We start from the raw sequence: 72,089 nt of genomic DNA, 5'->3' as shown, positions 1-72,089 counted from the left end.
AAAAAGACAAGTTGATGTCAAGATCCAGGGGTTTTTAGATGGTTTTTTAGGTGGGTTTTTTGGCAGGACCTGCCAAGCTGTGTGTCTGCACCCTAGCAGCCATCTTGAGAGTTCAACTGGTTCTTGTTATGGATAAAGTGTCTTCTTTTTGTTTCAAAACAGTGGATAACGATTCGCTGATAGCTGCCAACATCTGCAAACAAATATAATTCTATAAAGTTGTTCTACATAGTGTGTAACTCAACCTATAGAGCGTTATTAAATGTATTGCTAATGCAATATATGCAGTATGGCACATTGACTTCCAAGGAAATTTTAGACGTCACTCATCATCAGAAAGGTTGCCGGCCCTTGACAAAGACATTAATCTCAGTTCCAAGAAAGCAATCTCTAATTCCAAAACCATTCTCAGTTCCAGGAATACAATCCCAGATACCAAAAACTGTATCTGAGTTCTAAGAAGTAAATCTCGAATACCATAAAGGTTATCTCAATTCCAAGAACGCAATCCCAGGTTTCAAGAGCTTCATCTCAATTCCAAGAAGTCAATCTCTAATACCATAAAGGTTATCTCAATTCCAAGAACGCAATCCCAGGTTTCAAGAGCTTCATCTCAATTCCAAGAAGTCAATCTCTAATACCATAAAGGTTATCTCAATTCCAAGAACGCAATCCCAGGTTTCAAGAGCTTCATCTCAATTCCAAGAAGTCAATCTCTAATACCATAAAGGTTATCTCAATTCCAAGAACGCAATCCCAGGTTTCAAGAGCTTCATCTCAATTCCAAGAAGTCAATCTCTAATACCATATATGTTATCTCAATTCCAAGAACGCAATCCCAGGTTTCAAGAGCTTCATCTCAATTCCAAGAAGTCGATCTCTAATACCATAAAGGTTATCTCAATTCCAAGAACGCAATCCCAGGTTTCAAGAGCTTCATCTCAATTCCAATGTAGCCTGGCTAAATTAACCAGCCCAGAACACAGATTATCTTTGGGGTTCTTTTAATCTGAATGATAAAGTAAGCGCTCAGAATAAAATAAAAAGGTTGTAAAAATAAAGAAATAAAATTGTTACAGACTTGTTACAGACAGCTTTGTGCACTGGTAACCCACTGCTACTGCAGGTTATTTCCCCAACTTTATCAGCATCTGGATCTCAAGGACATCTAGTGTCATTTTGTGTCTGATATAAACCCATACATAAATAAAACAAACTTAGCAGTGCAAAAATAACTGTAGTGGCTTCTCCTGCTAAGATACAGAGCCAAGATTAAACAGTTAACAAGGTACATTTCCCTCTTACCCACAGAGATAGTATAATACAAGTGTGAACTCAAATACATACAGTGCATTAATTCAGCAGAAAACGGAATATAGATCCCTCTGAGATGAATGGCGAAGTTGGTTGCAGCCACTCCTGGTGCCTTAAACGTTGCACACTTTGCATTCAAAACAGATCACGCAGCGAAAAAAGGCATTGCACACCCACATAACACCAATGCAAGCTAGCACTCCCGTGAATGTCTCTGTAGATCCCCATGATCCCTTGCGCTCTCAGGGGTACCCCAAAAGAAACAGCGCCATCCAGTGGCATGTCCCATAATATCGAACTTCCACCTGGCTACATTCTCCCCTGCTTAAGAGTCAACGTCCCCGGTGACTCAATTGGTATATCTCAACTCATGCACTGCTTCTTTAAAGAGGGCAGTACCCATATTAGTCAATAACTGAGACAGCACCTCAGGGCTCAAGGTGATGGCATGACATGCTGATACAGGGACATGGTAAGGGTTTGAATGCACTCCAGCATTAGCTCTTTTACTCCGACGGGGCACTGGTGTTGGTGTAATGACCCCAATATCCCTGTTGGTTTCAGTAGCAACTGTCTCTGGTGTGGACACCTGCTCAGAGGCAGACGGTGCAGTAACACGAGCATCATCAGTGTTTACAGACTCTGAAACGCCACTGCTTTGAACTGCTTCCGTCTTCACCAGACCCCTGCTCTGCAATTGGGTATGAGGTTTCTCCGAACAACACATACTCAGGATCTGAATCTGAACAGCCTGTTTTCTCTTCTGTCATAGGACCCACTACCACAGGGGATTCATTATTTTTCTTTTTCCTGGGTGCAGGAATTGGGCCAATACAAGGTTAAGGTTAGCTCTGTGAACCCGTTTTACTGGCCCACCCTCCACAGGCTCCACTGCATGTGTGCTGCCCTGGACTTCGACAACCCTATAAACCACAGGGCTCCAGGCGTCTTGAATTTTGTTCCTGCCTTGGGGCCAGTGTCGCAGATAAACTAACTGACCTACTTCAACAGGGGGGCAATAGACCCGGGTTTTGTCCAGCTCAAGCCTTTCTGCTGCTTTCTGCTCCGTGTACTGCCTTGCTCTGTTATGTGCTTCATTTAAGCGCTACTGATGCACAACCAGCCAGTCATGTCTCTTATCAAGCACCTGCTCCTGCCCCAGTAAAGCATCTACAGGAAGGTGGGGGTGCACTCCAAGCATGAGGTAATACGGCGAGTGACCTGTGGTGGCATGGGGAGTCACATTTTATGCATACAAAGCTGAGGTGGAGGCCCAGGCAGCTGAGATGGAGGCCCAGGCAGGCCTAGGCTAACTAGGCTAATTAGTTGTAGCCAGTCCAAATCACTGATGTTTGAATTAGGTCCAGGATTTAGTTCTAAATCACCAGCCAAAAGTAGCATCAGAACAAGTTTCAGAATCTCCAGCAACAGTTGTGGTATATTTGATTGTTCATGTTTACCTGGGGGTGGTCTAGCATGACCAAAATCCAAGAATCTTGTGAACAAAAGATGTTGACTCCATTTGGCTGGGAAAGTGGTATAATTATCCAGCTTTCTTGGACGTGTCAAACTCCACAGAAGATAAAAATGTATAAAAACAAAAAGACAAGTTGATGTCAAGATCCAGGGGTTTTTAGATGGTTTTTTAGGTGGGTTTTTTGGCAGGACCTGCCAAGCTGTGTGTCTGCACCCTAGCAGCCATCTTGAGAGTTCAACTGGTTCTTGTTATGGATAAAGTGTCTTCTTTTTGTTTCAAAACAGTGGATAACGATTCGCTGATAGCTGCCAACATCTGCAAACAAATATAATTCTATAAAGTTGTTCTACATAGTGTGTAACTCAACCTATAGAGCGTTATTAAATGTATTGCTAATGCAATATATGCAGTATGGCACATTGACTTCCAAGGAAATTTTAGACGTCACTCATCATCAGAAAGGTTGCCGGCCCTTGACAAAGACATTAATCTCAGTTCCAAGAAAGCAATCTCTAATTCCAAAACCATTCTCAGTTCCAGGAATACAATCCCAGATACCAAAAACTGTATCTGAGTTCTAAGAAGTAAATCTCGAATACCATAAAGGTTATCTCAATTCCAAGAACGCAATCCCAGGTTTCAAGAGCTTCATCTCAATTCCAAGAAGTCAATCTCTAATACCATAAAGGTTATCTCAATTCCAAGAACGCAATCCCAGGTTTCAAGAGCTTCATCTCAATTCCAAGAAGTCAATCTCTAATACCATAAAGGTTATCTCAATTCCAAGAACGCAATCCCAGGTTTCAAGAGCTTCATCTCAATTCCAAGAAGTCAATCTCTAATACCATAAAGGTTATCTCAATTCCAAGAACGCAATCCCAGGTTTCAAGAGCTTCATCTCAATTCCAAGAAGTCAATCTCTAATACCATATATGTTATCTCAATTCCAAGAACGCAATCCCAGGTTTCAAGAGCTTCATCTCAATTCCAAGAAGTCGATCTCTAATACCATAAAGGTTATCTCAATTCCAAGAACGCAATCCCAGGTTTCAAGAGCTTCATCTCAATTCCAATGTAGCCTGGCTAAATTAACCAGCCCAGAACACAGATTATCTTTGGGGTTCTTTTAATCTGAATGATAAAGTAAGCGCTCAGAATAAAATAAAAAGGTTGTAAAAATAAAGAAATAAAATTGTTACAGACTTGTTACAGACAGCTTTGTGCACTGGTAACCCACTGCTACTGCAGGTTATTTCCCCAACTTTATCAGCATCTGGATCTCAAGGACATCTAGTGTCATTTTGTGTCTGATATAAACCCATACATAAATAAAACAAACTTAGCAGTGCAAAAATAACTGTAGTGGCTTCTCCTGCTAAGATACAGAGCCAAGATTAAACAGTTAACAAGGTACATTTCCCTCTTACCCACAGAGATAGTATAATACAAGTGTGAACTCAAATACATACAGTGCATTAATTCAGCAGAAAACGGAATATAGATCCCTCTGAGATGAATGGCGAAGTTGGTTGCAGCCACTCCTGGTGCCTTAAACGTTGCACACTTTGCATTCAAAACAGATCACGCAGCGAAAAAAGGCATTGCACACCCACATAACACCAATGCAAGCTAGCACTCCCGTGAATGTCTCTGTAGATCCCCATGATCCCTTGCGCTCTCAGGGGTACCCCAAAAGAAACAGCGCCATCCAGTGGCATGTCCCATAATATCGAACTTCCACCTGGCTACATTCTCCCCTGCTTAAGAGTCAACGTCCCCGGTGACTCAATTGGTATATCTCAACTCATGCACTGCTTCTTTAAAGAGGGCAGTACCCATATTAGTCAATAACTGAGACAGCACCTCAGGGCTCAAGGTGATGGCATGACATGCTGATACAGGGACATGGTAAGGGTTTGAATGCACTCCAGCATTAGCTCTTTTACTCCGACGGGGCACTGGTGTTGGTGTAATGACCCCAATATCCCTGTTGGTTTCAGTAGCAACTGTCTCTGGTGTGGACACCTGCTCAGAGGCAGGCGGTGCAGTAACACGAGCATCATCAGTGTTTACAGACTCTGAAACGCCACTGCTTTGAACTGTTTCCGTCTTCACCAGACCCCTGCTCTGCAATTGGGTATGAGGTTTCTCCGAACAACACATACTCAGGATCTGAATCTGAACAGCCTGTTTTCTCTTCTGTCATAGGACCCACTACCACAGGGGATTCATTATTTTTCTTTTTCCTGGGTGCAGGAATTGGGCCAATACAAGGTTAAGGTTAGCTCTGTGAACCCGTTTTACTGGCCCACCCTCCACAGGCTCCACTGCATGTGTGCTGCCCTGGACTTCGACAACCCTATAAACCACAGGGCTCCAGGCGTCTTGAATTGTGTTCCTGCCTTGGGGCCAGTGTCGCAGATAAACTAACTGACCTACTTCAACAGGGGGGCAATAGACCCGGGTTTTGTCCAGCTCAAGCCTTTCTGCTGCTTTCTGCTCCGTGTACTGCCTTGCTCTGTTATGTGCTTCATTTAAGCGCTGCTGATGCACAACCAGCCAGTCATGTCTCTTATCAAGCACCTGCTCCTGCCCCAGTAAAGCATCTACAGGAAGGTGGGGGTGCACTCCAAGCATGAGGTAATACGGCGAGTGACCTGTGGTGGCATGGGGAGTCACATTTTATGCATACAAAGCTGAGGTGGAGGCCCAGGCAGCTGAGATGGAGGCCCAGGCAGGCCTAGGCTAACTAGGCTAATTAGTTGTAGCCAGTCCAAATCACTGATGTTTGAATTAGGTCCAGGATTTAGTTCTAAATCACCAGCCAAAAGTAGCATCAGAACAAGTTTCAGAATCTCCAGCAACAGTTGTGGTATATTTGATTGTTCATGTTTACCTGGGGGTGGTCTAGCATGACCAAAATCCAAGAATCTTGTGAACAAAAGATGTTGACTCCATTTGGCTGGGAAAGTGGTATAATTATCCAGCTTTCTTGGACGTGTCAAACTCCACAGAAGATAAAAATGTATAAAAACAAAAAGACAAGTTGATGTCAAGATCCAGGGGTTTTTAGATGGTTTTTTAGGTGGGTTTTTTGGCAGGACCTGCCAAGCTGTGTGTCTGCACCCTAGCAGCCATCTTGAGAGTTCAACTGGTTCTTGTTATGGATAAAGTGTCTTCTTTTTGTTTCAAAACAGTGGATAACGATTCGCTGATAGCTGCCAACATCTGCAAACAAATATAATTCTATAAAGTTGTTCTACATAGTGTGTAACTCAACCTATAGAGCGTTATTAAATGTATTGCTAATGCAATATATGCAGTATGGCACATTGACTTCCAAGGAAATTTTAGACGTCACTCATCATCAGAAAGGTTGCCGGCCCTTGACAAAGACATTAATCTCAGTTCCAAGAAAGCAATCTCTAATTCCAAAACCATTCTCAGTTCCAGGAATACAATCCCAGATACCAAAAACTGTATCTGAGTTCTAAGAAGTAAATCTCGAATACCATAAAGGTTATCTCAATTCCAAGAACGCAATCCCAGGTTTCAAGAGCTTCATCTCAATTCCAAGAAGTCAATCTCTAATACCATAAAGGTTATCTCAATTCCAAGAACGCAATCCCAGGTTTCAAGAGCTTCATCTCAATTCCAAGAAGTCAATCTCTAATACCATAAAGGTTATCTCAATTCCAAGAACGCAATCCCAGGTTTCAAGAGCTTCATCTCAATTCCAAGAAGTCAATCTCTAATACCATAAAGGTTATCTCAATTCCAAGAACGCAATCCCAGGTTTCAAGAGCTTCATCTCAATTCCAAGAAGTCAATCTCTAATACCATATATGTTATCTCAATTCCAAGAACGCAATCCCAGGTTTCAAGAGCTTCATCTCAATTCCAAGAAGTCGATCTCTAATACCATAAAGGTTATCTCAATTCCAAGAACGCAATCCCAGGTTTCAAGAGCTTCATCTCAATTCCAATGTAGCCTGGCTAAATTAACCAGCCCAGAACACAGATTATCTTTGGGGTTCTTTTAATCTGAATGATAAAGTAAGCGCTCAGAATAAAATAAAAAGGTTGTAAAAATAAAGAAATAAAATTGTTACAGACTTGTTACAGACAGCTTTGTGCACTGGTAACCCACTGCTACTGCAGGTTATTTCCCCAACTTTATCAGCATCTGGATCTCAAGGACATCTAGTGTCATTTTGTGTCTGATATAAACCCATACATAAATAAAACAAACTTAGCAGTGCAAAAATAACTGTAGTGGCTTCTCCTGCTAAGATACAGAGCCAAGATTAAACAGTTAACAAGGTACATTTCCCTCTTACCCACAGAGATAGTATAATACAAGTGTGAACTCAAATACATACAGTGCATTAATTCAGCAGAAAACGGAATATAGATCCCTCTGAGATGAATGGCGAAGTTGGTTGCAGCCACTCCTGGTGCCTTAAACGTTGCACACTTTGCATTCAAAACAGATCACGCAGCGAAAAAAGGCATTGCACACCCACATAACACCAATGCAAGCTAGCACTCCCGTGAATGTCTCTGTAGATCCCCATGATCCCTTGCGCTCTCAGGGGTACCCCAAAAGAAACAGCGCCATCCAGTGGCATGTCCCATAATATCGAACTTCCACCTGGCTACATTCTCCCCTGCTTAAGAGTCAACGTCCCCGGTGACTCAATTGGTATATCTCAACTCATGCACTGCTTCTTTAAAGAGGGCAGTACCCATATTAGTCAATAACTGAGACAGCACCTCAGGGCTCAAGGTGATGGCATGACATGCTGATACAGGGACATGGTAAGGGTTTGAATGCACTCCAGCATTAGCTCTTTTACTCCGACGGGGCACTGGTGTTGGTGTAATGACCCCAATATCCCTGTTGGTTTCAGTAGCAACTGTCTCTGGTGTGGACACCTGCTCAGAGGCAGGCGGTGCAGTAACACGAGCATCATCAGTGTTTACAGACTCTGAAACGCCACTGCTTTGAACTGTTTCCGTCTTCACCAGACCCCTGCTCTGCAATTGGGTATGAGGTTTCTCCGAACAACACATACTCAGGATCTGAATCTGAACAGCCTGTTTTCTCTTCTGTCATAGGACCCACTACCACAGGGGATTCATTATTTTTCTTTTTCCTGGGTGCAGGAATTGGGCCAATACAAGGTTAAGGTTAGCTCTGTGAACCCGTTTTACTGGCCCACCCTCCACAGGCTCCACTGCATGTGTGCTGCCCTGGACTTCGACAACCCTATAAACCACAGGGCTCCAGGCGTCTTGAATTGTGTTCCTGCCTTGGGGCCAGTGTCGCAGATAAACTAACTGACCTACTTCAACAGGGGGGCAATAGACCCGGGTTTTGTCCAGCTCAAGCCTTTCTGCTGCTTTCTGCTCCGTGTACTGCCTTGCTCTGTTATGTGCTTCATTTAAGCGCTGCTGATGCACAACCAGCCAGTCATGTCTCTTATCAAGCACCTGCTCCTGCCCCAGTAAAGCATCTACAGGAAGGTGGGGGTGCACTCCAAGCATGAGGTAATACGGCGAGTGACCTGTGGTGGCATGGGGAGTCACATTTTATGCATACAAAGCTGAGGTGGAGGCCCAGGCAGCTGAGATGGAGGCCCAGGCAGGCCTAGGCTAACTAGGCTAATTAGTTGTAGCCAGTCCAAATCACTGATGTTTGAATTAGGTCCAGGATTTAGTTCTAAATCACCAGCCAAAAGTAGCATCAGAACAAGTTTCAGAATCTCCAGCAACAGTTGTGGTATATTTGATTGTTCATGTTTACCTGGGGGTGGTCTAGCATGACCAAAATCCAAGAATCTTGTGAACAAAAGATGTTGACTCCATTTGGCTGGGAAAGTGGTATAATTATCCAGCTTTCTTGGACGTGTCAAACTCCACAGAAGATAAAAATGTATAAAAACAAAAAGACAAGTTGATGTCAAGATCCAGGGGTTTTTAGATGGTTTTTTAGGTGGGTTTTTTGGCAGGACCTGCCAAGCTGTGTGTCTGCACCCTAGCAGCCATCTTGAGAGTTCAACTGGTTCTTGTTATGGATAAAGTGTCTTCTTTTTGTTTCAAAACAGTGGATAACGATTCGCTGATAGCTGCCAACATCTGCAAACAAATATAATTCTATAAAGTTGTTCTACATAGTGTGTAACTCAACCTATAGAGCGTTATTAAATGTATTGCTAATGCAATATATGCAGTATGGCACATTGACTTCCAAGGAAATTTTAGACGTCACTCATCATCAGAAAGGTTGCCGGCCCTTGACAAAGACATTAATCTCAGTTCCAAGAAAGCAATCTCTAATTCCAAAACCATTCTCAGTTCCAGGAATACAATCCCAGATACCAAAAACTGTATCTGAGTTCTAAGAAGTAAATCTCGAATACCATAAAGGTTATCTCAATTCCAAGAACGCAATCCCAGGTTTCAAGAGCTTCATCTCAATTCCAAGAAGTCAATCTCTAATACCATAAAGGTTATCTCAATTCCAAGAACGCAATCCCAGGTTTCAAGAGCTTCATCTCAATTCCAAGAAGTCAATCTCTAATACCATAAAGGTTATCTCAATTCCAAGAACGCAATCCCAGGTTTCAAGAGCTTCATCTCAATTCCAAGAAGTCAATCTCTAATACCATAAAGGTTATCTCAATTCCAAGAACGCAATCCCAGGTTTCAAGAGCTTCATCTCAATTCCAAGAAGTCAATCTCTAATACCATATATGTTATCTCAATTCCAAGAACGCAATCCCAGGTTTCAAGAGCTTCATCTCAATTCCAAGAAGTCGATCTCTAATACCATAAAGGTTATCTCAATTCCAAGAACGCAATCCCAGGTTTCAAGAGCTTCATCTCAATTCCAATGTAGCCTGGCTAAATTAACCAGCCCAGAACACAGATTATCTTTGGGGTTCTTTTAATCTGAATGATAAAGTAAGCGCTCAGAATAAAATAAAAAGGTTGTAAAAATAAAGAAATAAAATTGTTACAGACTTGTTACAGACAGCTTTGTGCACTGGTAACCCACTGCTACTGCAGGTTATTTCCCCAACTTTATCAGCATCTGGATCTCAAGGACATCTAGTGTCATTTTGTGTCTGATATAAACCCATACATAAATAAAACAAACTTAGCAGTGCAAAAATAACTGTAGTGGCTTCTCCTGCTAAGATACAGAGCCAAGATTAAACAGTTAACAAGGTACATTTCCCTCTTACCCACAGAGATAGTATAATACAAGTGTGAACTCAAATACATACAGTGCATTAATTCAGCAGAAAACGGAATATAGATCCCTCTGAGATGAATGGCGAAGTTGGTTGCAGCCACTCCTGGTGCCTTAAACGTTGCACACTTTGCATTCAAAACAGATCACGCAGCGAAAAAAGGCATTGCACACCCACATAACACCAATGCAAGCTAGCACTCCCGTGAATGTCTCTGTAGATCCCCATGATCCCTTGCGCTCTCAGGGGTACCCCAAAAGAAACAGCGCCATCCAGTGGCATGTCCCATAATATCGAACTTCCACCTGGCTACATTCTCCCCTGCTTAAGAGTCAACGTCCCCGGTGACTCAATTGGTATATCTCAACTCATGCACTGCTTCTTTAAAGAGGGCAGTACCCATATTAGTCAATAACTGAGACAGCACCTCAGGGCTCAAGGTGATGGCATGACATGCTGATACAGGGACATGGTAAGGGTTTGAATGCACTCCAGCATTAGCTCTTTTACTCCGACGGGGCACTGGTGTTGGTGTAATGACCCCAATATCCCTGTTGGTTTCAGTAGCAACTGTCTCTGGTGTGGACACCTGCTCAGAGGCAGGCGGTGCAGTAACACGAGCATCATCAGTGTTTACAGACTCTGAAACGCCACTGCTTTGAACTGTTTCCGTCTTCACCAGACCCCTGCTCTGCAATTGGGTATGAGGTTTCTCCGAACAACACATACTCAGGATCTGAATCTGAACAGCCTGTTTTCTCTTCTGTCATAGGACCCACTACCACAGGGGATTCATTATTCTTCTTTTTCCTGGGTGCAGGAATTGGGCCAATACAAGGTTAAGGTTAGCTCTGTGAACCCGTTTTACTGGCCCACCCTCCACAGGCTCCACTGCATGTGTGCTGCCCTGGACTTCGACAACCCTATAAACCACAGGGCTCCAGGCGTCTTGAATTGTGTTCCTGCCTTGGGGCCAGTGTCGCAGATAAACTAACTGACCTACTTCAACAGGGGGGCAATAGACCCGGGTTTTGTCCAGCTCAAGCCTTTCTGCTGCTTTCTGCTCCGTGTACTGCCTTGCTCTGTTATGTGCTTCATTTAAGCGCTGCTGATGCACAACCAGCCAGTCATGTCTCTTATCAAGCACCTGCTCCTGCCCCAGTAAAGCATCTACAGGAAGGTGGGGGTGCACTCCAAGCATGAGGTAATACGGCGAGTGACCTGTGGTGGCATGGGGAGTCACATTTTATGCATACAAAGCTGAGGTGGAGGCCCAGGCAGCTGAGATGGAGGCCCAGGCAGGCCTAGGCTAACTAGGCTAATTAGTTGTAGCCAGTCCAAATCACTGATGTTTGAATTAGGTCCAGGATTTAGTTCTAAATCACCAGCCAAAAGTAGCATCAGAACAAGTTTCAGAATCTCCAGCAACAGTTGTGGTATATTTGATTGTTCATGTTTACCTGGGGGTGGTCTAGCATGACCAAAATCCAAGAATCTTGTGAACAAAAGATGTTGACTCCATTTGGCTGGGAAAGTGGTATAATTATCCAGCTTTCTTGGACGTGTCAAACTCCACAGAAGATAAAAATGTATAAAAACAAAAAGACAAGTTGATGTCAAGATCCAGGGGTTTTTAGATGGTTTTTTAGGTGGGTTTTTTGGCAGGACCTGCCAAGCTGTGTGTCTGCACCCTAGCAGCCATCTTGAGAGTTCAACTGGTTCTTGTTATGGATAAAGTGTCTTCTTTTTGTTTCAAAACAGTGGATAACGATTCGCTGATAGCTGCCAACATCTGCAAACAAATATAATTCTATAAAGTTGTTCTACATAGTGTGTAACTCAACCTATAGAGCGTTATTAAATGTATTGCTAATGCAATATATGCAGTATGGCACATTGACTTCCAAGGAAATTTTAGACGTCACTCATCATCAGAAAGGTTGCCGGCCCTTGACAAAGACATTAATCTCAGTTCCAAGAAAGCAATCTCTAATTCCAAAACCATTCTCAGTTCCAGGAATACAATCCCAGATACCAAAAACTGTATCTGAGTTCTAAGAAGTAAATCTCGAATACCATAAAGGTTATCTCAATTCCAAGAACGCAATCCCAGGTTTCAAGAGCTTCATCTCAATTCCAAGAAGTCAATCTCTAATACCATAAAGGTTATCTCAATTCCAAGAACGCAATCCCAGGTTTCAAGAGCTTCATCTCAATTCCAAGAAGTCAATCTCTAATACCATATATGTTATCTCAATTCCAAGAACGCAATCCCAGGTTTCAAGAGCTTCATCTCAATTCCAAGAAGTCGATCTCTAATACCATAAAGGTTATCTCAATTCCAAGAACGCAATCCCAGGTTTCAAGAGCTTCATCTCAATTCCAATGTAGCCTGGCTAAATTAACCAGCCCAGAACACAGATTATCTTTGGGGTTCTTTTAATCTGAATGATAAAGTAAGCGCTCAGAATAAAATAAAAAGGTTGTAAAAATAAAGAAATAAAATTGTTACAGACTTGTTACAGACAGCTTTGTGCACTGGTAACCCACTGCTACTGCAGGTTATTTCCCCAACTTTATCAGCATCTGGATCTCAAGGACATCTAGTGTCATTTTGTGTCTGATATAAACCCATACATAAATAAAACAAACTTAGCAGTGCAAAAATAACTGTAGTGGCTTCTCCTGCTAAGATACAGAGCCAAGATTAAACAGTTAACAAGGTACATTTCCCTCTTACCCACAGAGATAGTATAATACAAGTGTGAACTCAAATACATACAGTGCATTAATTCAGCAGAAAACGGAATATAGATCCCTCTGAGATGAATGGCGAAGTTGGTTGCAGCCACTCCTGGTGCCTTAAACGTTGCACACTTTGCATTCAAAACAGATCACGCAGCGAAAAAAGGCATTGCACACCCACATAACACCAATGCAAGCTAGCACTCCCGTGAATGTCTCTGTAGATCCCCATGATCCCTTGCGCTCTCAGGGGTACCCCAAAAGAAACAGCGCCATCCAGTGGCATGTCCCATAATATCGAACTTCCACCTGGCTACATTCTCCCCTGCTTAAGAGTCAACGTCCCCGGTGACTCAATTGGTATATCTCAACTCATGCACTGCTTCTTTAAAGAGGGCAGTACCCATATTAGTCAATAACTGAGACAGCACCTCAGGGCTCAAGGTGATGGCATGACATGCTGATACAGGGACATGGTAAGGGTTTGAATGCACTCCAGCATTAGCTCTTTTACTCCGACGGGGCACTGGTGTTGGTGTAATGACCCCAATATCCCTGTTGGTTTCAGTAGCAACTGTCTCTGGTGTGGACACCTGCTCAGAGGCAGACGGTGCAGTAACACGAGCATCATCAGTGTTTACAGACTCTGAAACGCCACTGCTTTGAACTGCTTCCGTCTTCACCAGACCCCTGCTCTGCAATTGGGTATGAGGTTTCTCCGAACAACACATACTCAGGATCTGAATCTGAACAGCCTGTTTTCTCTTCTGTCATAGGACCCACTACCACAGGGGATTCATTATTTTTCTTTTTCCTGGGTGCAGGAATTGGGCCAATACAAGGTTAAGGTTAGCTCTGTGAACCCGTTTTACTGGCCCACCCTCCACAGGCTCCACTGCATGTGTGCTGCCCTGGACTTCGACAACCCTATAAACCACAGGGCTCCAGGCGTCTTGAATTTTGTTCCTGCCTTGGGGCCAGTGTCGCAGATAAACTAACTGACCTACTTCAACAGGGGGGCAATAGACCCGGGTTTTGTCCAGCTCAAGCCTTTCTGCTGCTTTCTGCTCCGTGTACTGCCTTGCTCTGTTATGTGCTTCATTTAAGCGCTGCTGATGCACAACCAGCCAGTCATGTCTCTTATCAAGCACCTGCTCCTGCCCCAGTAAAGCATCTACAGGAAGGTGGGGGTGCACTCCAAGCATGAGGTAATACGGCGAGTGACCTGTGGTGGCATGGGGAGTCACATTTTATGCATACAAAGCTGAGGTGGAGGCCCAGGCAGCTGAGATGGAGGCCCAGGCAGGCCTAGGCTAACTAGGCTAATTAGTTGTAGCCAGTCCAAATCACTGATGTTTGAATTAGGTCCAGGATTTAGTTCTAAATCACCAGCCAAAAGTAGCATCAGAACAAGTTTCAGAATCTCCAGCAACAGTTGTGGTATATTTGATTGTTCATGTTTACCTGGGGGTGGTCTAGCATGACCAAAATCCAAGAATCTTGTGAACAAAAGATGTTGACTCCATTTGGCTGGGAAAGTGGTATAATTATCCAGCTTTCTTGGACGTGTCAAACTCCACAGAAGATAAAAATGTATAAAAACAAAAAGACAAGTTGATGTCAAGATCCAGGGGTTTTTAGATGGTTTTTTAGGTGGGTTTTTTGGCAGGACCTGCCAAGCTGTGTGTCTGCACCCTAGCAGCCATCTTGAGAGTTCAACTGGTTCTTGTTATGGATAAAGTGTCTTCTTTTTGTTTCAAAACAGTGGATAACGATTTGCTGATAGCTGCCAACATCTGCAAACAAATATAATTCTATAAAGTTGTTCTACATAGTGTGTAACTCAACCTATAGAGCGTTATTAAATGTATTGCTAATGCAATATATGCAGTATGGCACATTGACTTCCAAGGAAATTTTAGACGTCACTCATCATCAGAAAGGTTGCCGGCCCTTGACAAAGACATTAATCTCAGTTCCAAGAAAGCAATCTCTAATTCCAAAACCATTCTCAGTTCCAGGAATACAATCCCAGATACCAAAAACTGTATCTGAGTTCTAAGAAGTAAATCTCGAATACCATAAAGGTTATCTCAATTCCAAGAACGCAATCCCAGGTTTCAAGAGCTTCATCTCAATTCCAAGAAGTCAATCTCTAATACCATAAAGGTTATCTCAATTCCAAGAACGCAATCCCAGGTTTCAAGAGCTTCATCTCAATTCCAAGAAGTCAATCTCTAATACCATAAAGGTTATCTCAATTCCAAGAACGCAATCCCAGGTTTCAAGAGCTTCATCTCAATTCCAAGAAGTCAATCTCTAATACCATAAAGGTTATCTCAATTCCAAGAACGCAATCCCAGGTTTCAAGAGCTTCATCTCAATTCCAAGAAGTCAATCTCTAATACCATATATGTTATCTCAATTCCAAGAACGCAATCCCAGGTTTCAAGAGCTTCATCTCAATTCCAAGAAGTCGATCTCTAATACCATAAAGGTTATCTCAATTCCAAGAACGCAATCCCAGGTTTCAAGAGCTTCATCTCAATTCCAATGTAGCCTGGCTAAATTAACCAGCCCAGAACACAGATTATCTTTGGGGTTCTTTTAATCTGAATGATAAAGTAAGCGCTCAGAATAAAATAAAAAGGTTGTAAAAATAAAGAAATAAAATTGTTACAGACTTGTTACAGACAGCTTTGTGCACTGGTAACCCACTGCTACTGCAGGTTATTTCCCCAACTTTATCAGCATCTGGATCTCAAGGACATCTAGTGTCATTTTGTGTCTGATATAAACCCATACATAAATAAAACAAACTTAGCAGTGCAAAAATAACTGTAGTGGCTTCTCCTGCTAAGATACAGAGCCAAGATTAAACAGTTAACAAGGTACATTTCCCTCTTACCCACAGAGATAGTATAATACAAGTGTGAACTCAAATACATACAGTGCATTAATTCAGCAGAAAACGGAATATAGATCCCTCTGAGATGAATGGCGAAGTTGGTTGCAGCCACTCCTGGTGCCTTAAACGTTGCACACTTTGCATTCAAAACAGATCACGCAGCGAAAAAAGGCATTGCACACCCACATAACACCAATGCAAGCTAGCACTCCCGTGAATGTCTCTGTAGATCCCCATGATCCCTTGCGCTCTCAGGGGTACCCCAAAAGAAACAGCGCCATCCAGTGGCATGTCCCATAATATCGAACTTCCACCTGGCTACATTCTCCCCTGCTTAAGAGTCAACGTCCCCGGTGACTCAATTGGTATATCTCAACTCATGCACTGCTTCTTTAAAGAGGGCAGTACCCATATTAGTCAATAACTGAGACAGCACCTCAGGGCTCAAGGTGATGGCATGACATGCTGATACAGGGACATGGTAAGGGTTTGAATGCACTCCAGCATTAGCTCTTTTACTCCGACGGGGCACTGGTGTTGGTGTAATGACCCCAATATCCCTGTTGGTTTCAGTAGCAACTGTCTCTGGTGTGGACACCTGCTCAGAGGCAGGCGGTGCAGTAACACGAGCATCATCAGTGTTTACAGACTCTGAAACGCCACTGCTTTGAACTGTTTCCGTCTTCACCAGACCCCTGCTCTGCAATTGGGTATGAGGTTTCTCCGAACAACACATACTCAGGATCTGAATCTGAACAGCCTGTTTTCTCTTCTGTCATAGGACCCACTACCACAGGGGATTCATTATTTTTCTTTTTCCTGGGTGCAGGAATTGGGCCAATACAAGGTTAAGGTTAGCTCTGTGAACCCGTTTTACTGGCCCACCCTCCACAGGCTCCACTGCATGTGTGCTGCCCTGGACTTCGACAACCCTATAAACCACAGGGCTCCAGGCGTCTTGAATTGTGTTCCTGCCTTGGGGCCAGTGTCGCAGATAAACTAACTGACCTACTTCAACAGGGGGGCAATAGACCCGGGTTTTGTCCAGCTCAAGCCTTTCTGCTGCTTTCTGCTCCGTGTACTGCCTTGCTCTGTTATGTGCTTCATTTAAGCGCTGCTGATGCACAACCAGCCAGTCATGTCTCTTATCAAGCACCTGCTCCTGCCCCAGTAAAGCATCTACAGGAAGGTGGGGGTGCACTCCAAGCATGAGGTAATACGGCGAGTGACCTGTGGTGGCATGGGGAGTCACATTTTATGCATACAAAGCTGAGGTGGAGGCCCAGGCAGCTGAGATGGAGGCCCAGGCAGGCCTAGGCTAACTAGGCTAATTAGTTGTAGCCAGTCCAAATCACTGATGTTTGAATTAGGTCCAGGATTTAGTTCTAAATCACCAGCCAAAAGTAGCATCAGAACAAGTTTCAGAATCTCCAGCAACAGTTGTGGTATATTTGATTGTTCATGTTTACCTGGGGGTGGTCTAGCATGACCAAAATCCAAGAATCTTGTGAACAAAAGATGTTGACTCCATTTGGCTGGGAAAGTGGTATAATTATCCAGCTTTCTTGGACGTGTCAAACTCCACAGAAGATAAAAATGTATAAAAACAAAAAGACAAGTTGATGTCAAGATCCAGGGGTTTTTAGATGGTTTTTTAGGTGGGTTTTTTGGCAGGACCTGCCAAGCTGTGTGTCTGCACCCTAGCAGCCATCTTGAGAGTTCAACTGGTTCTTGTTATGGATAAAGTGTCTTCTTTTTGTTTCAAAACAGTGGATAACGATTCGCTGATAGCTGCCAACATCTGCAAACAAATATAATTCTATAAAGTTGTTCTACATAGTGTGTAACTCAACCTATAGAGCGTTATTAAATGTATTGCTAATGCAATATATGCAGTATGGCACATTGACTTCCAAGGAAATTTTAGACGTCACTCATCATCAGAAAGGTTGCCGGCCCTTGACAAAGACATTAATCTCAGTTCCAAGAAAGCAATCTCTAATTCCAAAACCATTCTCAGTTCCAGGAATACAATCCCAGATACCAAAAACTGTATCTGAGTTCTAAGAAGTAAATCTCGAATACCATAAAGGTTATCTCAATTCCAAGAACGCAATCCCAGGTTTCAAGAGCTTCATCTCAATTCCAAGAAGTCAATCTCTAATACCATAAAGGTTATCTCAATTCCAAGAACACAATCCCAGGTTTCAAGAGCTTCATCTCAATTCCAAGAAGTCAATCTCTAATACCATAAAGGTTATCTCAATTCCAAGAACGCAATCCCAGGTTTCAAGAGCTTCATCTCAATTCCAAGAAGTCAATCTCTAATACCATAAAGGTTATCTCAATTCCAAGAACGCAATCCCAGGTTTCAAGAGCTTCATCTCAATTCCAAGAAGTCAATCTCTAATACCATATATGTTATCTCAATTCCAAGAACGCAATCCCAGGTTTCAAGAGCTTCATCTCAATTCCAAGAAGTCGATCTCTAATACCATAAAGGTTATCTCAATTCCAAGAACGCAATCCCAGGTTTCAAGAGCTTCATCTCAATTCCAATGTAGCCTGGCTAAATTAACCAGCCCAGAACACAGATTATCTTTGGGGTTCTTTTAATCTGAATGATAAAGTAAGCGCTCAGAATAAAATAAAAAGGTTGTAAAAATAAAGAAATAAAATTGTTACAGACTTGTTACAGACAGCTTTGTGCACTGGTAACCCACTGCTACTGCAGGTTATTTCCCCAACTTTATCAGCATCTGGATCTCAAGGACATCTAGTGTCATTTTGTGTCTGATATAAACCCATACATAAATAAAACAAACTTAGCAGTGCAAAAATAACTGTAGTGGCTTCTCCTGCTAAGATACAGAGCCAAGATTAAACAGTTAACAAGGTACATTTCCCTCTTACCCACAGAGATAGTATAATACAAGTGTGAACTCAAATACATACAGTGCATTAATTCAGCAGAAAACGGAATATAGATCCCTCTGAGATGAATGGCGAAGTTGGTTGCAGCCACTCCTGGTGCCTTAAACGTTGCACACTTTGCATTCAAAACAGATCACGCAGCGAAAAAAGGCATTGCACACCCACATAACACCAATGCAAGCTAGCACTCCCGTGAATGTCTCTGTAGATCCCCATGATCCCTTGCGCTCTCAGGGGTACCCCAAAAGAAACAGCGCCATCCAGTGGCATGTCCCATAATATCGAACTTCCACCTGGCTACATTCTCCCCTGCTTAAGAGTCAACGTCCCCGGTGACTCAATTGGTATATCTCAACTCATGCACTGCTTCTTTAAAGAGGGCAGTACCCATATTAGTCAATAACTGAGACAGCACCTCAGGGCTCAAGGTGATGGCATGACATGCTGATACAGGGACATGGTAAGGGTTTGAATGCACTCCAGCATTAGCTCTTTTACTCCGACGGGGCACTGGTGTTGGTGTAATGACCCCAATATCCCTGTTGGTTTCAGTAGCAACTGTCTCTGGTGTGGACACCTGCTCAGAGGCAGGCGGTGCAGTAACACGAGCATCATCAGTGTTTACAGACTCTGAAACGCCACTGCTTTGAACTGTTTCCGTCTTCACCAGACCCCTGCTCTGCAATTGGGTATGAGGTTTCTCCGAACAACACATACTCAGGATCTGAATCTGAACAGCCTGTTTTCTCTTCTGTCATAGGACCCACTACCACAGGGGATTCATTATTTTTCTTTTTCCTGGGTGCAGGAATTGGGCCAATACAAGGTTAAGGTTAGCTCTGTGAACCCGTTTTACTGGCCCACCCTCCACAGGCTCCACTGCATGTGTGCTGCCCTGGACTTCGACAACCCTATAAACCACAGGGCTCCAGGCGTCTTGAATTGTGTTCCTGCCTTGGGGCCAGTGTCGCAGATAAACTAACTGACCTACTTCAACAGGGGGGCAATAGACCCGGGTTTTGTCCAGCTCAAGCCTTTCTGCTGCTTTCTGCTCCGTGTACTGCCTTGCTCTGTTATGTGCTTCATTTAAGCGCTGCTGATGCACAACCAGCCAGTCATGTCTCTTATCAAGCACCTGCTCCTGCCCCAGTAAAGCATCTACAGGAAGGTGGGGGTGCACTCCAAGCATGAGGTAATACGGCGAGTGACCTGTGGTGGCATGGGGAGTCACATTTTATGCATACAAAGCTGAGGTGGAGGCCCAGGCAGCTGAGATGGAGGCCCAGGCAGGCCTAGGCTAACTAGGCTAATTAGTTGTAGCCAGTCCAAATCACTGATGTTTGAATTAGGTCCAGGATTTAGTTCTAAATCACCAGCCAAAAGTAGCATCAGAACAAGTTTCAGAATCTCCAGCAACAGTTGTGGTATATTTGATTGTTCATGTTTACCTGGGGGTGGTCTAGCATGACCAAAATCCAAGAATCTTGTGAACAAAAGATGTTGACTCCATTTGGCTGGGAAAGTGGTATAATTATCCAGCTTTCTTGGACGTGTCAAACTCCACAGAAGATAAAAATGTATAAAAACAAAAAGACAAGTTGATGTCAAGATCCAGGGGTTTTTAGATGGTTTTTTAGGTGGGTTTTTTGGCAGGACCTGCCAAGCTGTGTGTCTGCACCCTAGCAGCCATCTTGAGAGTTCAACTGGTTCTTGTTATGGATAAAGTGTCTTCTTTTTGTTTCAAAACAGTGGATAACGATTCGCTGATAGCTGCCAACATCTGCAAACAAATATAATTCTATAAAGTTGTTCTACATAGTGTGTAACTCAACCTATAGAGCGTTATTAAATGTATTGCTAATGCAATATATGCAGTATGGCACATTGACTTCCAAGGAAATTTTAGACGTCACTCATCATCAGAAAGGTTGCCGGCCCTTGACAAAGACATTAATCTCAGTTCCAAGAAAGCAATCTCTAATTCCAAAACCATTCTCAGTTCCAGGAATACAATCCCAGATACCAAAAACTGTATCTGAGTTCTAAGAAGTAAATCTCGAATACCATAAAGGTTATCTCAATTCCAAGAACGCAATCCCAGGTTTCAAGAGCTTCATCTCAATTCCAAGAAGTCAATCTCTAATACCATAAAGGTTATCTCAATTCCAAGAACGCAATCCCAGGTTTCAAGAGCTTCATCTCAATTCCAAGAAGTCAATCTCTAATACCATAAAGGTTATCTCAATTCCAAGAACGCAATCCCAGGTTTCAAGAGCTTCATCTCAATTCCAAGAAGTCAATCTCTAATACCATAAAGGTTATCTCAATTCCAAGAACGCAATCCCAGGTTTCAAGAGCTTCATCTCAATTCCAAGAAGTCAATCTCTAATACCATATATGTTATCTCAATTCCAAGAACGCAATCCCAGGTTTCAAGAGCTTCATCTCAATTCCAAGAAGTCGATCTCTAATACCATAAAGGTTATCTCAATTCCAAGAACGCAATCCCAGGTTTCAAGAGCTTCATCTCAATTCCAATGTAGCCTGGCTAAATTAACCAGCCCAGAACACAGATTATCTTTGGGGTTCTTTTAATCTGAATGATAAAGTAAGCGCTCAGAATAAAATAAAAAGGTTGTAAAAATAAAGAAATAAAATTGTTACAGACTTGTTACAGACAGCTTTGTGCACTGGTAACCCACTGCTACTGCAGGTTATTTCCCCAACTTTATCAGCATCTGGATCTCAAGGACATCTAGTGTCATTTTGTGTCTGATATAAACCCATACATAAATAAAACAAACTTAGCAGTGCAAAAATAACTGTAGTGGCTTCTCCTGCTAAGATACAGAGCCAAGATTAAACAGTTAACAAGGTACATTTCCCTCTTACCCACAGAGATAGTATAATACAAGTGTGAACTCAAATACATACAGTGCATTAATTCAGCAGAAAACGGAATATAGATCCTTCTGAGATGAATGGCGAAGTTGGTTGCAGCCACTCCTGGTGCCTTAAACGTTGCACACTTTGCATTCAAAACAGATCACGCAGCGAAAAAAGGCATTGCACACCCACATAACACCAATGCAAGCTAGCACTCCCGTGAATGTCTCTGTAGATCCCCATGATCCCTTGCGCTCTCAGGGGTACCCCAAAAGAAACAGCGCCATCCAGTGGCATGTCCCATAATATCGAACTTCCACCTGGCTACATTCTCCCCTGCTTAAGAGTCAACGTCCCCGGTGACTCAATTGGTATATCTCAACTCATGCACTGCTTCTTTAAAGAGGGCAGTACCCATATTAGTCAATAACTGAGACAGCACCTCAGGGCTCAAGGTGATGGCATGACATGCTGATACAGGGACATGGTAAGGGTTTGAATGCACTCCAGCATTAGCTCTTTTACTCCGACGGGGCACTGGTGTTGGTGTAATGACCCCAATATCCCTGTTGGTTTCAGTAGCAACTGTCTCTGGTGTGGACACCTGCTCAGAGGCAGGCGGTGCAGTAACACGAGCATCATCAGTGTTTACAGACTCTGAAACGCCACTGCTTTGAACTGTTTCCGTCTTCACCAGACCCCTGCTCTGCAATTGGGTATGAGGTTTCTCCGAACAACACATACTCAGGATCTGAATCTGAACAGCCTGTTTTCTCTTCTGTCATAGGACCCACTACCACAGGGGATTCATTATTCTTCTTTTTCCTGGGTGCAGGAATTGGGCCAATACAAGGTTAAGGTTAGCTCTGTGAACCCGTTTTACTGGCCCACCCTCCACAGGCTCCACTGCATGTGTGCTGCCCTGGACTTCGACAACCCTATAAACCACAGGGCTCCAGGCGTCTTGAATTGTGTTCCTGCCTTGGGGCCAGTGTCGCAGATAAACTAACTGACCTACTTCAACAGGGGGGCAATAGACCCGGGTTTTGTCCAGCTCAAGCCTTTCTGCTGCTTTCTGCTCCGTGTACTGCCTTGCTCTGTTATGTGCTTCATTTAAGCGCTGCTGATGCACAACCAGCCAGTCATGTCTCTTATCAAGCACCTGCTCCTGCCCCAGTAAAGCATCTACAGGAAGGTGGGGGTGCACTCCAAGCATGAGGTAATACGGCGAGTGACCTGTGGTGGCATGGGGAGTCACATTTTATGCATACAAAGCTGAGGTGGAGGCCCAGGCAGCTGAGATGGAGGCCCAGGCAGGCCTAGGCTAACTAGGCTAATTAGTTGTAGCCAGTCCAAATCACTGATGTTTGAATTAGGTCCAGGATTTAGTTCTAAATCACCAGCCAAAAGTAGCATCAGAACAAGTTTCAGAATCTCCAGCAACAGTTGTGGTATATTTGATTGTTCATGTTTACCTGGGGGTGGTCTAGCATGACCAAAATCCAAGAATCTTGTGAACAAAAGATGTTGACTCCATTTGGCTGGGAAAGTGGTATAATTATCCAGCTTTCTTGGACGTGTCAAACTCCACAGAAGATAAAAATGTATAAAAACAAAAAGACAAGTTGATGTCAAGATCCAGGGGTTTTTAGATGGTTTTTTAGGTGGGTTTTTTGGCAGGACCTGCCAAGCTGTGTGTCTGCACCCTAGCAGCCATCTTGAGAGTTCAACTGGTTCTTGTTATGGATAAAGTGTCTTCTTTTTGTTTCAAAACAGTGGATAACGATTCGCTGATAGCTGCCAACATCTGCAAACAAATATAATTCTATAAAGTTGTTCTACATAGTGTGTAACTCAACCTATAGAGCGTTATTAAATGTATTGCTAATGCAATATATGCAGTATGGCACATTGACTTCCAAGGAAATTTTAGACGTCACTCATCATCAGAAAGGTTGCCGGCCCTTGACAAAGACATTAATCTCAGTTCCAAGAAAGCAATCTCTAATTCCAAAACCATTCTCAGTTCCAGGAATACAATCCCAGATACCAAAAACTGTATCTGAGTTCTAAGAAGTAAATCTCGAATACCATAAAGGTTATCTCAATTCCAAGAACGCAATCCCAGGTTTCAAGAGCTTCATCTCAATTCCAAGAAGTCAATCTCTAATACCATAAAGGTTATCTCAATTCCAAGAACGCAATCCCAGGTTTCAAGAGCTTCATCTCAATTCCAAGAAGTCAATCTCTAATACCATATATGTTATCTCAATTCCAAGAACGCAATCCCAGGTTTCAAGAGCTTCATCTCAATTCCAAGAAGTCGATCTCTAATACCATAAAGGTTATCTCAATTCCAAGAACGCAATCCCAGGTTTCAAGAGCTTCATCTCAATTCCAATGTAGCCTGGCTAAATTAACCAGCCCAGAACACAGATTATCTTTGGGGTTCTTTTAATCTGAATGATAAAGTAAGCGCTCAGAATAAAATAAAAAGGTTGTAAAAATAAAGAAATAAAATTGTTACAGACTTGTTACAGACAGCTTTGTGCACTGGTAACCCACTGCTACTGCAGGTTATTTCCCCAACTTTATCAGCATCTGGATCTCAAGGACATCTAGTGTCATTTTGTGTCTGATATAAACCCATACATAAATAAAACAAACTTAGCAGTGCAAAAATAACTGTAGTGGCTTCTCCTGCTAAGATACAGAGCCAAGATTAAACAGTTAACAAGGTACATTTCCCTCTTACCCACAGAGATAGTATAATACAAGTGTGAACTCAAATACATACAGTGCATTAATTCAGCAGAAAACGGAATATAGATCCCTCTGAGATGAATGGCGAAGTTGGTTGCAGCCACTCCTGGTGCCTTAAACGTTGCACACTTTGCATTCAAAACAGATCACGCAGCGAAAAAAGGCATTGCACACCCACATAACACCAATGCAAGCTAGCACTCCCGTGAATGTCTCTGTAGATCCCCATGATCCCTTGCGCTCTCAGGGGTACCCCAAAAGAAACAGCGCCATCCAGTGGCATGTCCCATAATATCGAACTTCCACCTGGCTACATTCTCCCCTGCTTAAGAGTCAACGTCCCCGGTGACTCAATTGGTATATCTCAACTCATGCACTGCTTCTTTAAAGAGGGCAGTACCCATATTAGTCAATAACTGAGACAGCACCTCAGGGCTCAAGGTGATGGCATGACATGCTGATACAGGGACATGGTAAGGGTTTGAATGCACTCCAGCATTAGCTCTTTTACTCCGACGGGGCACTGGTGTTGGTGTAATGACCCCAATATCCCTGTTGGTTTCAGTAGCAACTGTCTCTGGTGTGGACACCTGCTCAGAGGCAGGCGGTGCAGTAACACGAGCATCATCAGTGTTTACAGACTCTGAAACGCCACTGCTTTGAACTGTTTCCGTCTTCACCAGACCCCTGCTCTGCAATTGGGTATGAGGTTTCTCCGAACAACACATACTCAGGATCTGAATCTGAACAGCCTGTTTTCTCTTCTGTCATAGGACCCACTACCACAGGGGATTCATTATTCTTCTTTTTCCTGGGTGCAGGAATTGGGCCAATACAAGGTTAAGGTTAGCTCTGTGAACCCGTTTTACTGGCCCACCCTCCACAGGCTCCACTGCATGTGTGCTGCCCTGGACTTCGACAACCCTATAAACCACAGGGCTCCAGGCGTCTTGAATTGTGTTCCTGCCTTGGGGCCAGTGTCGCAGATAAACTAACTGACCTACTTCAACAGGGGGGCAATAGACCCGGGTTTTGTCCAGCTCAAGCCTTTCTGCTGCTTTCTGCTCCGTGTACTGCCTTGCTCTGTTATGTGCTTCATTTAAGCGCTGCTGATGCACAACCAGCCAGTCATGTCTCTTATCAAGCACCTGCTCCTGCCCCAGTAAAGCATCTACAGGAAGGTGGGGGTGCACTCCAAGCATGAGGTAATACGGCGAGTGACCTGTGGTGGCATGGGGAGTCACATTTTATGCATACAAAGCTGAGGTGGAGGCCCAGGCAGCTGAGATGGAGGCCCAGGCAGGCCTAGGCTAACTAGGCTAATTAGTTGTAGCCAGTCCAAATCACTGATGTTTGAATTAGGTCCAGGATTTAGTTCTAAATCACCAGCCAAAAGTAGCATCAGAACAAGTTTCAGAATCTCCAGCAACAGTTGTGGTATATTTGATTGTTCATGTTTACCTGGGGGTGGTCTAGCATGACCAAAATCCAAGAATCTTGTGAACAAAAGATGTTGACTCCATTTGGCTGGGAAAGTGGTATAATTATCCAGCTTTCTTGGACGTGTCAAACTCCACAGAAGATAAAAATGTATAAAAACAAAAAGACAAGTTGATGTCAAGATCCAGGGGTTTTTAGATGGTTTTTTAGGTGGGTTTTTTGGCAGGACCTGCCAAGCTGTGTGTCTGCACCCTAGCAGCCATCTTGAGAGTTCAACTGGTTCTTGTTATGGATAAAGTGTCTTCTTTTTGTTTCAAAACAGTGGATAACGATTCGCTGATAGCTGCCAACATCTGCAAACAAATATAATTCTATAAAGTTGTTCTACATAGTGTGTAACTCAACCTATAGAGCGTTATTAAATGTATTGCTAATGCAATATATGCAGTATGGCACATTGACTTCCAAGGAAATTTTAGACGTCACTCATCATCAGAAAGGTTGCCGGCCCTTGACAAAGACATTAATCTCAGTTCCAAGAAAGCAATCTCTAATTCCAAAACCATTCTCAGTTCCAGGAATACAATCCCAGATACCAAAAACTGTATCTGAGTTCTAAGAAGTAGATCTCGAATACCATAAAGGTTATCTCAATTCCAAGAACGCAATCCCAGGTTTCAAGAACTTCATCTCAATTCCAAGAAGTCAATCTCTAATACCATAAAGGTTATCTCAATTCCAAGAACGCAATCCCAGGTTTCAAGAGCTTCATCTCAATTCCAAGAAGTCAATCTCTAATACCATAAAGGTTATCTCAATTCCAAGAACGCAATCCCAGGTTTCAAGAGCTTCATCTCAATTCCAAGAAGTCAATCTCTAATACCATAAAGGTTATCTCAATTCCAAGAACGCAATCCCAGGTTTCAAGAGCTTCATCTCAATTCCAAGAAGTCAATCTCTAATACCATAAAGGTTATCTCAATTCCAAGAACGCAATCCCAGGTTTCAAGAGCTTCATCTCAATTCCAGGAAGTCAATCTCTAATACCATATATGTTATCTCAATTCCAAGAACGCAATCCCAGGTTTCAAGAGCTTCATCTCAATTCCAAGAAGTCGATCTCTAATACCATAAAGGTTATCTCAATTCCAAGAACGCAATCCCAGGTTTCAAGAGCTTCATCTCAATTCCAATGTAGCCTGGCTAAATTAACCAGCCCAGAACACAGATTATCTTTGGGGTTCTTTTAATCTGAATGATAAAGTAAGCGCTCAGAATAAAATAAAAAGGTTGTAAAAATAAAGAAATAAAATTGTTACAGACTTGTTACAGACAGCTTTGTGCACTGGTAACCCACTGCTACTGCAGGTTATTTCCCCAACTTTATCAGCATCTGGATCTCAAGGACATCTAGTGTCATTTTGTGTCTGATATAAACCCATACATAAATAAAACAAACTTAGCAGTGCAAAAATAACTGTAGTGGCTTCTCCTGCTAAGATACAGAGCCAAGATTAAACAGTTAACAAGGTACATTTCCCTCTTACCCACAGAGATAGTATAATACAAGTGTGAACTCAAATACATACAGTGCATTAATTCAGCAGAAAACGGAATATAGATCCCTCTGAGATGAATGGCGAAGTTGGTTGCAGCCACTCCTGGTGCCTTAACCGTTGCACACTTTGCATTCAAAACAGATCACACAGCGAAAAAAGGCATTGCACACCCACATAACACCAATGCAAGCTAGCATTCCCGTGAATGTCTCTGTAGATCCCCATGATCCCTTGCGCTCTCAGGGGTACCCCAAAGGAAACAGCGCCATCCAGTGGCATGTCCCATAATATCGAACTTCCACCTGGCTACACCAAGAAGTCAATCTCTAATACCATAAAGGTTATCTCAATTCCAAGAACACAGTCCCAGGTTTCAAGAGCTTCATCTCAATTCCAAGAAGTCAATCTCTAATACCATAAAGGTTATCTCAATTCCAAGAACACAATCCCAGGTTTCAAGAGCTTCATCTCAATTCCACGAAGTCAATCTCTAATACCATAAAGGTTATCTCAATTCCAAGGACAATCCCAGGTTTCAAGAGCTTCATCTCAATTCCAAGAAGTCAATCTCTAATACCATAAAGGTTATCTCAATTCCAAGAACACAATCCCAGGTTTCAAGAGCTTCATCTCAATTCCACGAAGTCAATCTCTAATACCATAAAGGTTATCTCAATTCCAAGAACACAATCCCAGGTTTCAAGAGCTTCATCTCAATTCCACGAAGTCAATCTCTAATACCATAAAGGTTATCTCAATTCCAAGGACAATCCCAGGTTTCAAGAGCTTCATCTCAATTCCAAGAAGTCAATCTCTGTTATGGCATGCATAGGGTCTTTCTCTTCAGCACCCTCTGCTGGTCATAATGGGACTTCTCACCTGCTTTTATTTTGTTGGGGTTTTTCTGTGTTCCTGTGGGTAGAGGAAACAGGAAGCTGGTCGCTTGTTAGCCTGCAGGATATGTTGTTGCTCTTTAAAACGTTTCTGCCTTGAAGAGTATTAACCCTTTAGAACCGGTAGGAGCGGACACAAGTCTGGAGAAGTATAATTTGTTAAGTGGTGAGTCCAGTCAGCATTCTATTTATTATAATTACTAATTCTTATGTTTTTTGTTTCATTTTTTTAATCCCAATCAGTAGGGCTTCCAGTTTAGACATACAAATCAACAATTCTTCCAATTTTTTGACTGAAATCTTTAGAGCTTCCACTTATAGAATCAAATTCACTACTTCTTCCAAGATAGTAATAATTATTTCCTCTGCATGCAGCTTATCTTTGGAACTGGTCTCTGTCACAAGCAGAACAATAAGGACGAACAATGTCAGGTATGTACAAGTGTTGGTTCTACATATGTTTGATTTCCTCAGATTCAGTGGTCCCAAATGATATTCCAACGTTTTTATTTAAAAATTCATTGTGCTTCATGCAGTGGAAATACATTTTCAAAATGCTGACAATGAAGCACGCATTGGTCTGAGCCTACAAGATGAGAATCCTATAGGAGAACTTTGCAGGCAAGAGCAGTTTGTATTTGTTATACAGAGATACTTACCACAATAAAAGAATGCATCAACTAACACGTACATCTTATCCTCATAAACGCTTTAGGTGTTCGTGTGGGCAAAGAATGGATCCATTGACCTGTTGGATACACTTACGTCTGCTGCTGCGATCACTTTATTCTCTGCAGTGGTCTTGCTCCTGTTCCACTTCAACAAATACATCCAATTAAACAAATGCACATTAAAAGGAAGTTCAATAAAGTTTATTTCACTTTAAAAACGTTTGTATTCATTCTTGCACTGGGTTAATGGGGGATAGCAAAGTCCAGTTTGTGTAACATTAAGATTTATGTCATTTTTTTTGTAGATTTTTACTCTTATATTTAGCTGTTGGACTACTTAATGCTGACAGGGGTCATTCAGATTCATATTTATGATTAATAATCTTTATCGGTTGTGTGAGTAAGGAGAAAAAAAATGCCCTATTCAATTATTCAATTATCTGTTCCTAATTTATATATATTACTACTACCACTATTACTAATAACAGCAACTTAGATAATAAGCTTTTGTTTATGTGGACATTCATACAACACTTTATTCAATACTACAGAGTCAAAGTTAGATTTTCTTTTTTTTTACAAGGTATACTTTCAAATTTAAAAAAAAAAATCCTAATGGTAGTTGTGCAAATCTTGTTAATTAAGTTAGTTGTATTAGTTATACATAATATGTCTAGTAGGGTCTCCCATAGCAAATTTGTTCTGGGTGAGGGACCAGACAAAGAGCAATTCAGAAGAAACTTATTAGAATATCACTGAGGGAACAGTTTCCCCTTCCCAGGAGAGGGTTATTGGGGTCCCGGCCTGGAGCCAGGCTCGGGAAGGTGCCCAAAGGTGAGCGTCTGGTGGCCGGCTGTTAGTCCATGGGGCCCGGCCGAGCATAGCCTGAAAAGAGGATATGTGCCCCTCCTCTCGCAGGCCCACCACCCGCAGGAGGCGTCATAGGAGTCGTGTGCATGTGTACCGTGTACCAAGCGGCAGCCAAGAGCGGAAGCCCTGGCAGACTGATCCCAAGACTGTCAATTGGGACATGGAATGTCACCTCTCTGGCAGGGAAGGAGCCTCATTTAGTGCGTTAGGTTGAGAGGTATCGGCTAAATATAGTTGGGCTCACCTCAACGCAGGGCTTGGGCTCTGGAAACAGTCTCCTGAAGAGGGCCTGGACTCTGTCTCAGTCCAGAGTTGCCTCTGTAAGAAACGGCAGGCTGGGGTGGGTTTTCTAATGTCCCCTCGGCTTGCTGTCTGTACATACCTTACCATGTCACCTTGGACAACACACTGCCAACATTTACACAATATGCGGCCTGTCCCAGGGGGGAGAGAATCTTAGATCTGCTCTACGCTAAGGCCAAGGATGCATACAGCTTCTCTTCTCTCTCCACACTGGTGGTAGGGCTGGGCCATATCATACCATTCATGGTAATACCGGTATAATGTTGGGCAACGATAAGAAAATGAAATATAAAATAGAATATGGGTGAAACACGGATGCGCAGTGCCTTTGTTTTCATATGCACATGACGGAAAAAGCATGGCGGCGACAGAGAATGAGAAAGCGGATCGTTGAATGAAACGGATGAACCAGAACTGGTTTGTAAAAATGCTGCAACTTCAGTGGTGTGGAACTGGTTTAGCTTTTGTCCGTCAGATACACCGAAAAAGCACTATTTTTGGTGGTCATGCTAGCGGGCCGTCGTTATTACCATGTTTTTTGGAAAATACGACGCACTTAGAATGAATCCTTTGATTTTTTTGAAAATTGACAGAGCCCCTTATAATCCCGTGTGCCTTATGTATGAATTCTGGTTGTGTTTACTGACCTCGAAATGAATTTATGTACACGGCGCTCAAAAATCTGTCAAATGTTCAGTACGACTTTGCTAAGCTACGAACCCGCACCGCTTGGTGGACTGTCGAAGCATTACGTAGCCTCGCGGAGTGATACGTACTGTGCTTCAACATAATATTACCATATTGTGTGTGTATAACCTCTTTTTAAGTATTGTGGATATTATACATGGTAATGCTGAGGATATGTCGGCCAATTTCCACTGGAAATGCCTTTTGGCATCAGTTGCTTGTTTAAGTGAAAATACATGTTTTCATACATTTTTAAAATATAAAACATCAATATATGTTTTTTCTAATAAAGTTGTTGAGTTATAAAGTATTTTGTCTATTGTCATTATATCATCAGTTATATCGTTATAAATATTTTTGGTCATATCGCCCTGCTCTACTGGGTCACTCAGATCACAATCTGATTGACCTCATCCCCTGCTTTGTGCCAATTGTGAGGAGAGGACCATCCTGAGAAGCATCAGGAGGTGGTCAGAAGAGGTCTTAGCAGAACTACAGGGCTGTTTTGAGGTACATAATTTTCCTAGGAATTAATAAAGTATTGTGATTCTATTGACTGAAAGCAGATACTGCGATAACATCAAAGTTTCAAAGATTTATTTAACAGCATGCTAGGGGAAACAGGTTTGTGTCCATGATAAAGGAAAAGCAGGCTGGTACAGCAAGTGAGGCACATGAGAAGAAAATTTCACAGTAAAAAGCTAAAAATGGAAAAATACAGAGTCTAGACTTGTAACCACATATAGTGTTGAAGGAATCTGATGACAAGTGGATTGAGAATTTGTCTTTGGAGCAGGGATGTCCAGCCAATGGCCTGGAAAGCTGCCAGTAACAGTGTGCTGAACGTGGCTCAGATGAGGCAGGACCAGACAATGGAATCAGAATCAGAATCAGAAAGGGGTTTATTGCCAAATGTTGAGCAGGTTTACAACATTAGGAAATTGCTGCGGTGCTTCAGTGCAAACATACTGTTATAAAAAAATATAAAAATAAGAATAAGAATTAAAAGTGCTAAGTAGATAGATATATACATGATATATACATGAGTGCAGGTGGTGATCAGTGCCAAACATGGGGTGATGCAGTGAACACAGCGTAGGGTCATGTGTTAGTGGTGGGAACAGTCATACGGTTATTGTTCATGTGTCCAACAGCAGAGGGGAAGAAACTGTTCTTATGGCGAGAGGTTCTGGTGCGAATGGACCGGAGCCTCCTGCCTGAGGGGAGCAGGTCAAACAGACTGTGTCCAGGGTGAGAAGGGTCAGCTGTGATCCGAGCTGCACGCCCCAGTGTCCTGGAGGTGTACAGGTCCTGCAGAGATGGGAGTCTGCAGCCAATCACCTTCTCAGCAGAGCGCACAACACGCTGCAGTGTCTGTTTGTCTCTGATAGTGGCTCCAGCGTACCACACGGTGATGGAGGAGGTGAGGATGGACTCGATGATTGCAGTGTAGAATTGCATCATCGTCCGTGTTGGCAGGTTGAATTTCTTCAGCTGCCTCAGGAAGTACATCCTCTGCTGGGCTTTCTTAATGGCGGAGGTGATGGTGGGCTCCCACTTCAGGTCCTGGATGATGGTGGTACCCAGGAAGTGGAATGAGTCCACAGAGGTGATGGGGGTGTCAGACAGGATGATGGGGGGGAGTGGAGCTGTGTGCTTCCTGAAGTCCACAATAATCTCCACTGTCTTCTGGGCATTCAGCACCAGGTTGTTGTGGCTGCACCAGGACACCAGACGTTCAACCTCCCTCCTGTAGGCAGACTCATCCCCGTCCGAGATGAGTCCAATAATGGTGGTGTCATCTGCAAACTTGATTAGCTTGACAGACTGGTGGGTGGAGGTGCAGCAGTTGGTGTACAGGGAGAAGAGCAGAGGAGAAAGAACACAGCCCTGAGGGGAGCCGGTGCTGATGGTCCGGGAGTCCGAGACATTCTTTCCCAGCCTCACATGCTGCTTCCTGTCCGTCAGGAAGTCAGTGATCCACCGGCAGATGGGATCAGGCACATTCATCTGGGAAAGCTTGCCTCGGAGATGGTCTGGAAGGATGGTGTTGAAGGCAGAGCTGAAGTCCACAAACAGGATCCTGGCGTAGGTTCCTGGGGAGTCCAGATGCTGCAGGATAAAGTGTAGGGCCATGTTGATTGCGTCATCTACAGACCTGTTGGCTCTGTATGCAAACTGCAGGGGATCCAGGAGGGGGGCCGTGAGGGTCTTGAGATAGGAGAGAACCAGGCGCTCAAATGACTTCATGACCACAGATGTCAGAGCCACGGGTCTGTAGTCATTTAGTCCAGTGATACTAGGTTTCTTGGGGACAGGGATCATGGTAGAGGACTTGAAGCAGGCAGGCACATGACATGCCTGCAGTGAGGAGTTGAAAATGCCAGAAAACACTGGGGCCAGCTCGTTTGCACAGTGTCTGAGGGTGGCAGGAGACACACCGTCTGGGCCGGGAGCTTTTCGAGCATTCAGACTCATAAACTGCTTCCTCACATCTGCTTCATGAATATGAAGAGTTGTGGTGGGAGGAGGTGGTGTGAAATCCTCTTTTGTGTGGGGTGAGGAGGGGGGTGTTGTAGGTGAAGTGTTTGAAGGTGGTGATGGCTCTGTGGAGGGGGGAGAGGTGGGGGAATTAGTGTCCAAAGTGTCTCTATTGTTGGGGCCGTTGGAGGTGTGAAGGCTGCCTGATGGCTCGTCAAAACGGCAGTAAAAGTCGTTAAGGGTGTTGGCCAAGAGCAAGTCATCAGTGGAGTGGGGGGTTTTAGGCTTGTAGTTGGTGATATTCCTAAAACCTTTCCACACAGAGGCCGAGTCATTCTCTGAGATCTGCTGCTGCATCTTCTCAGAGTGCTGGTGTTTAGTCCACTTCTTTAGTGAACCTGTACTTGGCCTCTCTGTAGCAGTCCCTGTCTCCGCTTCTGAACGCCTTTCTCTTTTCCAGCCACAGCTTTTTGAGTTTAGGAGTAAACCAGGGTTTGTCATTGTTATAACTCACCCTGGTGCGTGATGGCACAATGCTGTCCTCACAGAAGTGGATATAGGAGGTGACAGTGTCCGTAAACTCGTCCAAGCTGTTAGAAGCAGCCTTCATTGTGTCCCAGTCTGTATACTCCAAACACGTGCGAAGCTCCTCCACAGCCTCGTTGCTCCACAGTTTTTTGGTCCTCACGACAGGTTTGGAGAGCTTCAGCCTCTGTCTGTACGCGGGGATCAGGTGGATCATAATGTCGTCAGAAAGTCCGAGTGAAGCGCGGGGCACCGCACGATAGGCCCCGCTGATCGTGCTGTAACAGTGGTCTAATGTCCTCTCCTCTCTGGTCGGGCATTTAATATACTGCTTGTATTTGGGAAGCTCATGGCTCAGATTGGCTTTGTTAAAGTCCCCAAGAGCAATGATGAGAGAGTCCGGGAATGTCCGCTCCATGTGCAGTATCTGCTCCGCGAGTGCGCACTGAGATGCCTGCGCATCCACATCTGGCGGGATGTAAACAGCGGCCAGGATGAATGAAGCAAACTCCCGTGGAGAATAAAACGGTTTGCAGTGAATAAAAAGGTATTCCAGAGAGGAAGAGCAGTGCTGAGCAATCACTGTTACGTCTGTGCACCAGCCACTATTAATGTAGAAGCAGACACCTCCACCTTTGGTCTTACCAGAGAGAGAGGCCTGCCGGTCCGTGCGCAGCAGATGAAAGCTCTCCAGCTTTAGCGCGCAGTCCGGGATGTCCTCACAAAGCCACGTCTCCGTAAAACATAAGACACAGGAGGAGGCAAAGTCTCTGTTCATGCTTCTCATCAGGGCCAGTTCGTCTAACTTATTCCTGAGTGAGCGTACATTGGAAAGGAAGATCCCAGGAAGAGCAGTTCGCAGTCCACGTCTCCTCAGACGCACAAGTGCGCCGGCTCGCTTACCTCTCTTTCGGCGTCTCACTTTCCTGATCAGAGTCTGCAGTAAATCTGCCGCAGATGCGACAAATATTGGAAGTAAATCCACAGGTGTTGTAGTCCTGTGGTTAAGAAGCTCTTCTCTGGTGTAAGAATATCCAGAGGAGTGCCCACACACAGAAGTTATGCACAAAAACAAGACAGAAGTAACGCACCGAAGCACCAGGGCATCCATACGCGGCGCCATCTTGGATCTTACATGGAGTAACAACAACAGGCGATGTGGCCGTCACACACGTTTGAGCCGGTGGCGGTGCTGCAGGCGACAGCATGGGACCTGCAGATGGTGGCTGAAAGGACTCACCAGAGTTATCAGCGGACACAAGGTGCTGAAGCAGTTCCTCAGATCCTTCAGCAGGGACTGAAGATGTATGGAGCATCTCCTCAGGTCCCCCAGAAGAGGCAGAAGATAGCTGAACATAGGACCCTCCAGCAGAGGCAGATGGCTGAACGGGCCCCTGGGACCCTCTAACAGGTACAGAAGATGGCTGAATGGGCCCTTTGGACCATCCAGCGGGAACAGGAGACAGTTGAACAGGCCCCTCAGATCATTCAGCAGAGGCAGATGGCTAAATGGGCCCCTCAGACCCTCTAGCAGGTACAGAAGATGGCTAAACGGGCCCTTTGGACCATCCAGCGGGAACAGAAGATGGCTGAATGGGCCCCTCAGACCCTTCAGTGGAGCCAGAAGACCTTTTGTACCAGTAGACAAAAGGAAGTGTTAGCCATGCTCTCCAGAGCCCCCAACAGACAGAAGGAAGTGCTTGCCAGGCTCTCCTGGGAGCCACGGAGTGCTGGATTAGCTCACCTGAGTCACCAGCAGGAGCAGATGCAGGGCCAGTAGGTGTGGGGACCCCTGGCTGTATAGCTAGCTGAATTGATGGTTGAGTGGATGACTGAACTGATGACTGTACTGACTGTTGAGTTAATACTTAAACTAATGATTGAACCATAAGCTGCTTTAATGATTGAACTGCACACTGGGGATGTAGCTGAACCACAGACAACAGAGTAGGTAACTGACCTGCAGGCTGCGCTAAAGTGCTAAGAGCAGGAGACTGGGCTGGCACTGGAACACGAGCCCAAGCTGGCGACTGAACTGCAGACAGCTGAGCAGCAGGTGAGTGAGCTGAAGACTGAACCGACGGCAACACTGGAGACTGAACCGATGAAAATACAGACAGCAGGGCTGCACACTGGGGAGATGATGGAGGCTGAAGTAGGAGCTGAGTAGGATCACACATTGACAAATGACCAGGCTCAACGAAAAAAGGTTTTAGTGAAATCAGCTCACTGTTCAGAGTGAGCAGATGCAGGTGGACAGCAGTCCCTTAAATCTTTAAAGCCAGAGCTGACAGTCTCAGGTATGGTTTCAGAAAAGGGAGTCTCTGTGATCATAGGTAAAAATCAGGGAGCCACCGTTATTACCATTAGGCATACGAAAAACAGCCCCAGAATAAACAGTCCGAATTTCTGAAAAAACAGAAAAAGTATCTCTTTCACTCACCACATCTTGCTGCTCTGAAGTCCCAAAACCCTGCTGTGGAGAGACGTGCTGGCAGCGCGGCTCTGCTTTCTTCTCGGAGGTGGCTCCAACGGGCCAGGCATCTCCACGTCCAGCTGGTCCGTACTTCCACAGCTGCGGCGACAGAGGTGTGGAGTTGTTATAGAGGACCCAAAATGCAGGCACGGCTTAGATACAAGGGAGTTTTATTCAGGTTAGGTGCAAACAGAGGTGGAGAGGGCATAAACAGAAACTAAGGATAACATACTGAGAAAATTAATAAAACTGAAAACCTGAAAACTTAAAACGTATGGCAGAAACACAAGAAGACTCGGGGAGACAACACAGACAGTGCCACGAGGAGCATGAGGGAGACACGGCTGAACCTAATTGACATGACGAGACGAGGAGAACTGAATGCACTGACATAAGACACAGACCTTCACAATAAAACAGGTAATATACACTGACAGAACTAAGAGACATGACATGCAGAAGGGACACACAGATAGGGATGACTTAACACTAAACTGAGAAAAATCATAACCCAAAACCAAAGAACTAGAAAACCACAACCAGAATATATAGCATTAATAATAACAGACACAAAATGCTGGGTCAGATGAACCAGGACCATGACAGGTGATTGATTACACAAAGTCAGAGGTAAACTCAATTCAGTTTTGTGTATATAATGCCAAGTGACACAAACATTTCCTTTGAGCTGCCTAATAATTTAAGGTAAAGACCCTTACAATAATACAAAGAAAACTGAGTATGAGCAAAGGGTTTGATGACAGCTGCAAGGAAAACCTCCCTTTTAACAGGAGAAACCTCCAGCAGTACCATGCCCAGGAAGGGTCTGCCATCTACCGTGACCAACTGCAAGACAGGATGAAGCCTCACTGTGAAAGACAGCCAGAAATTAATAATGACTAATATTCAAAATGCAAAGAGGTGTATATACACATAGCAATTGAAAAAAGAAGATAGAAAAAGAAACACTCTACGCTTCTCTTGAGCCTAACTTAAAAGCCTTTCTATGATTGAGGGTTTAGAAGAGCATTTCCAAACTATTTAAGCTGTATAAGATATAAACTGTTCCATTAGGTCATTAATATTGGCTTTTTCAAATGAAAGAAACTATTTTCACAGGATTGCCTTAATTTCCTTTGAAAGTCATTTGACTACTAGGATGTAATTTCATTATCAGAATTCACCTGCCTGACATCCTACTCTGATCCACAGCCCTCTCAACCTCCTAACCTCAAAGAATTTTTATAAATTTCCATAAGTTACATTGACTTGCACTGAGAGCCATTCCATAATCAGAATCAGAATGACAGAAACCAGTGTTTAATTTCCTAATCAGAAGAATCAGGATTCTGTCGAGGCCCAAATCAGTCTTGGACAGTGTCGCGGGGTCCTCTCCTAAACTTCTCCCAAACAAATGCAGGCGTAGTCGGAAAGCATTCAGTGTGGATAATTTATTTATTTTGCCGGCCTCCCAGGTGCACAAAAAGTTATTTACAAAGAAAATAGAACTGACTTAAGTCAGCACAAACAAACATCTATATACAAAACACAGTCTGCATGTTACCCTCTCTGTAACAGCTCACTGGAAAAAAGACAACAGGTGGGCCCTGACCGCCTTCTCTTATACCCCATAGCCCCTCCCACTAGGCGTAATAGTCATCTCTTTATTATTTCTTTTATCAAACCGTCTTTCCCCCTCAGCTTATTTCCTGCTGTAGTCCTACAATACATATATGTATATACAGACATTTATGGCCACTTCCAGGCAGCCTACAGTGTTTCACAATAACACCAAACAAAAAACCAAAAGAATAATGCAGTTCACGTGACCCTTCAAGCGTGTGCGAACCCCGGATTTAAACCCCGGAACACCATACCATCGGCTTGCATAACCCCCCGTATAATCGGCGATCACAGCGAGTCTCCACGACCGGCTTTATTGAAGGTAAGTGGGAACATATGTTGGCCACCCTCTGCGCTGCTCAAAATATACCTCTCACCCTTTTTGTTTATCTGCCGGGTCGACGAAAAGCCGCGCCGCCACGGTAATTGTAGAAACTAATGGTGGTGGTGCGTGTATGCGCCCAGATCAGCTGTCTGCGGCTCGGGATGGTGTAACTCCGTCACATCATCCCCTTCCACCCGGAGGTTGGCGTTGTGCGGCAACCTGGAGAGATAATCTGCCACTACATTGAGCTTGCCTGGTCTGTGACGGATGATGAATCTGAAAGGCTGCAGTGAAAGGTACCAGCGTGTCAGTCGGCTGTTATGGTCCTTCATGGAATGGATCCAGGTGAGCGCTCGATGATCAGTTTCCAGCTCAAACTCTCTTCCAAGTAAATAATACCTGAGTTTCTCCAGTGCCCACTTAATAGCCAAGGCCTCCTTCTCCACCGTTGAGTAGTTGGTCTCCCGTGGCAGCAGCTTGCGGCTTAGGTATAGGACCGGATGCTCATCTCCCCTTGGGCCAGGACTGCTCCCAGGCCGCTTTTGGAGGCATCCACCTGGACCAGAAATCTCTTCCGGAAGTCTGGGCTCCTGAGAACTGGGGTCGTACACAGGCAGGTTTTCAGCATTTTGAAGGCTTGTTCACATTCCGCTGTCCATATGACAGGATTCCGTTGGTCTTTGCTGGTCAACGCAGTAAGAGGGGCCGCAATAGTTGCAAACTGGGGCACAAATCTTCGGTACCAGCCCCAGGAAAGACCGGACTTCCTTTTTGGTGCGAGGCCGAGGGCAGTTCTGGATAGCTTCCACTTTATCCAACTGCGGGCGCACCTCACCTCTGCCCACTTGGTAGCCAAGGTAGCGGGTCTCCTGCCGTGCCCACTCACATTTAGAGGGGTTGAGGACTTCTTCCCAGGACTTCGGACAGGTGCTGCAGATGCTCCTCCCAGGTGTTGCTGAAGATCACTACATCATCCAGGTAGGCGGCACTATAGGGGTCACACCCCTGTAGTAATTTGTCCATCAGCCTTTGAAAGGTGGCCGGTGCCCCATGTAGGCCAAATGGCATCACTGTGAACTGGAACAGGCCGGCAGGGGTCCTGAAGGCGGTGTACGGTCGAGAAGACTCCTCCAGTGGCACTTGCCAGTAACCTTTACACAGATCCAAGGTGGTGATGTACCTGGCCGCTCCGATCTTCTCCAGCAAGTCCTCGATTCGAGGCATGGGGTAGGCATCAAACTCTGAAATGGAATTTAGCTTCCGGAAATCAATGCAGATGCGTAGGGAGCCATCCTTCTTGAAGATGATGACCACCGGGCTACACCACTCTGAGCAGGATGGCTCTATCACCCCAAGCTCCAGCATCTTCTCCACCTCCTGTCGCAGTTTATCCACTAAGTGTTGTGGAATCCGGTATGGCCGTTGGCGGATGGGATGTCCCTCCTTTAGGCGTATCACATGTTCGACAAGGGTGGTCCTGCCGGGGTTAACTGAACACAGAGATGGAGTCTCCCGAAGGATTTGGAGTAGCTCAGCCGCCTGCTGTGGGGTAAGATGAGTCAGCACCGGAGACATTGGATCGGCTCCCTGCTCGGGTTCTGTCTTCCCTTCTCTTGGCCCTTCTCTTGCCATCAGAGCTTTCGCAGGGGCCTGGTGGGGACGCTCTTCCCATTCTTTCAGGAGATTCACATGGTAAGTCTGCTTCTGTTTTCTCTTTTCAGGATGATGAATCTCATAGGTCACTGGCCCCATTCTGTGATGAATTGTGTATGGCCCTTGCCATTTCGCCAGCAGTTTACTGTCGGCTGAGGGGAGAAGTAACAACACCTTTTGACCAGGTTGAAATTCACGTTGCCGGGCCTGTTGGTCATACCAGGTCTTCTGGCTTCGTTGAGCGTCTCGCAGGTTGACCTCAGCCTCTTCATGGTATCTCCCCAACCGATCTCTCATTTCCAGCACAAATTGCACCACTCCTTTCTCATTTGAAGCAGAAGCAGGAGACTCCCAACCCTTCCAGAGGAGATCCAACGGCCCCTGCACATCCCAACCATAGAGTAGCTCGAATGGTGAGAAACCAGTGGAAGCCTGGGGAACTTCTCTGTACGCAAACAGCAGGAAGGGTAGCCACTGGTCCCAGTCTTTCCCAGTGTCTGACACAAACTTCTGCAACATCCTCTTCAAAGTTTGGTTGAACCTCTCCACCAACCCATCTGTCTGTGGATGGTAAGGTGACGTCCTGATGGCAGAGATGCCTAGCTGATTGTGGAAGAGCTGCATCAACCTAGAGGTAAAGTTAGTCCCTTGGTCGGTCAAAATCTCATCTGGTATCCCCACCCGGGAGAACAGCTGTACCAGTGCACGCAGAACATTGGGTGCCATGAGCGCACGCAGGGGGAAAGCTTCTGGGAAATGAGTCGCATAATCACACACCACCAAAATGTACTGATGACCCCGACTACTTTTTACCAGAGGACCCACAATGTCCATAGCTATCCTACGGAAGGGGGTGGAGATGACCGGAAGTGGCTGTACCAGGGCCCTGTCAGACTTGCGAGCTGGACATGTTTTCTCGCAGATGAAGCACAACCGTCCCTCAATTCAGTCAGTTCATGAATGTAACAGGAAAACAACAGGTGGAGTAGTTCAGTCTCGTACTGGACCGTAAAATAAACTTACTCCACTACAACATTCGTCGCGCGTATTATTTGGTGTGGGACCGTATTTATCTTAGTTTGTTATCTTTATAATCAAACTCTTTTATTCCCTTACAGTCAACACATGACAGGAATAAGATTCCTTCAAAACCCTCTAAACGTAACTGCTCATTCGAACGTCACTTAGTTTTAACAAAAACTGCCTGAACGTAACTATTCACTTGAGCGTCACTTAGTCTTGACTCAAAACTGTCTGAACGTGACTACCCACTCAAGTGTCACTTAGTTTTAACTCTCTTACGGTCCTCACAACGTTTTAACGGGCGATTTGTGCAGTGTACTATATTCACCTTATTGTGGCGCAGCGTTGTTATCCGGTTTCATCGAATCCCACTGCCGTGACCTGTGTAAGACGCTGACCAGGGACCGAATTCACGCTCCTGGGTTTTTCCTTACTGTGCACAGCTTTTTCAGCGCAGGCGTATCACGACGTCAGGATCCGATGTCACCAGGCAGTGGAAAACTGTACGATATAAATATATATATCTGTATGTTATCCGACTCGAAGGACCAATTAAATGTTAAGGGTAAGGGTTAACATTATTCAACACAAAATAAGAGAATAAAGACACTGTCACACGAGAATTCAATATTAACGTGCAGCACGGGTGAGGACACGGAAGTGACCCACACACGAGGTGCAGTTGTGCGCTTTATTTAAAGGGAGAAATAGGTTACATCACATTTCCTGTTATTCAGGGCGCTGCTGGTGTGTCAGCAGGTCAGCATGTTTTACTTCCTCAAAGAAAATATAGTGTATGGAAACAGAGAAGTTTGTGGCTGTCTGTTTCCTGTGCAGCTGGTTAACGGATGGGTCAGTAAAGCGAGTGGAAAATAACTTCAGTATGAGAGTACTTCGAGTTCAGCTCAAAAGAGGAATGCAGGCATAAATCATTTGAAAACATGTTAAAACCCTTTTACAAACTACCTTAATAAAAGATTAAAGAGTTAAAGTAGTGTTATTTTGCAATCTGTGTAGTGTTAATTTAACCCAGTTTGGTGAGTTAAAATTGACTCAGACATGGTGTTAATAATAATTTGCTCAGTGTTAATTTAACCCGGTTTTAAGAGTTAAAAATTAACTCAGACATGGTGTTAATAAAAATTTGCTCAGTGTTAATTTAACCCAGTTTTAAGAGTTAAAGAAGGAACTCTGATAAAGTGTTAAATAATTAACTATTTTGAAAATGTTAATTCAACTCTGTGTTACACCCCGGCCTAGGCAACCAGCGTGCAACACAGAAAAAAATTAAAATAGGGGGAAAAAAAATTTAAAAAACCTACTACGGTTCTCCACAAAAATCCCAAAACGAAACTATCGACAACTATTTACATCAAAGCCAAAATAAGACATTTATTTACATCAAAACACCAAACTATTTACAACGGGGGGGGGAATCGCGACATGACAAACTGAAACACAGGGCTTAAATACATAGAGGGAGCAATCAGGGAATGGACAACAGGAGGGAAACACAGCTGGGGCAAATCAGAACTGACGAGACAAGGAAGCGTAAACTGAACGCACTGAGATAAGACAGACTTTCAAAGTAAAGCAGGAAACGCATAACAGTCACGCCTAAAACAAAACACTGACAACACCGAATCGTGACACTGTAGAGCAGGGCTGCCCAATCCCAGTCCTCGAGAGCTACTATCCTGCAGCTTTTAGATGCATCCCTACTCCAACACAGCTGAATCAAATGGTTTGATTACCTCTTCAGCATGCCATCGTGTTTGGCAAAGGCCTGATAACAAGCCATTCATTTGATTCGGGTGTGTGGGAACAAGGATGCATCTAAAAGCTGCAGGACGGTAGCTCTCGAGGACCGGGATTGGGCACCCCCGCTGTAGAGTGTGGAGCTGCGTAAACCCTGAAAAAAATGTTAAAATCGACTCTGTGTTGATTCAACGCTACGGTTTTTGCCGTGTAATCCAAAAGATGAAATGCTTTTGAGATTTTTTTTTTTTAACAAATGTGATATTTTGAAATTGTTGGAATTTCTTCCAGATGAGTGATATTATCCCCTTGCCACCCCTAGTTAAGGTCAGGAATAAGGTTATGGTCAGGGCTAGGGATAAGGTTAGGTTTAGGGCTGGAATACAGGGCTGGAACGTCTATTACCGCGGGAGCGTCATTGCACTGGATTCCAGCCATAACCCGCCGCGTACCATAAGAACGCCGAAGGTCTCCTTTCGCGTTCCTCAGGAACGCCGCGGGACGTGACAAAACGTCGACATGTTACGCCTCGGGAGTGAGAACGCTCTGAAACAGTACACCTCTCTGAACAGTGTCTGGGAGGCTGTGGTTGCTGCTGCACGCAATGTTGATGGTGAACAGATCAAAACACTGACAGAATCCATGGATGGCAGGCTTTTGAGTGTCCTTGCAAAGAAAGGTGGCTATATTGGTCGCTGATTTGTTTTTGTTTGGTTTTTGAATGTCAGAAATGTATAGTTGTGAATGTGGAGATGTTATATTGGTTTCACTGGTAAAAATAAATAATTGAAATGGGTATATATTTGTTTTTTGTTAAGTTGCCTAATAATTATGCACAGTAATAGTCACCTGCACACACAGATATCCCCCTAAAATAGCTAAAACTGAAAACAAACTAAAAACTACTTCCAAAAACATTCAGCTTTGATATTAATGAGTTTTTTGGGTTCATTGAGGACATGGTTGTTGTTCAATAATAAAATTATTCCTCAAAAATACAACTTGCCTAATAATTCTGCACTCCCTGTAAAGAGGAAACGAAAGATATGCAGAACACAAGCAACTGGCATCTGTCCTAGGTTACTTTTTATTCATTCTGATGGCTCTCCATATAAGAGCCATCAGAATGATCAATAACCAATGATCCAAGAAAAAGCAATTAATAAATCTAAGGGTTAATCCGTCCATCCTTCCATGCATCCATTTTCTGCCACTTATGCATCTCCATCTCCATACCCTTGTCTCCTTGACCATCTACTCCATACACTTTTGAGGAAGCTTACTTGACAGATATAATCCCTCCAGCAATTCCTAGGTCTGAAACTCAAACCACAGCTAACTCCTTTTGATGTGAAGGACCAGTGACTCCATTGTAAACTCCAAACGAGTGACTGAGCACCTTACCCTATCTCTTAGACTGAGCCCAGATGCGATCGAAAGAAACCGTTTTTCTTCTTCAGTGATTTTATTCTCTCAAACACCACAGCTTGTGGACAGAGGTGAGAATAGGAGCTGGTATATCGTCAGCTTTGCCTCTCTTCACAACCTACAGGTAGAGTGTCTACATCAATTGGCAGGCTGCAACAGTGTGTTGTTCATGAACTGTGATTCAGAAATAATAAGCATCTCCAAATAATTCTACAAAGTGCTGTCACACAGTGTTGCATGCCCCCATATTAGAATGTGATAAGAAAATCACAGGTTACACCAATCAAACTCTGTGATGGTTCATCGACTGGAGTTAACACTAGACGACATGGCACAGCTGGGTTTTCGGTAGCACAATTAAAATGTGGGCTTTTTTAAAACTCTAAAAGCAACTTTAAATGATTACCTTATTTCAATTCACTTGCAAACACAAACTGCTGAACCCCACGACTGACTTTCAGCAAATTTCTCTACAAGAGAATTAATAGGATGTGAAACACAATCCCCCAGATCATCGTTTGTTCAAACCTTGTGTTTGGGAGGGGCAGGTAATCTAAAAGGGAAGTGTGGCCTAAAAAAGAGCAGAGTTTATTTTACACTCATGAACTGAGAGGCTGTGGCGAAGCCAAGTATAAGGTGAATAATTACCAAAGTAGTTTTCCATGAGTCACAGTTAGAGTCCAAAAATAAAAGTATAGCTGGAAAAGGGTCCACTTTAAGCATGTTAATTTATCATTGATTACTAATTTTAATGTTTGACAATAAAACAACTTCCATCTCGTTCTTCTTCTCCCTAGTCGCTTTTTCCTTTTGCTGAGGGTCTCCACTGCATCACTTCTGATTGATTAAAAAGAAAAAAGGCTTTATTTTCACATCAAGGATAAAAAAAAAAAAGATGTGTCCCAGTTCTACCATCCTTTGTGAGGGGAATGAATTTACCAACTGTTTTTCAGATGACTTCCGAGTGTGGAGTCCTGCCTTGGGTAAATGTATTCCCTTGAGGGCAAGAAATATATTTTTTATTCAAGGCCTGTTCACTTCATTTTCTGTTTTACCCCATGTAATAAATCATTATTTATTCAAGTGTCACTATGGAAACTGGTGATGCCAGACAGAAAGATGATGCAGAAGAGGCAGTGGGTATGCACTTTATGTGCATCAATGGAGTGTGTCTGTGTATGCCACTGTGTATGATTGTATAGGAACATATGTGATTATGTCTGTATATGTGTCAGCGTATCTGAAGGCTATGACTTCTGTGCATTTAGAAGCAGGGCTTCTGGCTGAAATCCCAGAACCCTGAGGGAAAGGCACCTATTGATGGATGAAAAACTCCCACAGTGCTTTGCTTCCTGTGTGCACAAACCCACTGAGTCTGCAACCTCTCAGAGCCTACACAAAAGTTTAGAGGCAGCATTGTCTCTCTTCTATTTGTGCATCTCCAATAACTTCATCTGATAGTAGTTTAAAATAGTGTCTCTGCAAAGATTCCTTTCCCCTTATTTCCTTTGTTATTGCTCTTCTTGCCATTCCTCTGAAATGCTTTTTGTTGAGCCGGCTGTCCGGGCAGTTATGCCAGCCTATGCCATGCATGTCCAACTGTTTTCCATGTGTTGACCACGACTGACGGGCTGAATCATTTCACATCCCATTTTCTGAATCATTCAACGGTGGATGCAGTTACTGATGAATGATATAAAGCTTTTGAGAGGTGAGTAAGCCTAGAAGTCCACACAAATGCCAGTCCATTTTCAAGGATATAAATGAAGAATAAAATAATGGATAACCGTCTATACCCAATCTGGCACCTTTTTTAAAAGATCCATTTTGTGCCATTACATTAACATTTATCAGGTCTCTACCAGGTCTCCAGCACATCAGTCCTGTCTAGGGTTTGGATTAGGTTCTACCTCTGTATATTGAATATACATTATTTTCATACTGATGTTTCTCATGTCATGCGCACATTGCTTAAGATTTGTCCACCATATTAAACATACTGCAAATACCAGTTGTGTATTAAAATGTGTATTCCCTGCCTGGTTGGCAGTGGCTGCTGGAGGTTGCTGGTTCTCGCTGGGTGAAATCAGTTGCAAAGAATCATGTCCACCACAAACCTTCTAGTGATTACTTTGTCTGTCATAGTTACCTGTAATGCTTCATGTTTATACATTAACATTCACCAACAGGCTGAACAGCAGTAAAACTTGAAAATGACACAAATCAGAAATGGACTGATTCTTATATAGCGCTTTTCTACTCTCCTGAAGTACTCAAAGCGCCCTATACAACATGCCACATTCACATCACAACTTTCTTTTACACTTTCCAGTGCTTCCTAATTAACATTCCGCCAGAGACATTGATGAGTACACAGACTCAGTCTGTGGATTTATCAGGAAATGCGTGGAAGATGTCGTCCCATCCAGAACAGTTAAATCCTTCCCAAATCAAAAACCCTGGATTAACGGAGATGTTCGCGCGGCACGGAACACCGCCTTTGCCTCCGCGAACACATCGGACTACAAACACGTACATTACCAACTCCGGAAGACGATCAAAGCAGCCAAACGTGAGTACAGGGACAGGGTGGAGCAACAGTTTGACAACCCTCGGAGTATGTGGCAGGGACTAAACACGATCACAGACTTTAGAGGGAAAACCAGCACACCGCAGACCACGGCCTCTCTGTGTGAGGATCTAAACGTATTCTACGCTAGATTCGACGCAGCGAACACCATGGGACCGGACAGTGTGCGCACCGCGGATGACGTCAGTGCGCACACTGTGTCTGAGGAGGATGTGCGGAAGTGCTTCAGGAAGGTGAACGCGCGCAAAGCTACTGGTCCGGACGGGATTCCCGGCCGCGTCCTCAAGTCATGCGCGGCTCAGCTGGCTGGAGTGTTCACACACATCTTCAACCTTTCCCTCTCTCTGTCTGTAGTCCCAGCCTGCTTCAAAATGGCCACCATCGTCCCTGTACCCAAATCCTCCACCATCTCCTCATTGAACGACTGGCGACCTGTAGCCCTGACCCCCATCGTAAGCAAATGCTTCGAGAAGCTGGTCAGGGACTTCATCTGCTCTGCACTACCCGACTCACTGGACCCTCTACAGTTTGCATACCGCCACAACAGGTCCACTGATGATGCCATAGCCCTGACACTACACACTGCCCTGTCACACCTGGAGAAGAGAGACACGTATGTGAGAATGCTGTTTGTAGATTACAGCTCAGCATTCAATACCATCGTTCCCTCGAAGCTGGACAGGAAACTGCAGGATCTAGGACTGAGCAGCTCCCTCTGCAGCTGGATCCTTAGCTTCCTGTCTGACAGACGCCAGGTGGTCAGACTGGGCAGCATCACCTCATCCCCCATCACACTGAACACTGGTGCTCCACAGGGGTGTGTACTGAGCCCTCTCCTGTGCTCACTCTACACCTACGACTACACAGCCACTAACAGCTCCAACATCATTGTGAAGTTTGCGGACGACACTACAGTGGTGGGTCTTATCACCAACGGTGATGAGACGGCTTACAGGGAGGAGGTCAGCGCCCTGACCCACTGGTGTCAAGACAACCATCTCACCCTCAACGTCGCAAAGACAAAGGAGTTGATAGTGGACTTCCGGAGGTGCAGAGAAGTACACACCCCCATCACCATCAACGGCGCTGCTGTGGAGAGAGTGAGCAGCTTCCGGTTCCTTGGAGTACATCTGGCTGAGGATCTTACGTGGTCAGTACACACAAACAAAACAGTGAAGAAGGCGCAGCAGCGCCTCTTCTTTCTCAGGAGACTGAAAAGATTCGGCATGAGCCCCCGCATCCTCAGGACCTTCTATCACTGTGCCATTGAGAGCATCCTCACTGGATGCATCACCACCTGGTATGGCAACAGCACCGCCTACAACTGCAAAGCTCTCCAGCGAGTAGTGCGGTGCTCTGAACGGATAATTGGAGGTGAGCTTCCCTCCCTCCAAGACATCTACAGGAAGCGCTGCCTGAGGAAAGCGGGGAGGATCATCAAGGACTCCAGTCACCCCAGCCATAAACTGTTCAGACTGCTTCCATCAGGAAGGAGGTTCTGCAGCATCCGGTCCCGTACCAGCAGACTGAGAGACAGCTTTTTCCATCAGGCCATCAGACTGCTGAACACGTCATAGACACCTCAGCTTCACTACTGGAACTTTAACATTATGCACTCCACACTGTATATAAATGCCACTTGTTTTGCACATATTCAACTCTGTATATTTTATATATTTTATTATTATTATTATTATTATTATTATTATTATTTTTTTTTTTTTATTTTTTTTTTTACTATTTAATTTGTAAAAATGTGTATACACACACACACACACACACACACACACACACACACACACACACACGTAGGAAAATATTTAGCATACACATCCAGAAATGCATACACTATTATATATTGTACATATATTTATTAGTTTCAGGTTGGCCATTCTTGTATTTTGCTCGTTTGTGTTGTTGTGTTTGCACATCTCTGTTGCTTGTGGGGCTCGCACACAAGAATTTCACTCGCATGTGCTGTGCCAGTGTGCCTGCACATGTGATGTGACAATAAAAGTGATTTGATTTGATTTTTGATTTAAATCCATTGGGCATCTTTATTTGCCTTTATACAACAATTCTGATGGCAAAAGAACCAAACGGGACAGGCAAAAAAGGAAAAAAAAAGAAAAAAGAACTGCTTGATTGGGGCTTTAGCAATAATTTGTTCAGTGACTGCAATCAACCTCCAGCAACCATTTACAGGCAGTCAAAAATACTTATTTTTCCCTCACTACCAAACGGATCAGTCTGAGTCTGTGTGACTGCTTTTTTTCTTTTCTTTGCTTGATCCTATATTTTCACCATGACCGTCAAAAATCAATGGCAAGTTAATGTCATGTCCTTAGCAGTCAGCTGAGGAAAAAATGTATCTAAGATCCTCGACGAAAAATATGCAACATCCTTCAGTGTTTGAAATCATCTATATTTACCATGTAGCTAAATGCAACCACAACCCAGACTCCACCCCTTGGTGGTTCACCAGCAACCGATGTTTACATGTCAAAGTACAAGATATTAGTACCAACGTATGAGCGATTAAAGACTGCTTTCTGTAAGGTACAGATCAGAACGGTCCAAATAAATACTTCTGGCAACAGTAAAACAGTACTCCTTAAAGGATACTACTCCAGTAACAAAACACTGTAAAGACACAATGATGTGCTTTCTTTTCAGAGTATGTATAAGATGCCGAAATGTTAGAGTCACAGAATAAGCCTAAATATAAAAGTATCTATTTGGAAGCTTGTTTTGCATTAGATACAGATAAGAACTAAGTAAGCAGACAGACCAGTAGCTGGACAGATATATAGATGCATTAATAGAAAGAGTAGGCGTGTGGAAGAATATAGCTGTGCAAGGCGAGAAATGTATTTATAGAAGCAGAGATGTTGGGGGAGATATGTAGGGTGCTTTCTGTGTTTGAGTGCTGTGAAAGGGCAGGAAGCTGATTGCACATTTAGCTGTGAGTGAATTCATTAAAGATGTAGTATGTGTGGTTAATACTCACCTAAACCAAACACCTGAGGAGGATCAGAAAACAAAACATCCTCATTTACCTCATTTCCTTTGTGCATATTTCTTTCTTTATTCATGATGTAATCTTAATCTTAAGACACATGTCTCATGATTAAAAGGGTTTTTTAAATGATATGGATGTCAGAGGTTATCAAGCTCTTTTCTTTTATTTGAATTGAAAATTGAGTGTTTTGAGCATGTCATGCTTTAAATGAGGCTCATTATCAGGTTTTTACTCAGAAAAGAGAAAAGTGAGAAAGAGAGTGAGATGGAGGGGCGGGATGAGAAAGCAGCTCTGGCTGTAGAAGTTCTGTCACTATGGGAACAGGAGGGCTGCTGATAGTAGCATGATTCCTTATAGTGAAGGTATTATGCTACCAAAAACACCAGACCTGGTGGGAGGAAAATGTGATAGGCCTGAGTGAGTCTCTGCATGTGCATAAGCATTCTACAACTGTCCTTACCAAGATTCTTTGTCCTCCACTTTAGTTGAGATTAAGATCCAGTTGGTGGTACAGAGTATATTCGCATATGTCAGTTTTAACTTCTTCAGATTCACCAGGTCTCTGTAAAATCACCCTGGATAGGGGGGCTAAGCTGGGTAACAGTTAGAAGCTATTATAGTCACAGGGTAAACCTACTTTCAGAAACTAGAAGTCACCCTTTAAATCAAAACTCTTATATGAATGTTGGCTTCATAGTTTTTCTACTACAGTAGATTTCTATTTCTGTATGCCACATAGGTGAAACTTATGTGATGTACTAGAACTGTATCTAGGGAACTAGATGAATCACAGGCTGGTACAGTCATGAATCTGCCACTCTGCTATCAATCTGAGTACTGCACTTTGACACAGTTTAACAACCGAGTTCAACAATCCTCCTTCTTTGTCATTTTTTGCTTTCCATATCCCTTTAAAAAGGACAAGCTTGTTCTTGTTATCTGTCACCATCAATAGTCTATTTAATCATCAGTAGCACCATAAAAAAACAAAGATCTAAAAATCACATTAGAGTTTATCAACAATTCAACCTTTAGTTTCATAAGACCTAGTCCTTATTCCCTCTAAACAAAATAGGATGGAATGTCAACAGCAATAAATACAGAAAATAAAAAAGTACAAATAATCCCTATGAGACTAATGATCGCTATATTGAAATCTAATAATGTGCAACGTGCTCCTCCTACACCTTTCAAGTACAGGCCCCCACACAGTCCACAGCCCCACCCAGCACAGAGGGAGACTTTTTAATCAGCTAGTCCAGTTGAATACTGTTTTCATCACTGTTGCTGTTAACCCAACAAACAACAGCAATGAAAAAAAGACACAGGCAACAACTGCATGATAAAACAAGTAGAGCATTTTATTACACACATTGAAGGACCCTGGGCTAAAGTTTCCACTGCCCTTTTTGTAGAGGGCGTCAGTGTTGACAGACCAATCTAGTTTGTCATCACAGTACACATCAAGGTGGCTGCTCCACATCAGTGTCCACACCTTTAACGTAATAAACCAAAGGGGGAGCTTTGACGCCAAATACTCAATCATCTTCTCATCTTCTTGAACATGTTTTTTAAAATCCAGAGTTGAATGGTGTTAAACACACAAAGAAAAAAACATTCCTTTTTGGACAAGGCTAGCAGCTATGTAAGGATTATGTATAAATCCTGTGGAGTCAGCCACATTAATGTTCTCCTGGTGCACAAATTGTAACAGGTCCAATGCATGCTCGACTTGCAGTCTCAGTAAGCGTAGAAGTAGCCTTTCCATTGACATCATAATATAGGAAGTGAGGGAAACGTCTCTGTAGTTTTTAATCACAGTCAGCTATTCTGCTTTGGATGCTTACACAAGACATGATGGTTTCCTCATGTACAGAACCCTCTCAAACTAAAATTCAGGGTGAAGATAGGTTCCACCAGCTGAGACATAGTCTTTATGTAGCCTGGGACTTCGCCCATCTGGGGCCAGCTCCTTTGCCAGATTGCAGGTTCCTCAACTCAGCTAACCGCATTCACAGAAAATTTAATTCAGTTCAGTTTTACAGGGAGTGAAGAATTATTAGGCAAGTTGTATTCTTGAGGAATAATTTTATTATTGAACAACAACCATGTCCTCAATGAACCCAAAAAACTCATTAATATCAAAGCTGAATGTTTTTGGAAGTAGTTTTTAGTTTGTTTTCAGTTTTAGCTATTTTAGGGGGATATCTGTGTGTGCAGGTGACTATTACTGTGCATAATTATTAGGCAACTTAACAAAAAACAAATATATACCCATTTCAATTATTTATTTTTACCAGTGAAACCAATATAACATCTCCACATTCACAAATATACATTTCTGACATTCAAAAACAAAACAAAAACAAATCAGTGACCAATATAGCCACCTTTCTTTGCAAGGACACTCAAAAGCCTGCCATCCATGGATTCTGTCAGTGTTTTGATCTGTTCACCATCAACATTCCGTGCAGCAGCAACCACAGCCTCCCAGACACTGTTCAGAGAGGTGTACTGTTTTCCCTCCTTGTAAATCTCACATTTGATGATGGACCACAGGTTCTCAATGGGATTCAGATCAGGTGAACAAGGTGGCCATGTCATTAGTTTTTCTTCTTTTATACCCTTTCTTGCCAGCCACGCTGTGGAGTACTTGGACGCGTGTGATGGAGCATTGTCCTGCATGAAAATCATGTTTTTCTTGAAGGATGCAGACTTCTTCCTGTACCACTGCTTGAAGAAGGTGTCTTCCAGAAACTGGCAGTAGGACTGGGAGTTGAGCTTGACTCCATCCTCAACCCGAAAAGGCCCCACAAGCTCATCTTTGATGATACCAGTCCAAACCAGTACTCCACCTCCACCTTGCTGGCGTCTGAGTCGGACTGGAGCTCTCTGCCCTTTACCAATCCAGCCACGGGCCCATCCATCTGGCCCATCAAGACTCACTCTCATTTCATCAGTCCATAAAACCTTAGAAAAATCAGTCTTGAGATATTTCTTGGCCCAGTCTTGACGTTTCAGCTTGTGTGTCTTGTTCAGTGGTGGTCGTCTTTCAGCCTTTCTTACCTTGGCTATGTCTCTGAGTATTGCACACCTTGTGCTTTTGGGCACTCCAGTGATGTTGCAGCTCTGAAATATGGCCAAACTGGTGGCAAGTGGCATCTTGGCAGCTGCACGCTTGACTTTTCTCAGTTCATGGGCAGTTATTTTTGCGCCTTGGTTTTTCCACACGCTTCTTGCGACCCTGTTGACTATTTTGAATGAAACGCTTGATTGTTCGATGATCACGCTTCAGAAGCTTTGCAATTTTGAGACTGCTGCATCCCTCTGCAAGATATCTCACTATTTTTGACTTTTCTGAGCCTGTCAAGTCCTTCTTTTGACCCATTTTGCCAAAGGAAAGGACGTTGCCTAATAATTATGCACACCTGATATAGGGTGTTGATGTCATTAGACCACACCCCTTCTCATTACAGAGATGCACATCACCTAATATGCTTAATTGGTAGTAGGCTTTCGGGCCTATACAGCTTGGAGTAAGACAACATGCATGAAGAGGATGATGTGGACAAAATACTCATTTGCCTAATAATTCTGCACTCCCTGTATTTATACAGCATGACATCATGATAACAGTTGCAGCAGTTTTGAAGGCACTTTATATTGCAAGGTGAAGATCCTACAATTTTAATAGGGAGAAGGGTAGCAGATGAAGAGATGCTGAAGTAGAAGGTGGTCCGTCTCTAGTGTTAGAGGAGCTGCTTTGTGAGGGTGGTGGTGGAGGAGAATCTGGGCCAGTGATGGTGGAAGGGAATGCCAGGTCAACCTGCTATAGAACAGGTTAAACTCATTTACCAGCTCAATATCTCCAAGAAGCTAGCTTTTCTTCCCCTTGAATTCAGTGATGATGTTCATTCAGCTCCATACCTCTTTGATGTTGCACTGCAGTTTCCTCTCCCGCTTCCTTTGATAGTCCCTTTTTGCTCGATTCACATTACTTTTCAGGTTTCGCTATGCCAACTTGAACTTTTCCCACTGACCAACCTTAAAAGGTTCCTTTTTCTCATTTAGGAGACACTTGAGGAAGCTTATGTGTGAGCTCAATAAGGAAGATCTGTAGTCAGTCGTCTGCCTGTCCTACTGGGTGTTGGGCTGCTAGTCTGTGCATTATATTGCTTTCCCATGTTATCAATATCAAAACTGACATCTTTACTCTAGTCCATTCATCCTCCAATCTACGTGGTTTAAATCTGTGGTCCCCTTCATTCTCCCTTTCAGCCTTTCACACCCATGCAAGCCACCTCCTCTCCATGTCCATCTCACCCAAGTTACTCAAATCAGCAAATGGTTCTCAATGGCACAACTATCTCCCTGAAGAAGTTTGTAGTTAGTTAAACAACCAGCAATCCTGTCAGTATCAAAACTATTGTCAACCTTCATCAGTAAATCCCAGACTGGTCCTGAAAAACTGGTCCAATTAGCCTCTGGAGCCCACTTTCTTAGGTCCAGGTCGTTATATACTACGTCAATACACAGGATTTGCACAAAGGTCTTTATACGTAAACCACATTATAATACAATTTACCAAATAATGCAAAAGTTATGCAAAATGCAAAATACCCTGGGCCTTTATGACACTGACATAAGGCACAAATCCAGGATCTGCCTTGTAGGACAGTCATCATAGTAAAGCCGGACAAGAGTGAGCTGATATCCACATAGATGAAGACCTATGACATGTAACTGCAGGCTCCATTCAAGGAGGGATGCAAACAACAATATTGGAGAACTCTCTCAGTAAAAACAGTGGGGGAAATAATTATTTGATCCCCTGCTGGGTTTGCTCTCTTACAAAAAATTAACAGTATCTAATTTTTATGGGATAAAAGCATCCTTCCATTCTCTTGCACTTATCCTTATCAGGGTTGCTGATATGCACACATATTAATAAAGGATTTTATCTCTGCCTATGTGGTTTTTAATATGCATCTGAAGCAACTCGTGGTTCAAGATCTTGCTCAAGGATACGGACTGGAGGAGTTAGTGACTGAGCCACCAACGTTCTGGTTGGTAGATAACCCACTCTACCATCTGAGCCACAGTGCCCTAAAAAGCAAACAAAAAGACTTTGCAGGCTGCTAATGACAGCACTGGCAAAGAGGGAGAAACATCAAAGAGGAGTGGGTAGGAACAGCAGCAGCTTTCTCATGCTTATATGCGATATGTTATGAATTAGCTAAGCACAACGTCTTTCCTAACCTAGGGGCTTCAGTTCTAGTGTCCCATTGTCAGTTTGGTTATTTCCATTGTTCACCTCATTAGTCAGTGAACAAACATTTGAAACATTTTCCAGATTTCTTTGAATTGTTAGAAATACAAACAATTTAAGTTGAGGTAAAATAAGCAAAATGATCAGTGGGTTGATATGTGAGGAAGAAAAGAACAGCAGAAAGCAAAAATATTAGAAATGCTGGAACACTGCTTAGTGTTGGTTGAGTCTAGAGTCAGGGGGTATGATAAAGTGGGGGACATGTACAGTGCTTTGAGCTTTTGCCTCCTTCCTGACTTTTGTCTTTATTTGTCACACTTACATGTTTCACATCATCAAACAAATTTTAATATTAAAGATGCATTTTTTTTAAAACATGGTTTCATGAACAGCTTGTTGCCATGCCAAAGAATGTCAATCAGATTTAAGTCCAGACTCTGACTTGGCCACTTGCTGGTTTGTTTGAGAGCATTATCCTGCTTCATTCCCCTTTAGGATGTAGAGAGCAATTCCATCAAATATTACAAGTAGTCCTGGTATTGAAGCAGCTCCAACGATCACACTACCAACAACATGTTTGACTGTTGGTATGATCTTTATCATGAAATTTATTGACTTTGTGCCAGATATAATAGGACACAACACTTTTAAGACAATTACTCTTTCACACAAGTCCAGGTAGGTTGAGGCAGCCTTTTTACTCATATCAGTGAAATCACCATTTAAAAACTGCATTTAGTGCTCACTTGGGTTTTTTTTTTTTTTAACATTAAAGATTTTTTGATGATGTGAAACATGGAAGTGTAACTGTTAGGAATAAAACGATTAAATAAAGCTGTTTTTTATGATTTTTATATACACAATGCTATGCGCTCATTAAAGAGTTAGCACTCTGTGTGATGTGGGTCGAAAGCTTTATTCAGCGCTATGACTGAGGTGAATTATTGTGATGTGATGTAGAAGTGCAGAGGGCTTTACAAAACATGCTTTACACATCAGGATGATATCTTCTGGTCCAAGGGAGTCCGAACAGAATGTCCCAAACTTAGATGATAAGTAGAATCCGTAGGCTTACAATTGCAGGATAATATTAATAATCAAGGCTAGGCAGGGAGGCATTTTCTTTTTCTGTCCTTTTTTATTTCAGGAAGAGGAATGGAGAGATGACAGTTTCACATAATTTTGTGACAAAGTCATTTTATCAAGTAATGAGAAATTAATGTATTGAGGAGAAAATTCGCAGGGAGACAGAGGGACCGCCACGTCGCTTCCGGAAGAAGATCATAATAATACGTGGGGTTTTTTTTTACGTATTATTATTATCTAAAACTGTATGGCCTGCTGTAAGGGTCATCCTCTGTGTGAGGCAGATGGCTGATTTCCCATCGAGGTTTCAGCGCTGTAAACTTGTAATTTCAACTGCTGAAGCAAATTAAATCTTTTAAGCCATAGACGTTCTCCTTTACTTCCTTCAGACAAAACAAACACATCATAACATATATGAAGAAAAAAAAGAAATCAGGAAAGGGGCAAACACTTTTATCATCGGCTGACTGCAAATCATGTCCCCTCACACACCTGAATGCAGATATAAGAGGAGAAAAGAAAAGAAAACTCCTGGCTAGGAGAAAGAAGAAGAAAGACATGGCCATGTCTTCTAGACTAGTTATCAATTCTTTTTCTAATCATAGCCTATTATGCATCTAATATTTGTCAGCAAGTCCACTGAAAATGATGTATTGAACTCTAAACAGTCTAAAGAAACAAGTTAACGCGACTCTGAATAAAAACGAAGACTATCAGGACAGATTTAATAACAGGTACACGACTGAATGCTACCATCTGACTCTAAAGTAAATGAAAGCATTTTATTAGTATGATCTGGTTGGATTTACTCATACATTTTACATTGTGTGAATTCCAAGAAATATTTGTTGACACTGGATATTGACCTCAATCCATTTTGATGTGACTAAGTTTTTACCTCCTTTACCGTACATATAGCATTTAGTGCTGAATAAGAAGGGGAAATGTGCTCAACCATTTGATTTATTTGCTTAACAAAGACAATACAATTTGACAGATTATATTTATACAAAACATTTATCAGTTTGGACATGGTATATCAAATTAATGTGTCGGGTGGTTTCTTTACTACTTTCAGCATGAAGGTCTGATTCCGAGTCTCCTTCCATCAACTGATGCTGAGATTTGTTTAATGCTTATATTCTGGCAAGCACTGGTGTGGTCTCTGACTTAATCATTTGCTGACGTTGGTTCAAAACTATAAGATAGAGATATGTAAAGATCTAGAGCAATGGACAGAAAGTTTGAGACTATACTATAGAAGCTTTTTATGTTATATGTGAATTTTTTTTATTTAACAAAGGAAAGGAACTTTCTTTAAAAAAAATGACCTTCCTCTGCTATGATAAAACTTGACTTTAGTGTTCAAGTTTTTTTTTGTTGATGACAGTTTCACATAATTTTGTGTGTGTGTGTGTGTGTGTGTGTGTGTGTGTGTGTGTGTGTGTGTGTTGCATGCTATTTTATCTTAGACCGGAAGCAGATATCCCACTCTAAGTAGAAGTGAAAAATCATGGTGCCAGTGGTTCTTCATGGAAAAAAAGAGGAGTTGACCGTAAGTCTGTTATTCATTTCAATCTTTATTTTTGTTAGGATGCCTGGGTCGTTGACCCAGGGTTTTTGAGTTTACGATATTATTTATACTTTCTAGTCTTTGGTTTCTTTTAGTTCTGTCTTATGGTTTATGTCTCTGTCTTCTTTAGTTGCTCTGTCTCCCCTATCACCTGCATCCCCTTGTCTAGTTCGCGTCTATGTGTATCTTAAGTTCCTTTATCCCCGTGTTCAGTCAGTGTTTTGTGTCTGCCCTGTTCCCACGTCTCTGTTCCCTTTGTAGTGCCTGCTTATGAGCCTGTGTCTTTGTTCAGTCTGTGTTATGCGTTTCCTGTTTTACTTTGAAGGTCTGTGTCTTATCTCAGTGTGTTCAGTTTACGCTTCTTTGGTCTCGTCAGTTCTGATTTGTCCCAGCTGTGTTTCCCTCCTGTTACCCATTCCCTGATTGCTCCCTCTGTGTATTTAAGCCCAGTGTTTCTCTGTGTCCGTGTCGTGATCTACCGTTTTCTTAGCTGTGTGTTCTGTCATTTCTCTAGTTTAAGTTTGTTTTGAGTTTTTTTTAGTTTTGTTATATTTTGAGTATTAAATTAAAGCCTTTTTTGAGTTCACGTCTGTCTCCGGAGTCTGCACCTTGGGTCCTATTCCTGCCTGCACACAGCCACACCTAACAATTTTCAGTCTATCAGTACATATAAAGGAATTTTTGACTACCCGTCATAAAAAGAGCAAAATACAAATATCCCAGAAATCTGTCCAAAACCTGTAAATATATTGTCATTTATTAGGTAAATAACAAACTCAAGAATTCAGTCACCTGGATTGGATTTCTAAAAATTAATCAAGCATTATGTTCAGCTTCTATAATGAATTTTCCGGTTCAGGGATGCAAGTAATTAGCTGCAATGTGCATCTTAGTCAAAATAATAATGCACTTTACTGTTTTTCTATTTTTTTGTAAAACAGTGAATTTGAAAATTTGTTTTCCAACATTTCAGTTCAACAATAATAATTATATTTTAGCATTAAAATATCATTTAGATTACCAACCTTTCAAATATTGGTGGATTAATTGTTAGAGTAACCCTAAAAATGATTTTGGTAATTACCAGTACTGTTTATTTGGGGAAGCTGAAGCATAAACCTTACACAGGGTGATGGTCTAATAAATTTGTTAAGGACAGTATATAGACAGCCATCATCTGTGTCCTGAGAAGGATATGGTATGAGGATATATGTTATAGACTGAGGAGTCAAGTGACCATTAGCTACTTCCTGAATGTGAATCACATTAAACTGTACACCAGAAGTTAGCTAGACATTGACAGGCAGGAGTTTACCAGAGCTGACAGGTCCCAACCTGCAGATGGTGCAAACATGCTCAAGAGACTATTCATTGCATTCTAACAGGATGTAAGACTCAAGCTGGGCGAGCACAGACCGAGAGGCTGAATCAAGAGATTAGTGTAGAGGAACAATTATACCACATGTGGGTTAGAATTCCCAATGGGAGACACCACCAAAGGTGGTAGAGAACAACAGGGCTAAGGTCCTGTGGAACTTAAATTTCCAGATAAACAAGCAGCAAGTTGTGATAGATGTGGCAACCCCAGTGGACAGCAACATTGGAAGAGGGGGTACAAGAGAATATAGTACAAGTTGTTGAAGGAACCACTAAATTAATGTGCAGAACCCTCAGACTCCCAAGTGTCTTGTAGAGGACCCAGGCTTGAGGAACACACACATCACACCCAGTTGTAGGGTGAGAGAGAGATTATATATAAAGCAGTGCAAAGAACTTAGTAGATATACAGGGTGGGCCATTTATATAGATGCGGCGTAATAAAATGGGAATGGTTGGTGATATTAACCCTTTAGAGCCGATCGGAGCGGGAACGCTCTGTTATGCGTAACTATTTTTAAATCCCAGTAGCACTGCAACCACGTAAGCTAGCGCAAAAATTTTTTTTGCATATGAAACCGGAGGAGTTGTACTTACATCTGATGCCATCAGCTTGTCCTAGGTCACGGTTTCCTTCCACATAAAGCTTTGCAAAAACTGCATAAAAAGCCCTTGCAGGAACAAAAACATAATATTCCAGAAACATGCTTTACCGATCTGATCAGCTGTTCAAAACACTTCCTACGTTGGAATAGACGTCAGCGCGAACTTTTGCATTTCCGCCATTACCTGCCCGAAACCGGAAGTGACGTCATTTTCGCGGAAATGTAGTCTTTTTTGCGATCAGGGCCTCAGGGCCTATACTGCTCTTTTTAAAAGTTATCTTTGACTTTATGACTTTCTGTGTCGTTTCTGGGATGCTTAGGACTCATATTGCACTGCTGGAAATAGTTTATTTTGATGCATATGCTGCTTTTTTGCAAATTTGCAGTATAATATTTATTTTCGTTTTTCCTGCAGTGTATAAAAATTGGTGTATTTCAAAAATAAAACTATGAAGACACTCAAAATAAATTTCCTGTGGTAGGAAACTATTTTGTGCAACTTTTTTGTATTTACAGTTTTGAGGGATAAGACTCTTAAATTTCTCTAACTACAAATATATGTTAAAAAATCAAAAACGATTTTCAATTTTTTTGTAGTTTATTGCACTTTTTTGCAATTTATGTAATTACTATGCACTTAATGAATACATATTATTAAAATCTGGGCTATAATGGTTGTATTGATGTATAGCAACTTGAAATGCTCCCAAAAATGGCTCCACAGCATGTAAAAATATAATATAAGCTCTGGCGGACTTGGTTCTATGGTAGGTCTTAAAGGGTTAAAGTCCTGTTTGTGGCACATTAGTATATGTGAGGGGGCAAACTCCTCAAGATGGGTGGTGACCATGGTGGCCATTTAGAAGTCGGCCATCTTGGATATAACTTTTATTTTTTTCAATAGGAAGAGGGCCATCTCACACATCAAACTTATTGGTAATGTCAAATCAAATCAAATCAAATCACTTTTATTGTCACATCACATGTGCAGGTACATTGGTACAGCACATGTGAGTGAAATTCTTGTGTGCGAGCTTCACAAGCAACAGAGTTGAGCAAAATACAAGAATGGCTACATCTGAAACTAATAAATATATGTACAATATATAATAGTATATGCATTTCTGGATGTGTATGCTAAATATTTTTCTACGTGTGTGTGTGTGTGTGTGTGTGTGTGTGTGTGTGTGTGTGTGTGTGTGTGTGTGTGTGTGTCATAAGAAAAACAATGGTGTGCTTGGTTTCAACGTAACTGTTAGGATGCCTGGGTCGTCAACCCAGGGTTTTTGAGTTTTTGATATTATTTATACTTCCTAGTTTTTGGTTTCTTTGAGTTCTGTCTTATGGCTTATGTCTCTGTCTTCTTTAGTTGCTCTGTCTCCCCTATCACCTGCATCCCCTTGTCTAGTTCGCGTCTATGTGTATCTTAAGTTCCTATATCCCCGTGTTCAGTCAGTGTTTGTGTCTGCCCTGATCCCACGTCTCTGTTCCCTCTGTAGTGCCTGCATGTGAGTCTGTTATGTGTTTCCTGTTTTACTTTGAAGGTCTCTGTCTTAGTGTGTTCAGTTTACGCTTCCTTTTGTCTCGTCAGTCCTGATTTGTCCCAGCTGTGTTTCCCTCCTGTTACCCATTCCCTGATTGCTCCCTCTGTGTATTTAACACCAGTGTTTCTCTGTGTCCGTGTCGCGATCTACCGTTTTCTTAGCTGTGTGTTCTGTCATTTCTCCAGTTTAAGTTTGTTTTGAGTACCTAATTAAAGCCTTTTTGAGTTCACGTCCATCTCCGGAGTCTGCACCTTGGGTCCTATTCCTGCCTGCACACAGCCCCACCTAACAGAAGATCGCGACCATACTATGGACCCAGCAGACTTTGAACTCCAGGAGCGACGCCGAGCAGCCTTTGCCCAGCTGGAGGAGGAACTCCGCTGGAAGCCATGGCTCACCCCTGATGTCGGGCGCATTTTCCATGGCACTCGGCTGGCTCTCGGCGGTCCCCGGAGCTGCCAGAAGTCTCCACCTGTTGCTCCGCTAGCACGCAAGATGCGGCCGTTTCAGTTGGGAGTCCTCCGCGTGGCTTCAGGCACTCACGCTCCGGCCTCAGCGTCACCATTCTGTGCACCGGAGGCTCAGTTGCTCACGCCGCCAGCTACCTCTGCCCGAAGGAAACGGCGCTCACGTCGCTGTCATATGGACACGTCTGAGCAACCTCAGGTGGTGAGTCAAAAGGACTACACTTTCCAAACTCCACCTGAGCCGTTGAACAGTAAAGACTATGAACTCACCTCAGACACTTTTGGGATTTCTTTTCTCGACAAGGATTTGGATTGGGAGGCCAGTTTTGGTTTGAATCTTCCCACGCTAGTTCATCGCAATAAGCATTCGTCTGAGATTTTTAGTTTGAGGTCTGCTCGTTGGGGTGGGAACAAATTAAAACCTGAGTTTGCCGAGTCTGTTTTTTCTGAGACTGTGAACACTGCTAAATCTAAGACTGTACAGACTGTTAAACGTGGTGGGGAAGGGTCGTCACCTGTTTTTGATGAGCCAGTTTTCAGTGAGCCTGCTCCTTTGCCTTCCGGTGCTCCTTTGCCCAGGGCAACTGCGGTCCAGCCATCTCCTGCACCTGTATCAGTTCCTCAGGTGAGGGGGGCTAGGGCCCAGTTTGTCCCTGCTCCAGTTTCCAGGCCAGCTGAGGCTCCGCTAGTCTCTGCGCCCGTGCCTATTCCGCGGGTGGGAGCGGCTACTGCCCAGCAGGCCACTGCACCGGTTTCTGTCCTCGCTGGAGGCTCGGGTGAGCCCGTCCAGCAGTTTTCCGTAGGCTCTGAAGACATAGCTCAGCTTAGTGCTCATCCACCACCTCACCCACCATTACCACCATCTTTACAACAGTCGATACATATTAGACTTCTCTCCATAGCTCAGACATTAGCTCACCTATCGGCTCAGTCACCTGCTCAGTCACCTGTCTCTGCTGGAGGGTCCGAGGGGCCCGTTCAGCCACCCGTCTCCGCTGGAGGGTCCGAGGGGCCCGTTCAGCCACCCGTCTCCGCTGGAGGGTCCGAGGGGCCCGTTCAGCCACCCGTCTCCGCTGGAGGGTCCGAGGAATCGCTTCAGCCGTCTCTTCCTGCTGGAGGATCCGAGGGGCCAGTTCAGCCTCCTGTCTCTGCTGGAGGGTCCGAGGGGCCCGTTCAGCCACCCGTCTCTGCTGGAGGGTCCGAGGGGCCCGTTCAGCCACCCGTCTCCGCTGGAGGGTCCGAGGGGCCCGTTCAGCCACCCGTCTCTGCTGGAGGGTCCGAGGGGCCCGTTCAGCCACCCGTCTCTGCTGGAGGGTCCGAGGGGCCCGTTCAGCCACCCGTCTCTGCTGGAGGGTCCGAGGGGCCCGTTCAGCCACCCGTCTCCGCTGGAGGGTCCGAGGGGCCCGTTCAGCCTCGTGCCTCGTCAGCTGGGGGTCCGGGAGGACCCAGCCAGCACGTCCTAGTGTCTGCTGATGGTTCTGGCGAGGCCGTTCAGCTACCACCGGCTCCACCGCCTGGTCCGGCCCCCGAGTCTGCAGCTCTCCCTGATCCGACCTCAGCCTCTGTAGCTCCGCCTGCCCGGCCTACACGGCCTGCTCGTCCTGTCCGGCCTGCTCGTCCTGTCCGGCCTGCACGTCCTGCACGTCCTGCTCGTCCTGTCCGGCCTGCTCGTCCTGCACGTCCTGTCCGGCCGATGACTGGACGTCATTGCCGTCATGGACGGCCCCCTGAACTACGTCACCGTCGGTGCCTCCCGCCCGGCCGGCCTCCTGATCTGCTCGGTCGCCGTCGGTGCCTCCCGCCCGGCCGGCCTCCTGATCTGCTCGGTCGCCGTCGGTGCCTCCCGCCTGGCCGGCCTCCTGAACTGCCCGGGTTTGGACTATCGTGCTGTCAGCCTCCGGGCCGGCCCCCGGAACCTTTTTGAGACTATTGCCTGGGCCTCTGCGCTTTTCGTGAGCTCTTTTGTTTGTTTGCTTTTGGACTATGCCTGGGCCTTGTTGCTGTTGTTTTGGACTTTGTTTCTGTGTTTTGTTCTGTTGCTTTCCGGGCTCCAGTGTTTGCACTTTTTTTTTTTTTTGTTTTGTTGTTTCTGGCTCCTTGTTTGGTTTGTTTCGAGCCCTCCATCCTGTTTCCCCCGCCGCCCACCCTGGTTGGGTTGTTTTTGTTTTTTTTGATTTTGATGTTTTGGTTTGGGCTGTCTGGAAGCCAGCCCTTAAGGGGGGGGGGTACTGTTAGGATGCCTGGGTCGTCGACCCAGGGTTTTTGAGTTTTTGATATTATTTATACTTCCTAGTTTTTGGTTTCTTTGAGTTCTGTCTTATGGCTTATGTCTCTGTCTTCTTTAGTTGCTCTGTCTCCCCTATCACCTGCATCCCCTTGTCTAGTTCGCGTCTATGTGTATCTTAAGTTCCTATATCCCCGTGTTCAGTCAGTGTTTGTGTCTGCCCTGATCCCACGTCTCTGTTCCCTCTGTAGTGCCTGCATGTGAGTCTGTTATGTGTTTCCTGTTTTACTTTGAAGGTCTCTGTCTTAGTGTGTTCAGTTTACGCTTCCTTTTGTCTCGTCAGTCCTGATTTGTCCCAGCTGTGTTTCCCTCCTGTTACCCATTCCCTGATTGCTCCCTCTGTGTATTTAAGACCAGTGTTTCTCTGTGTCCGTGTCGCGATCTACCGTTTTCTTAGCTGTGTGTTCTGTCATTTCTCCAGTTTAAGTTTGTTTTGAGTTTTTTCAGTTATGTTATATTTTTGAGTACCTTATTAAAGCCTTTTTGAGTTCACGTCCGTCTCCGGAGTCTGCACCTTGGGTCCTATTCCTGCCTGCACACAGCCACACCTAACAGTAACTTTATTCTTTCATGAGTTATTTACAAGTTTCTGACCACTTTGAAATTGTGTTCAATGTGCTGCCCATTGTGTTGGATTGTCAATGCAACCCTCTTCTCCCACTCTTCACACACTGATAGCAACACCACAGGATAAATGCCAGCACAGGCATCCAGTATCCGTAGTTTCAGGTGCTGCACATCTTGTATCTTCACACCATAGACAATTGCCTTCAGATGACCCCAAAGATAAAAGTCTAAGGGGGTCAGATCGGGAGATTTTGGGGGCCATTCAACTGGCCCACGACGACCAATCCACTTTCCAGGAAACTGTTCATCTAGGAATGCTCAGACCTGGCACCTATAATGTGGTGGTGCACCATCTTGCTGGAAAAACTCAGGGAACGTGCCAGCTTCAGTGCATAAAGAGGGAAACACATCATCATGTAGCAATTTGCAATATCCAGTGGCCTTGAGGTTTCCATTGATGAAGAATGGACCCACTATCGTTGTACCCCAAACCATCACTTTTGTTGTTCCAACAGTCTTGGAGGGATCTATCCAATGTGGGTTAGTGTCAGACCAATAGTGGTGGTTTTGTTTGTTAACTTCACCATTCACATAAAAGTTTGCCTCATCACTGAACAAAATCTTCTGTGTGAACTGAGGGTCCTGTTCCAATGTTTGTTTTGCCCATTTTGCAAATTCTGTGCACCGATCTGGGTCATCCTTGTTGAGATGCTGCATAGCTGGAGTTTGTAAGGGTGCCATTTGTGAGTAGCTAATATCCGCCGAATGGATGTTCGACTAATGCCACTCTCCAGTGACATGCGGCGAGTGCTACGCTGTGGGCTCTTGCTGAATGAAGCTAGGACAGCCACTGATGTTTCTTCATTAGTGACAGTTTTCTTGCGTCCACATTTTGGCAAATCCAACACTGAACCAGTTTCACAAAACTTAGCAAGCAGTTTGCTAACTGTAGCATGGGAGATGGGTGGTCTCGTAGGGTGTCTTGCATTGAAATCTGCTGCAATGACCCAGTTACTGCGTTCACCAGATATCAACACAATTTCGATCCGCTCCTCACACGTGAACCTCTTTGACATGTCAATGGCTGTGAACAAAGAGAAACTTGTATATAACTCATGAAAGAATAAAGTTACGTTGAAACCAAGCACACCATTGTTTTTCTTGTGACATTACCAATAAGTTTGATGTGTCACATGGCCCTCTTTCTATTGAAAAAACAAAAGTTGTATCCAAGATGGCCGACTTCATGGTCACCACCCATCTTGAGGAGTTTGCCCCCTCACACATACTAATGTGCCACAAACAGGACTTTAATATTGTTAGATATTTTAGTATTATGGGAGCATGTACTGAATACCTTTTTTGATGATATTATACAAAGGACCCTGTTTCTGCAATGCCCTTTGTTTGAACCTCATGTCCTCTTGCTGTGACCCCACGGGCGACTTCCTTTGGCCTGCTGGTCTGGAAAATCCAACAGTTCATCTATATGTAAAGAAGGCACTTAAACTGGAACAGGCATAGCTGCGTCGATCCTGCCGTGGTACAATAGGACAGTGCATTCCTCGAGTGCACATCAAGTTTGTAGCCTGCTAAAGATCACACACCATTGATTATGTGCCTCTAGGTATATATGGTTAAACATTTCCTAATGCAAATAACTACATGCAGTATTCTACCATGTGCAAACTTATATCACTAAAGGATTCTAAATGTCTAGTGTTTAATGGACCTGTATAGAAGGCCCCTTTCAGAGCTAGGGGGAACTTCCTTATATGGTTGTAACTTGTAACTTGAAAACACGAACCCTTCTGCCTATAAAAACCCTGCACAAAAGAATAAACCTTTGAGTTGATTTTGGGAAAGCAACCTGAACAGTCTCTGTATCACTTTGTTCTCCTAACTTCTCCCGACGTCGTAACTAACCCGCTGACGGTATATTGCTGAGTGTTGCTTGAGAATATATTGCTGAGTGTTACTTAAGAACAATTTTAAATCTTATAGAGTAAGGACAAAACCACGCCTCGGAGAAACCCGGTCCACGGACCAGACCCGGGACGGAGTTTCTTTCAAATATCACCAACCATTCCCATTTTATTACGGTGTCCATATAAATGGCCCACCCTGTACATTAGTGGGGTGATTTTACCTTTTACCTTTCTGGTCGAATTTTAGGTGGACTGACTTTCGATCTAAAGTTGAATGGAGCAAATCCACACTCTCAGTGCAAGTTTTAGTGTAAGCAGATAGCTTTTCTAACAGAGGAAAGACTTCAAAGACTGATTTATTTATTTATTCATTCTGTTTGGTCCTAGCTGGATACCCAATATCTGTAGCTTATGCCACTTCAATGTAATCTAGTCAAGCAGATTCAGAGCTAAAGCACATTTTACATTTGCCATAACATAAATGTCCCTGAATCACCACATTACCTTGGAATGCTTTGTGCAGAACTCTGGCGCTCCTGTATATTTTATAACTTGACAAAACTCAGTTTGCAATTGTGTGCTGGAAATGGGTACTTCAAAAGAGTGCTTCCTGAAGTGAGGTCCTGGGAAGCCAACAGGGGTTATTTTGCAGATTATGGATCACACAGACTATTAAAAAGCACAAAAGATGTACTACTCAGCAAATGAAAGAAGCAGCACTTTCTGCTCTGAGAGCAGAGAAAAAGTGATACAGCTTTGCTTTCCGAGAACAGCGACTATAAGGAGGATTACACGGATGAATGATTACTGTGATCATCCAATAGCAACTCTATCATGAGCTTCTCTTATATTAAGAAAGTATCAAAACTGTCAAACTGAGAGAGCTCCATAATGTTACTGTGACTACAATACAGTATAGTGTGTTTGGGAACTCGGGCCGCAAAGAATGTAGATAAAAAACAGTTTTCAGTACGAAGAAGTTCAGATAAATAATAAACCACTCCTGAAAAAAGCCAGCTGGATTTCTACTGAATGATTTCTTAGTAGTTGTCATGAAAAATATTTACTGGTGGAATATTCAGTTTCACATATCCAGAAGTCACTATGTGACCAACTCTCAACTCATTTTAGTGATACTTGGACAAGTGGGGTCCACATTGTGCTGCATTTTGTACTACTGCTGCATTGTTCAGGTCATTCAAATGGAGTTCAATTGGAGCGCTTTAACATCTGAAATAGAACAAAACAGTGACTAGAGCAGGGGTGTCAAACTCATTTTGGTCTGGGGGCCGCATACAGCTTAATCTGATCTCAAGGGGGCCAGACCAGTAAACTCATTCCAAAATTATATAGAACTAACAGTAAGTCCACTTTTTTTCTTTGTATTAGTGCAAAGAAGAAATAAATTATAAAACTCTTTACATTAAATTAATTGTCCTTTTACACTTTTACTCAGTTTAACATTTATTTAAGTGCCATTATACAGTACATAAAAATCTGATCACTGTGATTGTACAATGTTTTAAAACACTTAGTCAACAAACAGTTTTGTGGAACTTAAAAACACTGCCTTGCATGTTAAAATACATCAAACACATCTAAATTTAGAAATGAATGAATTTAAAATCCATTTTCCAAATCTAGGAAGCAATTCTGAACACATAAATTGAGGCCACACACTTGAAATCTTAAGTGGTAGCTGTTTTAAACAGACATTTGATGAAGTAAATTTGGCCCCTTCCTTGTTAATGCATAAAATGTAAACAAAACAAAAAACCTCACATAGATAACATATGTGGCATGCATAAGACATAATCTTTTACTTAACAATAGTCTTCTCTTGTAAATCTGTTTCTGACTACCACTGACTTTCACAGCAATTACTAGAGCAAATATTCACATTTGTTTATTTCATAGTGCAATGTTCAAAGCAGCATTCCATAGAATTTAGTCTTGCTCAGTATTTGCCCCTGAAACTTGGCATCTTTTAGCCTGCACAAGTGCATCAATATCAGGCATCATATCCTGAGTAGCAGCCAGTTTCAGAATCTCATTTAAGTGCTTATGTGTGAGCTTTGAGCGTAGCTTTGTTTTATTAATGGTCATGAGTGAGAAAACTTGCTCACAAAGGTAGGTAGTCCGAAACATGGACAACATTTTTGCAGCCATTGCTGTCAATTTAGGATAGCGTGGTAGGAGATACTTGTAAAATGTGTCCAAGCCCACAGAGGCAAATTTGTCCTTCAATTCTACATCACAGTGCAAATCAATGATTTCAAGTTGCATGTCAACAGGCACATCAGAAGCTCTGACTGTGAATGGTGAGCGAAAAACTGCGAATTCTGTCTCGAGTTCGCTAATGACCTGAAATCGTTTCTCAAATTCCCTCAGCAACCCTGAAATCTTGTCTTTGTACTGTTTCACGTCAGGATTAACATTTGCTGCGCACACATCTCGGAGACAGGGAAAATGAGCAGGGTCTCTGCTTGCTATCTGCGTCTCCCATAACGTGAGCTTTAACTTGAATGCATGTATGCTGTCATAATACTGTGTTACAATTTTTTTGCGTCCCTGCAACATTCTGTTCAGATTATTCAAGTGCTCTGTTATATCAACCATAAATGCAAGGTCCTGCAGCCAAAGTGGGCACTGTAATTCCTTAACAGGTTTTCCTTTTTTCTCCATAAATTGTCCGATTTCCCCACGTAGATCAAAGAAGTGCTTCAGCACAGCACCTCTGCTTAACCATCTTACCTCAGTGTGGTATGGCAGACCATGGGTAATGTTACAGTCACTGAGAAGGCTGTCAAACTGACGATGATTGAGACCTCTGGCTCGGATGAAATTAACAGTTCGGACAACCACCTCCATGACGTGATCCATTTTTAAGGACTTGCAGCATAATGCCTCCTGATGCAAAATGCAATGAAATGTCCAAAAATCACCCCCTCTATTTGCGGCTTGTACTTTCTCTCTGAACTTGGTCACAACACCTGCTTTTTTCCCGATCATTGATGGCGCACCATCAGTGGCCAGGCTTACGGCGCGGGACCAGTCCTGTCCAGTGCTCCAACTACGGAGCGGAAAATGTCCTCAGCTGTTGTGGTGTCGGTCATAGGCACCAACTCGAGAAACTCCTCTGTGACAGTCAAGGTATCATCAACTCCACGAATGAATATGGCCAGTTGAGCGACGTCTGTAATATCAGTACTCTCATCAATTGCAACAGTAAATGCCAGAAATGACTCCACTTTGCGTTTCAGTTGGCTGTCCAAATCTGCCGATTGTTCCGAAATCCTGTTTGCCACGGTATTTCTCGTCAAGCTAATATTGGCAAAAGCTTGTCACGTCAAAGACACACAATTTCAGCAGCCTTCAGCATGCAGTTTTTGACGAACTCCCCCTCAGAGTACAGCTTTGATGCTAATGCTACTTGGCTAGCAATTACGTTGCTGGCTTTCACCGCAGCATCACTGACATCTCGGCTCCGGGTGAAAACAGATTGCTGTTTCCTCAGACCAACCAACATTTCATTTACCTTCTGTTTTCTCAGTTCTCCGTGCAAGCTGTTGTATTTTTCACCATGTTGAGTTTCATAGTGGCGCCGAATATTGTACTCCTTAAGCACCGAAACTTGCCGCATGCACACTAGGCACACGGGTTTCCCATTCACCTCCGTGAACATATAGAAAGAAGTCCATTTTTCTTGAAAAATCCGACACTCTGTGTCCACTTTTCTCTTTTTTGACAAAGACATTTTGCTGATGAGGGTGCCCGTTCCAAGAGAAAAAGCGGGTAAAGCGATTGAACTGACTAAAACACAACGCCCCTAGCGAACAACATAGGAACTGCAGATTTTAAAGAAAATGAAGTTTATTCTTTTTTTTTTAATAATGCAAATTTATCCCCGGGTGGACTAAACCCCCTGGCGGGCCGGTCCAGGCCCGCGGGGCGTATGTTTGACACCCCTGGACTAGAGCCAAAAGTACTGTTCTTGGATGTGTAACCATCCAAGAACAGAGGAAGTGCAGAGAAGCTCTTTGCTGATGGGGCAAGAAGCCCTATTAATGTCGGTTAAACATTTGGAAAGGGTGTATTTCAGACCAAATCATGACTTTTTCCCCCCTAACCCTAAATCCCAATTTAAAGTCTAAACTCAATGTTGTAATGAAATGCCTAAACCACACCATGTAATTTAATGTCTTAATCTGGCCATTCCCAACCACATAATTTAATGTTTATTGGCTAACCAAATCAGACAGCTATACAAAATACAATCAAATTTTACAGTCAAACTGTAAAATTTGCAGATTTTTTTATTTTATTTTACCTATATAATGTATATAATTCACTCACTTATTGCACATAATGTCCTCCTTGTATACATTCACTCAGTGTATATGATGTTCTCTCTGTTTTTGCATAGTTGAGGAGCATGTAGGTCACCTTTCACTGCATGTTGTTCTTGTATAACTATGCACGTGACAAATAAAGAATTTTGAATCTTGAATCAAAATGCACAACAATATCTCTGTGCACCAGCTTAACAGGTAGCACTTGTGTTAAAGCATGTTTTGTATGCACGGGCATCTCTTTAGCCATTGCAGTTCAAGGCAGCAATGCATCAGCAAACACAAAACCATAATTCTGCAACAGATAAGAGACGCAAGATTTCTCAACTGGGTATGCATGGTCTGATTTTTTTTCTTTTTTAATATACTAAAACTGTCTAAGACAACGCAGGGAACTAAAGAGAGCTCTCTAGTGTTTCATGTATAAGGACACAAGGCTTTGTGTCCTTATCCAAGAAACTTATACAAGAAACACAGAGAATTCAGATTTTCCCAGCAGGAAATGAATCAATTTTTAGGTTACAGAGAATCTTGGTATGGAACGCCAGGACTGCCATAATGAATTAATTGAATACACCATTAAATAATTAATTAAATGTGTCAATAATTAATTAAAATTGGAATTAATTAATTAAATAAATAGTTATGACACATGTAATTAATTAATTATTGACACATTTAATTAATTATTTATGTATTTCACATTTTAATTAATTATTGACACATTTAATTAATTAATTATTGACACATTTAATTAATTATTTATGTATTTCACATTTTAATTAATTATTGACACATTTAATTAATTATTGACACATTTAATTAATTATTTAATGATATATTTATTTATTTCATTTTGGCAGTCCTGGCGCCTGGCTCTCATCATGAAATAATTTTATCTGTCAGCCTCACCCATCAAACTCAGGGGGCGGGGTTAACGCTGCCCATGCAGCTTCTCTAACATTTGATTGGTTGCCGTGCAAAGTAAGTCAAAACAGGTCGATCCTAGATAATCGATTGCTTGTGTAGACTTGGGGCAGCCAGGTATCCCAGAATGCAGATCAAATCACAGGCAGCAATGGTGGTGGTGTAGTTTTAAAATACCCCGTTTTTCTGTCACCAGCTACACTTTTAACAGTGTTTTAGCCGCGAATGTCGCGACGTATGTCTGGTCAGGTTGTCAACATAGAACATGTTTGCAAAAGTGTTCAGATGTTTTCAGAGATTTCACTAGCTCTGCTAACAATTAGCATGCAGAGTGCACCCAGGGGGTTACGTTAACCGGTTTGTTTACATATTCCACTCTCCGTGTTCCACATGTTGCATTCGCAGATTCTCATTTTCACCCAACGATCGTCTCTTTCCGCCTGGTCTTGTGTCTCTGTGCTTCTGTAACATAAAGAACGAGCTGACATTTTTCT

At 43.3% G+C, this 72,089-nt stretch overlaps 1 long non-coding RNA gene across 1 annotated transcript; it reads left to right on the top strand.

Moving 5' to 3' along the window:
• The first annotated feature begins 28,218 nt into the window (after window positions 1-28,218).
• On the top strand, window positions 28,219-29,031 carry LOC308408297. The gene is made up of 4 exons (XR_013973780.1): window positions 28,219-28,347; window positions 28,557-28,613; window positions 28,718-28,802; window positions 28,897-29,031. It is a non-coding gene; the product is annotated as an uncharacterized lncRNA (long non-coding RNA).
• The last annotated feature ends 43,058 nt before the right edge of the window (window positions 29,032-72,089 follow it).

This window comes from Rhamphochromis sp. 'chilingali' (assembly GCF_963969265.1).
Source record: "Rhamphochromis sp. 'chilingali' genome assembly, chromosome: 13".
In the NCBI taxonomy this organism is placed as follows: Eukaryota; Metazoa; Chordata; class Actinopteri; order Cichliformes; family Cichlidae; genus Rhamphochromis; species Rhamphochromis sp. 'chilingali'.
The sequence above is the reverse complement of the archived record's forward strand: the minus strand, read 5'-3'. Positions and strand labels throughout refer to the sequence as shown.